This window comes from Symphalangus syndactylus, chromosome 9 (assembly GCF_028878055.3).
Source record: "Symphalangus syndactylus isolate Jambi chromosome 9, NHGRI_mSymSyn1-v2.1_pri, whole genome shotgun sequence".
Classification (NCBI taxonomy): Eukaryota; Metazoa; Chordata; class Mammalia; order Primates; family Hylobatidae; genus Symphalangus; species Symphalangus syndactylus.
The window spans coordinates 116,969,404-117,041,492 of NC_072431.2; the positions used below are offsets into that span (position 1 = coordinate 116,969,404).

At 35.3% G+C, this 72,089-nt stretch overlaps 2 pseudogenes; one reads left to right on the forward strand and one right to left on the reverse strand.

The window, feature by feature from the left end:
* Nucleotides 1-8,640: 8,640 nt before the first annotated feature.
* Nucleotides 8,641-15,441, reverse strand: LOC129490764 (chloride intracellular channel protein 4-like; annotated as a pseudogene).
* Nucleotides 15,442-15,447: 6 nt separating this feature from the next.
* On the forward strand, nt 15,448-15,999 carry LOC129490313 (large ribosomal subunit protein uL11-like; annotated as a pseudogene).
* Nucleotides 16,000-72,089: the final 56,090 nt, after the last annotated feature.

The following is a 72,089-nucleotide window of genomic DNA, read 5'->3' on the forward strand; positions in this document are numbered from 1 at the left end:
AAAAAGAGCTGTCATGCTCTCTAGCAGCTTTTCCTTTAATTTCTGCAGAATCCTTTGTCTTCAACCTTTGAGCCTTGCTATTGTCTCTATTGTAGTCAAACCAGGCCTTTCTTCTTCAGTGCAAGTGCTAGAAAAGACACATGATGATTTTGTGCTGATTAGAGGAGAATGTGCATGTACAGCTAACTTTTGCAAGACCACAAATTGTGCAAGTTAGAATACATGAAAGCCTGAGAAAAATGACAACCAATACATTAGTATTAGCCAAAATAAAGTTATATTATATTGTATGATAAACAAAAGATAGGCCTAATTCATTAACCTGTTATCAGAAGGGCAGTTATATATAAAACTGTGGCCAAATATCTTTGGACAAATGAAAATGATAGTGTCTCAACCTCCATATTTGAATGGGTATACCCAAGAATATGAAGAAAATTTTGTGATGAACAATTTCTTAAAGGCTGGTGTTTTTAAAATTCAAAACTGTATTATTTGTTTTAATTTAAAGTTTGTGTTTTGTCAAAACCTATATCATAGACCAAAGTAAAAGGGAAAGTATATATTGTTGCTTAAGTTTGTTGTCGTTTCATTCATTCATTCATTCATTCATGTATTTATTTACTAAAAAATAATATATCAAGTACATCTATGTGCCAGGCATTGTAAGTAACACAAAGGGGACTAATAAATGCCATCTACCTTAAAAGAATATAGTTGACATATTACATACATTTAAAGAGATTTGTTTTATTAACAAAACATGCTATAAGAGGACCCTATATTATAGTATAGTGAAATCGTTTACCATCAGTGAAGATTTTTGTTTAAGAGAAAAAAAAGTCACTTCATTTGTTTTTATCAAAGAATTAAGTGTTCTTAATAATGAAGGTAGACAGATAAGAGATGTAAATGAGATAGACAAATACAAGGAAGGAAGTAAATAAAAACAGCCTCAAATCACAAACCCAGGAAGTTGAAAAAAAAATCATTGATGTTTTCTTGGAGTCGTGTGTGTGTGCGTGTGTGTGTGTGTGTGTGCGCGCGCGCGCATATACAGCTAGTGAGTGAGACAGATATGCAGATGACATCTCGACTGGCTGTAAATAGTGCGTCATGCTTTTCTTTTTAAAATCTGTAGATGTTAACCCATTGTCTAAAATATTGCTGTAGAGAAATAGAAGGTAAAAGACTAGACTTCTAATACCTCTCACCCTACCTCAGTTCACCTTTCTTCCTGAATATCTGAATAATAGTTCTTCTTAAAAACATTTCTTAAAGATTCAATAATAGAAAGAGAAAATGTTTTGATTTGCAACATGCACTGTCAAATTTTTCTGGATCGTGGTTGGATTTTTTATTTTAAAATCTAGTAATTAATTATTTCAGGGATTACTTACTATCTTATTTAACATTTTTACCCACTATAATTTTCCTTCCATTGGTAAATTGCTGATCCAAGGACACAAAGTATGGAATACTGAAATAGATTTTCAATTAGCATTCTTTTAGGTTCATGTTTTTAAAATATGCACTAGGTAGGCTTATCTCAAAACTTCTTCCTAAATAATTCAACTTACAGTTTCTTAAGTTCCTTAATAATAATTTTTCCTAAAATTTGTTTCTTTAGGCAATCAATCCTCTATAATCTAATTATATGTTTATATTTACCCAAATCATTTTTTTCCTGGGAATAAGTTTTCTTGAATGATACTTTTAATGTACATAAAATGAGTTTTCCTTTTGCCTAAGTTAGATTTTCTTCTAGACTGGACTCGGTTTTGGTTTTTTTTCTTATAATGGTATGTCCCTAATTTCTTTTTATTTTTACTTTATCAATATTCTTGTTATAATTAATAGAACATTTCTATATGGACTATGCCATTTTCATTCATCTTTCTCATGCTTGAGAAGCTATATTTCCTGATTTAGTGTAAGTACATTCTTGACTTTCTACTACATCTGATGACTGTTTTGGATTTTGTTTTTTTAACTTCAGTTTGAAGACCAATATGGCTGCTTTCTGTTCCTTTTCCCCTAGCTTGAGGGCATGAGGCAGGTAGATGTTTATCTGAGAGTTAAAAAGGTTTTGTGCTGCACGTGAGATGTACTATCAATTCTGAGGTACTGTTAAATACCGTAATACTCACTCCACTGGGGAAGGAGAGGGCTCTTATCCTATTCCGATGATAGGAGGAGGTGGGTAACTATTGGTTTGGCTCTTCTCCTGGAACAGGAGGGCAATGGATACTTGCTTCTGTCCCTATTTTCTTGCCATGTTTCACACATTTCTCCATAGTAATGATTTCCATCACTCTTTAGTGAAACAAGAGTAGAGATAAATTAGAAAAATAAATTCTGTTCCCTTCCTTGCAGTTTTGGAATATTTCTGAGAAGGCTCAAGATTTTGTTCTCATGAATTCAACTTCAAGGCAGAGGGTAAGCTCTGTGAACCAAGTTATGCTGTATTCCTCAGCTCTGCCTCCAAACCCAGATTTTATTCCTTGCCCAATTATTTGCTGCTACTGGGGGATTTTATTCATTTTCTTATCATCTTGGAAAATTCATTTTGTTGATATTTTGGGAGGGGGGGTCTAAATCTTTTAAATCAGTTTAAGAATTCTTTTACTCATGACATTATAAACAAAACAATTTTTTTGAAAAAATAGCTTTATGACATGCCATAGAAGTAAAATGATGCATCAATTACTAAATATTTATACTAAGAATAATTAAGCACAAAGATACAAATGCTGTAAAAGAAGTTGTCTCATTAAGAGACTACAGAAAACTTTGAGTCTACTAGGTCAGAGAAATTAGTCTCTATCATAATATGACTCAGTCATCTTTCTGTAATAATACCAATTTCATTTCATTTTGGAGGACAAACTACAACCAACTATGTGTAGAATAAATAAAAACAAATTTATAATATAAAATCCCTGAACAAAGGCAGCACATGTTCATTAATTTGCAGCCTTTTATAACACCCTGAGCATGTGGGGTACTGCACAAATAATAGAGAACATAGGAAATACTGGAGTGGAGGTGTTAGATCTCTATGAGGATTATAGGGAATGGCTTTAAGCCGAAGAAAGAGCCACCACATAGATTAATATATATTTTTTATCTCTAATGCTTTCTATCTCACCAAATGGTGTTTGAAAAAGGATAAATCTTAAATTATAAAATCAAAGGATGCTTTTGAATATTCAACTTGGAGTTAGAAAAAAGCTGAATTCAAACTCCGTCTGTGTGGATCTGGGTATTTTGTTTATGCTATCTGAGCATTAACTGCAGAAGGGGCAAAATGGAAATGATGCTTACAGAAATATGGTGAAAATTGTGTGACATAAATATGAAGAACTGAGCACGATGTTCGACATCTGTAAATATTCAATAAATCATGCCATCTAATAGCATTAGTGGTTGGTTAAATGATTTGTAACTATTATAACTACTTATGTTAATATTATTCTACCATCTGAATACTCTTTAATTTTCTTCCCCTCTCCCACCCTGCATTCTTTTTTTTTGTTTGTTTGTTTTTTGAGACAGAGTCTTGCTCTGTCGCCCAGGCTGGAGTGCAGTGGCGCGACCTCGGCTCACTTGCAAGCTCCACCTCCCAGGTTCACGCCATTCTCCTGCCTCAGCCTCCCGAGTAGCTGGGACTACAGGCGCCCGCCACCATGCCCGGCTAATTTTTTACATTTTTAGTAGAGACGGGGTTTCACCGTGTTAACTAGGATGGTTCGTGATCTCCTGACCTCGTGATCCGCCCGTCTCGGCCTCCCAAAGTGCTGGGATTACAAGCATGAGCTACCGCGCCCGGCCTTCCCACCCCACATTCTGTCAGCAGTGGTTACAGCTTTACAAATGGATGGATTGAGTTACAATGCTGCTGGTATGGTGAAGTCTGCTTAAATGAGGCACTGTGTTTTATGGTCCATCTTTGTGTAGAATACAAATAATTTAAGTAGTAAAATTTACTCTTTAAAATAAAATTATCAGCCAAAAATTAACAGGACGAAATTAAGTGATAGCCTAAAATCTACTCTCCATCTAAGTAGGTTTTGTCCTTTGGAAAATATATCTTCCTGGATACTTCAATCTTAATGAGGCTGCTTCGTTGGATTATCAAAAAGTCAGAAAGCAGAACTAAGTAGCACTCAGTTTTTGCATGTTTATAAAAACCTTATCTAGTTTCAAAATTATAAACTAGGTCAATGCTGAACAATCTATACCACTGGCTTAGTAAACATGTATTTCATTTACATCTGTATAGTAGTATAGACAGAAATTATTTGTTTTGAAACCCAAGGTACATAGTCAACCCTAGGCAAAATTGGAAAAGAAGTCTAGTTTTTCTTGCCTCAACCTCTGCCCTTCTAGTTTTGGCCCATTTTACTATTTTCTGTTGCTGTGTATTACCTCCATGTTTAACAACCGCTTACTGCAATGAGCTGGTACCCTGGCCTGCCCTTCCAGACTATCTCTACTGAGCATTTTAATTCTGCCCATTCTCTTTTTTTGCAACTTCAAAACTTGTTTGTTGAATGCATCATTCTCCCAGAGTTATGCACTTAATTTTCAGGGTAAGAGCTAGCTAATGAGTTGGTTCCTGTGTTTGTTCTCCACTTTTATCTCAACTACTTGTAAGCGCTATGATGCCAGGAAATTTGTCTAATATTTTAGAGCCTAAGTATCAAGCATGGTATTTTTATATTGATAATTTATTTTTATTTTTATACTAAAGGTAAATGTTTTGAAATGAGGTAAATTTATTATCCCCAGTTGTTATAAACATGAGAAAACTAAGATTCAGAAATATATATAAATTTCAAGATGACACAGACACCAAAAAATGAACGTACTATGTTATAAAGTTATCTGATTCAAAAGCTTTTAGATTTTTCATTATACTATGGTAATACTCTAATGTGTTAAATCAAAGGATGATACATAAAGGACTTTGAGCCCCATGGCAGACAACTCAAAATGTTACTTTATGGTTGTTTGATTTTGCAGATGGGCAATGACTACTTTATCAATAATTAGTCTAGCCAGTGTATGTCCAAATATAAATATTAAATTACTTTTATACTAGTCAGAAGTTCCTGGTACTTATGTCATTTTGTTTTCTGTTTGTTGATAACTTTATATTATTTATTTCTATTTCTTCAACAAATATATGTTTTCTGCTATCTTATGTTCTTATGAAAAATACTTTATATTCACCCATTAAAAATATGATTATGCTAGAAATACTGGCACTCCAAATCTTTCTGAACTAGAATAAATTAGTGTGATGTGGAATAATATTTAAAATTTCAAAATGTTTTGCATAGTGATTAATACATGCCAGAAAAGCAAAATTGTTTTGGCTGGAAAAGTAAAATCATGGATATTTTGGACATTCCCCAAAACAAATGCCTCACTGCCTTTATCACAAGTAGAATAAAATATGATCATATTTGTTTGGAAAGGAGGATCTTTCTTTTTACTTCAGAAACTATATATATATATTTACCCCAAGTTGTCATTTATTTTCATGAGGGGGGAAAAAGAATTATGATAGTGAAAATATAAATTTTTTAAAATACAATAGCTGTCAGCAATATGCTGGTGTTCATGTTCCAAAGAGAAAAGAAAATACTTGCATTCTATAATAAGCTTTAATTTGCCTGTTCAAGAAATTCTAAAGAAAATACTCCAATTCTATTCAACATTATGACTTGAGGAGTTGAAATTTTTTCATGATAAAAATATAATTTTTATAGCCCAAACCTTGTCTATTTATAAATGATGGAGTTTTTAAAAGCCCATATATATCAATGAATGCTCCCGTCTCTGAATTAAATGCTTAATTCAAATTAATGTAAGAAATTGGTGAATCATTAAATGATGAAATTTGTATCAAAATGTTCATTAAAAATACATTTCTATTTTCTCTCCATTTTTACTTTGCAGATATTTTCTTTTCCTTTTTTTTTTTTTTTTTTTTTTTGTTTTGAGACAGGGTCTCACTCTGTCACCCAAGCTGTAGTGCCGTGGCACAATCTTGACTCACTGCAGCCTCTGCCTTCCAGGTTCAAGTGATTCGCCTGCCTCAGCCTCCTGAGTAGCCTGGACTACAGGTGCATGCCACCACGCCTAGCTAATTTTTTGTCTTTTTAGTAGAGACAGGGTTTCACCATATTGGCCAAGATGGTCTCAATCTCCTGACCTCGTGATCTGCCTGCCTCAGCCCCTCAAAGTGCTGGAATTACAGGCATGAGCCACCACACCCAGCTTACTTTGTAGATATTTTCTAAATGAGTGTAAGTGCACAGAAATAAAAGCTACCTACGTGCAACTCTGGAGAGATTCAAAACACAACAGAAGTAAAGTTAACATGCCTAAATCCTAGAGTTGACCCACTTAGTGTATGAATAAATGGAGGGTGGAGCCAAGATGGCTGAATAGGAACAGCTCTGGTCTACAGCTCCTAGGGTGACTTCTGCATTTCCATCTGAGGTACCGGGTTCATCTCACTAGGGAGTGCCAAGTAGTGGGCGCAGGATAGTCGGTACAGCGCACCGTGTGTGAGCGGAAGCAGGGCGAGGCATTGCCTCACTCGGGAAGCTCAAGGGGTCAGGGAGTTCCCTTTCCTAGTCAAAGAAAGGGGTAACAGATGGCACCTGGAAAATCGGGTGAGTCCCACCCTAATACTGCGCTTTTCCAATGGGCTTGGAAAACGGCACACCAGGAGATTGTGTCCCGCACCTGGCTCGGAGGGTCCTATGCCCATGGAGTCTCACTGATTGCTAGCACAGCAGTCTGAGATCAAACTGCAAGGCAGCAGCGAGGCTGGGAGAGGGACGCCCGCCATTGCCCAGGCTTGCTTAGGTAAACAAAGCAGCCAGGAAGCTCGAACGGGGTGGAGCCCACCACAGCTCAAGGAGGCCTGCCTGCCTCTGTAGGCTCCACCTCTAGGGGCAGGGCACAGACAAACAAAAAGACAGCAGGAACCTCTGCAGACTTAAATGTCCCTGTCTGACAGCTTTGAGGAGAGTAGTGGTTCTCCCAGCATGCAGCTGGAGATCTGAGAACGGGCAGACTGCCTCCTAAAGTGGGTCCCTGACCCCCGAGCAGCCTAACTGGGAGGCACCCCCCAGTAGGGACAGACTGACACCTCACTCGGCCAGGTACTCCTCTGAGACAAAACTTCCAGAGGAACAATCAGACAGCTGAATTTGCGGTCCACGAAAATCCGCTATTCTGCAGCCACCGCTGCTGACACCCAGCAAAACAGGGTCTGGAGTGGACCTCTAGCAAACTCCAACAGCCCTGCAGCTGAGGGTCTTGTCTGGTAGAAGGAAAACTAACAAACAGAAAGGACATCCACACCAAAAATCGATCTGTACATCACCATCATCAAAGACCAAAAGTAGATAAAACCACAAAGATGGGGAAAAAACAGAGCAGAAAAACTGGAAACTCTAAAAATCAGAGCATGCTGCTATAAAGACACATGTACACGTATGTTTATAGTGGCACTATTCACAACAGCAAAAACTTGGAACCAACCCAAATGTCCAACAAAGATAGACTGGATTAAGAAAATGTGGCACATATACACCATGGAATACTATGCAGCCATAAAAGTGATGAGTTAATGTCCTTTGTAGGGATATGGATGAAACTGGAAACCACCATTCTCAGTAAACTATCGCAAGGACAAAAAACCAAACACCACATGTTCTCACTCATAGGTGGGCATTGAACAATGAGAACACATGGACACAGGAAGGGGAACATCACACTCTGGGGACTGTTGTGGGGTGGTGGGAGGGGGGAGGGACAGCATCAGGAGAGATACCTAATGCTAAATGACGAGTTAATGGGTGCAGCACACCAACATGGCACATGGATACATATGTAAGAAACCTGCACATTGTGCACATGTACCCTAAAACTTAAAGTATAATAATAATAATAATAAAAGAATAAATGTCAGAAATCTCTTAATTGTATACAGATTGCTCAAGGATATAAAGATAAATTGTGAAAGCCAAAATTATCAAGAAATAAAACTTATTTGAATTTTATCACAAAAGTTAACAGTCCTAGTAAAAGAAGACAACAGAACTGTATAGAAAATCTGCATCTACATCAAAAAAAGGGAAGTTTTATCAACTAGAATGGAAGAGAGCTTTCCAACTCTTGAATATAAAAATTTCTCAGAATCCCCCAGAAAACAGACTTTCTATTGAAACTCCACTCTCTTCATTTAAGTAAAACACAACAGGTGTTTAAATTAAAGGGAATGGATTTGTTAGCTGTAAAAATAAAATCAGATTATTTCCATAATGTCAATTCATATACTCCATGAACTGTCTACCATGAAAACTTTTATGTCCCAAATTTCTCAAGATTTTAATCTGTGGTCTTTCCACAAACATGTAATGGGGTTAAAGCATGTTGTTGGATCATCCTTTTGCTAGCTAGCTTTTGACCATTTACTGATTTCCATTTCATTTGACTAACTTCCCTGAGAAAGTAGTATTTGTCTTTCTACAGAGAAAAATAATTCTGTCTTCATCAAAATCACAATAGACCTGCCTTCCTTGAACATTTACACGGATAAAATGATTTTAAAATAATACTGCTTAGGAGTGTATATTTTAAGATAACTACTATACCTTGTCTATCCTTGATCCTAATCTTCAATAACTGCATGTTCGTGCAAAATACAATTTCTACTCTATAGGAAGAGGAGTAGCTTGTTAGGAAAAGCAAATTCTTAGAGCAAGATATGAACACATCTCTTTCATAAACGCGATTTTACTTGGTGAGTCTTTTGGCTACGTCACTATATGCTATTTCAACCTCCTTATCACTGGGACAGGTACTGGTGAACTCGTCCCTGCTGTATGCATTAGTTAGGTATCTCCAGATGCCAGTTATTTCTTTTGGAATATCAAAGTTGTGATTTTTTTGGCCACCACCTTGACAATATGCAGTTTTGACAGCAGGTTGCAACCAGCTAATGTCATTTCATTGCTATTCAGATATTTACGTGTGGAAAACTTAACGTCCTCCATGCTATTTTCATCAATTTCATCATAGAGAGGAGAATTCAGATATTCATCCAGTTTCTACAGGGTTTTCAGGAGACCCCTCTCCAGTGCTTCATTAGCCTCTGGCCTTCAATTCTTGATCTATGCAGAGAATTTGGCTAAGATGTCCATTCCAGCAGTATTTGATTCTGGGTGTTTTGGTGAAGGCTTTAAGTATGTGGGAGGGCTTAAGACTTCTTCAAGAAATTCCTCAATCTTATTTACTTCTGTTTTGACTTCACTGTTGAAAGTTATGTTCCCCTCTCTTTAATTTGGAGACACTCCACCACAAACTTTTCACTTGAGAGGTAGCTTGCCATCTCTCAGGAGCCCTCACCATTGTATCCATTCACTGTGTATAGATGGCAGAACTTGTGAGGTGCAATGTTTAATTGTTAAAATAGTAGCCATGACTTTATCAGGCAGCCCCAAACTGGTGCATAATGCATGGTACAAGGGATATTTATGTATTTTTTAGAATTTTGTAATATTTGGTAAGAGTATATGAAAGGATTGCTATTGTATCAGAAATATTGTTTCAATTTAGTCTATCCTGGATATATACTAAAGAATATTACCATCAGAGAAGAGAGCTTTCTACAAAAGTCACTACAGATTTTGCTATATTGCTTTGTAGATAGATTTTTACTTTTGCCTAAAAGCGTTTATCCTTCATATCAATTGTAACATCTGACACCATGTAGGAGCTAAATGTTTAGAGGGAGGGAGGGTTTTCTCAAGATCTTCCTCAAGCATTTCTTTATAAGAGAAACTGATGGGCACTTGATACTGTCTAAATATGTTTTGTTATATGTGTTTTGCCCTGTGCCATTCATTTGGAACATTGTTGCTTTCTTCCTTTATTTTAAAAAGCTTGTTTTTAGGTATCATAGAGCTTGCTATGTATACATCTTTTGAGCAACACTACATAAACTGATATTCAGTTGATTTAGCTACAGCAGTACAATGATTAGCAATGTAAAAATTAACACAGAAATTAACCTAAGGAATGAAGAGTGGGTTTGTCAAAATATCAAGTAAATTTTTGTTTCTAAAGCACATGTGATGTAGATGATATAATGAATGCATTATTTATCCTATATATATTTGTTTCTAAAGCACATTTAATGTAGATATAATGAATGCATTATTTATCATTCATATATATAATATATATATATATATACACACACATGATAAAACACAGGTCATACACTTTCTCATTTCACCTCATTTACCTTTTAGAGAGGATTGTTCATTCCTTTTGGACTAAGTTATAGTTATGGTGAGTGCGTATTTACTGCAGTTTTGCCTGATCTCACTCACTGCATTTGCTTGAGTTAAATTTTTCTACAGCCATGTTGAGGAATAGCACTCCACATGTTTTTGTTTTATGTTTTGTTTTGTATTGTATTTTTAATTGAAGCCCTAAACCAGAAATTATATATAACTTTTAGGCCATAGCTTTTTTTCTCTCACCAGTTCTAAAATCTTAATCATTCAATTTCTCACCAAGTGTTTCAGAAATGGATACACAAATGATTCTATACGTAAGAAATGGTTCTCATGTTGAGAGTTGCCCCAGTAGATTGTGATGTAATATTACTTTTAACCTTCATGTCATGTGTTATTGTTGTTTTAATAGTTTATTGTTCTTGTCATTAATCTCACAAAATATCCAGAGAGGTTTTTGGGTTTTGTTTGCTTGTTTTGTTTTTCTGTTTGCCAGCAAACTATTTACTTTATTACATTTTGCTTAAAAGAAAAAGAAACTCAAACAGTATTTGAGATATGTATAGATATATAGGTATAGTTACAAACATTTCCTGTGTTAGTCTCTTTATTCAGGTAAAATTTATATACACTGAAACACATAGATCTTGAGTTCAATTCAATGAGCTTTAAAGAATGTATTCACTCTTATATTTAATCCCAGTCAAAATATGACAGACAGGCAACCGCTGTACTGATTTCAATCAATATATATGTTTTACTTTCTTTTGAACTTCACATGAATGGAGTCATAGGGAGTGTACTCTATTCTGTCTGGCTTCATTCACTCAAAATAATATTTTTGCAATTCAACAATCAAAAGTTCATTAAGGAGAAAATCTACTCAGCAATAACTAATGGACTATTGATACAAAGTTGTGATAAACATTTTTGTACAATTCTTTTTGTGCACCATATGTATTCCTTTTTTCCCAGATAAATATCAAAATGTGAAATTTCTGGCTCACAGTCTACATGTATGTTTATCTTGAGAGACTGATAAAGAATTGTCCAGAGTGGTTGGTCTATTTTATATTACCACCACCATTATAGTATGGTCCCCGTTGTTATACACCATCATCATAATTTATGGTTGTCAGTCTTTTGAATTTGAGACACTGTAGTTGGTGTGAGAAAGTATCTTGTAGTGGGGAATAAATTGCATTTTCTTGATAGTATTTATATTTATGAACTTATTGGGATTTGTATACCTTCCTTTACAAAATTTCTTGTAAATTCATTTGGGATTATCATTGATATAGAAAAGTAATTTTAATATATTGATTACAAATCCTTCAAAATACATATTGCGAATATTTCTTCAAACTTGTGTCTTGCCTTTTCATTGTTTTAACAAAATGTTTGATGAATAGAAGTGTTTGTTTTGAGTGGACTCCATATTATCACTTTTCTATGATATTTTTTGTATTCTTTCTAAAATGTCTTTACCTACTCCAAATTCATGAATGTATTCTTAGGTTTTGTTTCAGAAATACAGTTTGGCCTTTATATTTGGATACCAGTTATTCCAACGCTAGTTATTGAAACTATTCTCCTTTCTCCATTGAATTACCTTGATTTCTTGCCTCTGTACAGAATCTCTGTTCTGTTCTATTGATCTATTTGTCTATTCATAAGTATATAATGTATTGTTACTTTAGACTTAAAATTTAGGCAGTTAAAGTAATGCAACTTTGTTCTGTTATTCAAGTCTGTTTTGGCTATTCTAGGTTTTTTGTATTTCTATACACTTTAGAAACAATTTTCAAAATAATGTTAGGATTTCAAGTCAAATTGCCTTGAGTCTGCAGGTAAATTCAGTGATAGACAAATCTTCACAAAATCAAGTCTTCTAATTCATGACCTTGGTATATCTCATTGTTAGATCTTTAATTGCACTTAACTTTTTTTGTAGTGTTCATTGTATAGATTTTGTAGATATTTTAAATTTTATGCCTAAGTACAGTATTTTATGATCTTGATGGCATATTTTTAAGATTTTATGTTCTGACTATTTTTTGCTAGTATGCAGGAATGCAAATGGCTTTTGTACATTGATTTCATATGTTGGGACCTTATGAAATTTATATTTTAGGATTTTTTAGCATCTAGAATTTTTCACATAATCACATTGTCTGTAAATAAAAACATTTGTGCTTTTATTTTCCAAATTGTATTTCTTTTGTAATTTTTTATTGCCTTCATGGGCTGAGCATGACCCTTATTACAGCACAGTGTTAAATATAAGTAGTAAAAGAGGGCAATTTATCTTTTTTCCAATCGGGTTAAATAATTTAATATTTCATTATTAAATGTGACGTCAGCTATTTATTTTTTAGATGCCCTTCATCAAATTGAAGAAGTTGCCTTCTAGTTTTAGTTTGCTAACAATTAAAAAAAATTTATTATACTGTAAGTTCTGGGATACATGTGCAGAATGTGCAGGTTTTTTACATTGGTATACATGTGCCATGGTGGTTTGCTGCACCCATCAACCCATTCTCTACATTAGGTATTTCTCTTAATGCTATCCCTCCCCTAGCCCCCCAACCCCCGACAGGCCCTGGTGTGTGATGTTCCCCTCCCTGTGTCCGTGTGTTCCCATTGTTCAACTCCCACTTATGAGTGAGAACATGTGGTGTTTGGATTTCTGTTCCTGTGTTAGTTTTCTGAGAATGATGGTTTCCAGCTTTATCCATGTCCCTGAAAAGGACATGAACTCAACCTTTTTATGGCTGCATAGTATTCCATGGTGTACATGTGCCACATTTTCTTTATTCAGTCTGTCATTGATGGGCATTTGGGTTGGTTCCAAGTCTTTGCTATTGTGAACAGTGCCACATTATTGTGGCACACATACGTGTGCATGTGTCTTTATAGTGGAATGATTTATAATCCTTTGGGTATATACCCAGTAATGGGATTGCTGGGTCAAATGGTATTTCTGGTTCTAGATCCTTGAGGAATTGTCACACTGTCTTCCACAATGGTTGAACTAATTTACACTCTAAACAGTGTAAAAGCATTCCTATTTCTCCACATCCTCTCCACATCTGTTGTTTCCTGACTTTTTAATGATCACCATTCTAACTGGTGAGAAATGGTATTTCATTGTGGTTTTGATTTGCATTTCTCTAATGACCAGTGCTGATGAGCTTTTTTCTATATGTTTTTGGCCACATGTCTTCTTTTGAGAAGTGTCTGTTCATATCCTTCGCCCATTTTTTGATGGGGTTGTTTGCTAACAATTTTTAATCATGAAGGTACTGTTAACATTTTATCAAAAGCTTTTTATAGATTTATTAGTATGGCCATATGATTGTTCTGTGTTATTCTATTCTTTGGTGGATTATATTGATCAATTTCAAATGTTGACTCAGTCTTCCTGCTCTTGATAAATTCTACTTTGTGATAATGTATGTTAATTTTTCTTCTGTAGCGTCTTTCAATGTGTTTCAAGTTCTATTGTAATGTGAATTTCTGGATTTAGAATTTCAATTTTTGTTAAGCAATGTCAACTGTGTTTTCTAGTCTGGTTCCAGAGGGCACATAACCTTGCTTATCAGGGGTAGTGGTGCTCATCAGATTCCTTCTGTTCCCTCACCACCTTCCCCACCCCTGAAATTAGTCAGGGCTGTATGGCAGGTTTTTGGTCAGTGGATTGTCAGTGGAAGTCACCTGGGCGATTTTGAAGCCAAAGCATAAAAGAGCTGGTGCATGACACGTCAGCTCACTCACTCCTCCCCTGCAAACTGTGGTTATGGGGTTTTCATGCTCCAGATGATATAGTGCCAAGGTGGTATTGTCATTCTCAGCTCGCTTTCCCAAAGTCTATGTGGACCAAACCCTCTAATGTCTTACAATATAAATTGATCATAACCAGAAAATAAACTTAATTTTATGAAGCCACTGAATCTTTAAGGTTATCGGTTACTGCAGCATAGAGCAGCTCAATCTGATCAATACTAGTCATGGAAATTGAGAATATAACATTTTTATCATAAAATTAAAACAATAAATGTTTGCAGAGATTAATGGAGTATTTATATAATGCATTCAGCAGCAGTGCTCACTCAATAAGTATCAACAGTAGCTATACACAAGATGGAAAGCATAACAATGGAAATAAAATAGTTTTATTTAATTGCTAACGGTCATTAAATTTCATAGGTCTCATCTTCAATGCAGTAACAGTATTTCAAACAACTTGAAATAAATTATTTAACTAATTTATTATTTTATTCAACATATATTTTATTGACTACTGACTATATTCTATTCTAAGAATAAAATAGTTCCTCTTCTCATTTAAGAAACAGTGATATAAAGATTCGTGTATCTACATTTAAAGGAGCTCAGTAATCATGTATAGAGACAACATGGATACAAAATTCACCGACAGTTGGCTTCACTGGTCCTTCCTAACCACACTCTGAAGATTGTATCCATTTTACTCCTTTGCCTTTCTAAAAGCAACACTCCTAATGTCCAGCAAACCACTCCAAAGGCAAAGAGCCAAGGGAGGACGGGACAGCAGCAAAGGATAGCACTACTCCACTGTACAATCAGTTCTTTATAAAACAGAATTGACTATGAATTGAAAATCTTCATTAAATTACCTGTTATTCAGAGGCAATCCTGTCAGCCATTTGGGAGAGAGCACAAAAATAAAGTATAAATTTCTACAAGTTTTTTCTTCCTTTCTGACCTTTTTACATAAATTAAACTACTTTACCAGACACCTGGGAGGAAGATAAATACCTTTGGCTAATACCTAAATTGGGTTGACTTCTGGTTTCTGTTCTAGCTCTAATGAAGAAACGATGGTGACAATTCTAGAAAATGCCAAAGATGGAAAACCTTTAAAATATAACTTAAAGGTGAAGAAGACCACCTGGACCGGCCACCATGCGAGATCAAAGAAGAGGCTCGAAATACAGCAAAAGTAAGATTGCTAAGGCTGTCCAAACACGCTCACCTCCAGTTTGAAAATTCTAGATACTCTCGGCTTTCGGCTCGGAGGAGGCCAAGGTGCAAATTTCTTGGGTCGTCCCGAATCCGGGTTCATCCGACACCAGCCGCCTCCACCATGCCGCCGAAGTTCAACCCCAACGAGATCAAAGTCGTATACCTGAGGTGCACCTGAGGTGAAGTCGGTGCCACTTCTGCCCTGGCCCCCAAGATTGGCCCCCTGGATCTGTCTCCAAAAAAGGTTGGTGATGACATTGCCAAGGCAACGGGTGACTGGAAGGGCCTGAGGATTACAGTGAAACTGACCATTCAGAACAGACAGGCCCAGATTGAGGTGGTGCCTTCTGCCTCTTCCCTGATCATCAAAGCCCTCAAGGAACCACCAAGAGACAGAAAGAAACAGAAAAACATTAAACACAGTGGGAGTATCACTTTTGATGAGATCGTCAACATTGCTCGACAGATGAGGCACCGATCCTTAGCCAGAGAACTCTCTGGAACCATTAAAGCGATCTTGGGGACTGCCCAGTCTGTGGGCTGTAATGTTGATGGCCGCCACCCTCATGACATCATAGATGACATCAACAGTGGTGCTGTGGAATGCCCAGCCAGTTAAGCACAAAGGAAAATATTTAAATAAAGGATCATTTGACAACTGGTGAGAAAAAAAAAAAAGAAAAGAAAATTCTAGATACTGATTTTGCTTTTGATTTTGTTAGCTGTCTTGCAAGGACACTCTGCATATATGTAAAATCTATATTATACCTGTCTAGCTGTGAGCTATCAAATGATGTTGCACTTGCTAATTCATGGACTATTTATCTTCGTGTTTATGCTCTAACAAAATGATGGCTGTTTAATTATACTACAAATGAGTTTTGCCAGCCAATTGTATGGCAGATGTTATTTACTTCCAGAACAACTGTCAAAAGACCAAAGCAGCACATCTAACAAACTAAAATGTACTATATTGGGTTACATTTCACAGGCAACCTCCTCTGTCACCTAGCTACAGGCTTTCCATTGTAATAACAATGGGAGGGGCAGCAACATTGAGTATGACAGCCAGCCAGAAATCTGGTTGTCAATAATGAATAGGATTAAAAGAGTTGTAACTGAGTAGATTCTACCTGGAGAATAAAACAAGGAACTATAGTAAACATGAAAAAAAAAGATCCTTCAAATTTGCTAAATGCTATGGTGTTACAGCATTCATTAATTCCATAATGGCAGATGGGAAGAAAAAACATCTATCTATCTTCTCTATTTGTATGGTAACTGAGCAATAGTCACTGAAGTGTCATTTTTCTCATGAAATTTATGAATGATGTAAAGGTGGAGAGAATGCCTATAGTTGGAGGGTACTATAACTTGAACCTAGGAAGCAAACTCACAATAAACTTGTTCTGTGTATTGTTTAAACTTTTCTACGCTTGTTGGGAACATTTATTTGAAGCAAGTGGTAGGCATAATAAAAATTTTCCAGGGAGAGCGCTGCTGTGGCCCTCTTTTATGTAGTGTGCTGGTAACATGCCAAGGTTTTTAATAAGGAGAAAAAATAAGAACTCTTAAAAGTTTAAAGCCCAATAATCTAGGAGCTAAAATCTGATTAAGTATAAAATAAACTTTCTACAATTAAATGATTCAGTAGCAGATAAAATAGAAACAGAGTCCAAGAAATAACTCTTACCAATTTAATTTTGCCTACTGCAACAAATTGGAATGATATGTCCCGTTTTGCAAGAAAATATTGAGGCAAAAAATAGGCCCTCATTTCTTTCAGCCAGAATTACATGCCATTGTGAAAGATCAACTGCTTGACTTTCTTACTGCGAGTAATGTGAAAGATTTTCCTATATAACCCCTGTCCATAGCTTATTTCTACATAACATATTGGCTTTATGAAGAGACAAGTGATTTATAATGATTTATAGACCACTAATGTACGCCCATAAATCCAATCCATTATTCCATCTTTTCTTCCCAGTTTGCCGCATTCTGGGAACAAGCAAAATGAAAGCTTTGTTTAGCTAGAGAAAATGTGTTTTCTGGCACTTCTTACAAGTAGGAGCCTCGGGTTTGAGACACAAGCATCTGCTGACTTAGCAGGAAAATACAGCGGCTAATCATAGAGCTGAGGGTAGCTGTCAGATTTTGAAGCATTTATATTTACATTCCAAACCAAAATGATGAGAATTTACTTAACAAACTCTTACCTCGGCTTCCTTATTCTTCTTTTACTTTTTCTCCTGCATGCCCCTTATATATTATTATTTTACAATGAGAACATAATTTAGTAGCTACTAATATCTATAAACTGAAATTATTCTGGATTATGTGAGGAAAAAGTTACTTTTCTAACTTAACTAAGATACAGAGATATAGGGTATTACTTGAATGAACATTAATAAAAATATTAATTATGTTCTTGATAATACAGAGTGAAACTGACATTTGTAAATCATGTATTTGCCAAAAAAAAATATACCTTCACAAGCATCTTAACTAGGCCCCTGCATTTCTCTGAATTTCCTAACAAACCTCTTCCCACCTGACAGTGGAGTTTTTGTCAACTTCTGTTCAGATCATCAATAAATTATTGATAGATATGGTCTTCTTTTTCTTTTCACTCTTTCCTACTTCTTATAGGGTTGTATAAATACTAATAAATAACTCCAAATATGTTATACATTATATCCGTTGACTCTAGCATAAGCTAACTACTTAAGATAGTTGCTTAAACTTGGGGATAAATGATCAAATCCATCCTCTTAGTCTATCAGTTTTAAGACCCTCTACCTTTCAGTCTTAATCTACCTCAGACTCATCTGATACTGGAAGCTCATAGGCTCCACGGTAGCACCAGACATTGGGGATTACAACAAGTATGCACAGTCCCTGCAACTGGAGATTTCACAGATGAAAACTACAAAGAGGAAGTTACAATCCAAATAATGAGCCAAACAGGGTATATCTTCCTGAAGCACAAATATTGCCCAAATTTAGGAAAATATGGCTCAAATTTGGGAAATTAAGTAATTTTATTACTGAATACTTCAAGACATTATCCTTACATTAAAACAAATGTGATATGTTTTAGTATAAGAAAAATATCTTACTGATATAGAATAGTTAGGAGTGAGAAAGGAACATCTATTTTTTTTAAAAAAATGTGTACATATTATTTTGATGCTTAGCCTAATGCAGAATGTAAAAATCAGAGGAACATTAATGATAAAGCACAAGACTAATAGATTAACTATTAGTGAGGGGCTGAATGTGACATTACCCTACAACTAGGACTGTCTTGGAGACTTCTGAGGAGAGCTGGCTATTGGATATGTGTCCAAACATGTATCATAGGACCCATTTGATACACAGTTAAGTAAATTTCTTAAGGCACAGCATACTGAAGACAGTTGGTAGAACTGGAAGAGTCCAGCCTTTGGAGTGAGACAGATGTACCTAGGTTTGTTTTGTTTTGTTTGTTTTTTACTGATTGACTGGTTATATGGAATTACGTAAATTATTGAGACCTCCTAAGGCTCAATTTATTTGTCTTTGATATAGGATTACACTGCTTACCACAAAAAATTGTAATGACTATTAAATAAGATAATGTTAAGTGGTCAATATGTTACTCCAAACTACTTCAACATATACAGTGTGATTAAACTGTTTCTAGAAACAGTAAAATTCCGGATTTATACCTTCAGTGAGATTACAAATTTGTTGAACATCACAGAACACTTAATTCTGAAATAAGATAAATATTAAACCATAGGATACTAGAATAAAATGATTGAGATGAAAATTGTACAAATAAGACATAAGGACCCCTATTCCACTTCAAGTTACTGAGTACACAAGTTCTGAGTTTTAATAGCTCATGGATTAGGTTGCAATTTAAGTCTCAAAATTTACAATAATTAACACCTTCTTTGAACTACCTCTGTCATCAGAAAGCAAACCTCTTTCCTCAGTTGTGTTTTCCAAGCTTTGTTTAAATTAAATGAATCATATATTTTGGAAGTTTTGCCACTGTGTTGGAATTAACTGTGTGAAACATCCACAGAATAAGTGATGTAAGACAATGGATAAAATGTCCACTGGTTGTTGATTCTTGGAATACAGATATCAATAAGGACAGCACATTCTTCTATTTGTGTAAAATGTGATAAACATATATGCATAGATTTATCTAAGAAGACAATGAAGTGGCAGAAACACAAGCAAACATTTAAAGTGTCAGGTAACATAAACGCATATGTTCATTTCAGCACTATTCACGATAGCAAAGGCATGGAATCAACCTAAACACTCATCAGTGATAGACTGGATAAAGAAAACGTGGTATATATACACCATGGAATACTATGCAACCATAAAAAGAATGAGATCATGCCCTTTGCAGGAACATAGATGGAGCTGGAGGCCATTGTCCTTAGCAAACTATCACAGGAACAAAAAACCGAATACTGCATGTTCTCGTATGTGAGAGCTAAATAATGAGAATACATGGACACAAAGGAGGAGAATAACACACACTGGGGCCTAGCAGAGAGTGGAGATTGGGAGGAGGGAGAGGATGAGGAAAAATAACTAATAGGTACTAGGCTTAATAACTGGGTGATAAAACTTGTACAACCCCCAAGACACAAGTTTACCTGTGTAACAAACCTGTCCATGTAACCCTGAACTTAAAACAAAAGTTTAAAAGAAGTGTCAGGTACTGAAAGTCTATTTCCATTATAATGGGAATTTTATAATAAATAGAGCTGGTTCAATGGGTTGTCAAAGGAAATTGGTGAGATCTCTTCATAGCCATTTAATGTAAACTTTCTAAATACATATAAACATGAGCTGCAAACACAGACTAAATCACTTTTATGCATTGTTATTCAAATATTTTCACCCATCAATATGAAATGGAATCCATCAGGAAAGAGAAGGAAGTTAAGCAAATATACAGTGTGTACAGTAACCTCTCTTAAATTTTAGTAGCCTTTACTTTCAGATATCTAACTGATATTTACATTTGAAATTCCTCAGAGAATCTCATACTCAGAAGATCCAAAAAGAAATCTGCTATTTTCATCTTGCAACCCCAAACCTAGTACTTAGTTTACACTCCTTTCCACATCCTTTAAATCTTGCCTTATCCCGTATATCTAGTCACTCTACAGGTCCTGTTGATTCAGCCACTTTAACATTTCTGGAATTCTTTCTCTCTACCCAATTACACCTTGCCACCACTCTTTCAGACTCTGATAATTTCTTGCATGGATTATTATAACAATTGCCCAATTTGTCTCTCTGCCTCAGTCTCAACCCCTATATTCAATTGTTTAAACTGTGCCTTTCATGGCACCTTCCTCTTACCTACTTATTCCAAAGAGAAATGTATCTTTACAATGAAGAGATATGTAAATCTCGCACTCACCACTTTAAGTGATTAAAGGTGACATCAACAATAGTGGGGTAACCTGATGTCACATTTCTCACGACACAATGCAATAAAAGTTCACCAATAGTGTCTTGCCAAAAATGTATAATCATAACTTAATCATGAGGAAATAATTTTTCAAGAATACGTGAACTTCTACAAGACAACTATCTGTTTTCTCAAAAAAAAAAACTAATATTGAGGAAAATTCTAATAGCAATACTGCAATCTGGTTGCTTGCCAAGGAAAAGTAATGTACAATTTATTTTCCCATTTTTTTCCTTATTCTGTAAACTGTTGAATGTGAATTTTACTTTATGAAAGGTGGTGGATTAACAATCTTCAGAGATGTGCTGGATATTTGGCACAAAATGCTTGTTGTTTGGGAGAAATGCATCACTGGTAACTTCTCGTGGGCAGAATGTGCTGCAAACATTACCTACAATGAATGTTCTGTCACAGGGGAGACTGGGCACAAGCATCTGTTAGAGTCTTTTATGACAGATCAGTATATAGGCAATGTTGCCAGCAAGGGTTTTTCTCCATTATAAAACAACAATCTTCAGTAGAATTGGAGTCACTAAAAGCAGGAAAACAGCTTGCTTTATGAAAGATGCCACCTTTTCTGCAGCCAAGAAATCACTGATCTGATGTTAAGTTCCTGCTATTAGTCTTTCTTCAGCTGTGCAGGTGGCAACTGTTCCATGTTCCAGTTCAGCTCCCCAAGGTTACAGCTGTGAACTTGGGTAATGGTTGTGTTTATTCTCTGCCAGGCTTAAAAATCTTCAGTGTAAAGCTTTTTTCTTTTTCTTGCTGTTCATTGAAAATTCCTTCTGGAGCAGATGTACCTCTCCCCATCTTCTGTAGTTTCTGTGTTTTTATTAAGTTCAGCAGTTTTTTGTTTGTTTGCTTGTTTGTAGCCTTATTTTCTAACTACTCGTGACATAGCCAATTCTGAAGTTAGTTTCTGTATATACAAAGGCTCTTATCATGTCACGAATAAAAAAATCTTGGTAATCTGGATGGCACATACCTTATGCCCTGAGTATTATAAATCACTGTTGTGTTTTATATTGTAGTCTGTGTTTGCTTATGCCATATCAGCCTGAGTTTAAGAATTTGGATGAATGGGACAGTAATAACCCTTATTTTTTTACTATTTTATATACTTGTATTTATTTCAGGGACTCTGGCCCCTGCAAAGTGGCCTCCCTTAACCCGCTCATTTATAGAAGTCTGTAAGTGGCATCCCATAATGGCTCTTGAGTAAGTCCTGTCATTATATGGCAGGCATCATTTCTTCTCTCTGGTGTTGGCTTCCTGAAGGAGCATTAGGCATCCTCATTTCCAACAACACTCCTACTCTTCCAATACACTAGAATCCCCATAGGTCTCAAAGTAATGCCGGGATATTCTCTGGGGTCCCCATGCAGCAAAACTAATAAAGAATACATCCCTCCTTTTCTTCCTTTCTTCCCTCCTTTACATATACAATTAATAATCCATCACTAGATGGTGAGGCTGGCATTGTGTTAGAACTGAAGAGAGCAAAAGAATGATGTGCTTCTGGCTTCATGTTTTTGATTTATCAGGGAAAAATACATTAAACAAATAACAAGTCCATTGAGTGTCATTATTGGAGTATTACAGGGTGTAATGAAAGCAAGTACTTGGGTACTAAACCAAGTCCAAGAGCTCAAAAAGGCTTCTGTGAGGCAACCGAGAACTCAGATGAGTATAATTAAGCTAGGTGAGGAGGAAAAGATAAAGTATTCTAAGTAGAAGGAAGAACATAGTTTCAACCAGACACTATATCTTCATTGTTTGTAGCTAGCTTTTTAATGAAATGTGCTGCATATGTCAATATTTCAGAGATATTTTTTAGTAAATATCCTCTTAAACTTCTGCTTTCAGTAAAGGAAAAGGTTATAAAATGAACACTCATACACCTATCACCCTTTTGTCAGTCTGATCTATCAATGACTGAATATAGTGTTTTAACATCTCTGTGAATAAAGGCAGAATTACCCATTTATAATTAATTTTGCATATGTTTTCAAGCCATGTTACGTATGAATTCAAGTTTAAATATTTATATAATCCCAATGAAATGAGTTTTGTGCTTATCTGGTAATAGATTTTTAAGTTCTCTTTGTCTAAAATTAATATAGCTACACCGAATTTTATTTTAAAATCTATTTTTATGTCCTTATATTTCAAGTGTACCTAATGTAAATAGTATATTGGCAGATTTCCTTTTTAAACTGTCTGAAAAATACCTTTTGCACTGGAGAGCTTAGGCCCATCATTGCAACTGATATATGTGCACAAATTTCTACTATTCTATTCTGGGCTTTTGGCTTATGTCATTGTTTTTATTTGTTTTTATTTTTTCTTTGTTGCCTTCTCTTGAATTTTTTTAATCGCACTTTTGAAGACATCCTCTCTATTATATTTATTCGGGGTTGACCTTAGATAATTTTCCATGTATACTTAACTCAATACTAAATAAAGATATTTTATATCTTTACTTTCCACAGAGTGCCTATAAAATTACAAAGACATTAGAATTTTTAAAGCTGACTCTCCCTTCCTCCATTTAGTGACATTGTTGTCAGGTATTTTAATTATTTACTCACACATAATTAAATGATAATTATGTAAAATATTATTATTGTAGTCTTATGCAATCAGTTTGTTTAGATTCACCAATGTTTATCAATATCATTGCTTACTATTTCCCTTTGCATCTTATAAGTTCAATCTGAGATCATTTTTCTTCTGCCTTAAGCTTATTTTTAATAATTGTTGATAATGAGTATGGAACTCATTAGATACTCGAAAGTAGAAGTTTTTGTATTTTAATAAAAGGTCTTAATTTTGTCCATATTCTTTGAGATATACTGGGCATATGATTTTAATGTTGACAGTAATCTTTCCTCAACACATGTAAGATATTATTCTATTAGGCGAAAAAGAAATCAATTATCAATATAATATGTATACAATGTAGGTTCTCTTTATCTTTCATGTCTGTCAGTTCACTGTCATGCATCTAGGTATAGATTTATTTTTATTTACTACGATGAAAATACATTGGGTTTTCTGGGACTGAGGTTAATGTCTTACAACAACCCTGGAAAAAATCTCAGCCATTATCCCCTCAAAAATTGTTTTTGTTCCACTGTTTCTATTATCCTAAACTTGAGTAGACAAATGTTAATCTTTCTCACTCTATAAGCTATGTGTTTTAACCTCTCTCTCACATGTTTCCTTTTTTTTTTTCTGGCTAACCCTGGATAATTTCCTCAGACCACAATTTCAGTTTGTTAATGCTCTTTTTAAATTTTGACTACTCTGCCATTTGATTTATCTTTTATTTTAAAAAACCTTCTTCGTCTCTTTTGATCTTTGTTGGTTTAAAGTCTGTTTTATCAGAGACTAGGATTGCAACCCCTGCCTTTTTTTGTTTTCCATTTGCTTGGTCGATCTTCCTCCATCCCTGTATTTTGAGCCTATGTGTGTCTCTGCACGTGAGATGGGTTTCCTGAATACAGGACACTGATGGTCTTGACTCTTTATCAAATTTGCCAGTCTGTGTCTTTTAATTGGAGCATTTAGCCCATTTACATTTAAGGTTAATATTGTTTTGTGTGAACTTGATCCTGTCATTATGATGTTAGTTGGTTATTTTGCTCGTTAGTTGATGCAGTTTCTTCCTAGCCTCGATGGTCTTTACAATTTGGCATGATTTTGCAGTGGCTGGTACCAGTTGTTCCTTTCCATGTTTAGTGCTTCCTTCAGGAGCTCTTTTAGGGCAGGCCTGGTGGTGACAAAATCTCTCAGCATTTGCTTGTCTGTAAAGGATTTTATTTCTCCTTCACTTATGAAGCTTAGTTTGGCTGGATATGAAATTCTGGATTGAAAATTCTTTTTTTTAAGAATGTTGAATATTGGCCCCCACTCTCTTCTGGCTTGTAGAGTTTCTGCCAAGAGATCAGCTGTTAGTCTGATGGGCTTCCCTTTGTGGGTAACCCGACCTTTCTCTTTGGCCGCCCTTAACATTTATTCCTTCATTTCAACTTTGGTGAATTTGGCAATTATGTGTCTTGGAGTTGCTCTTCTCCAGGAGTATGTTTGTGGCGTTCTCTGTGTTTCCTGAATTTGAATGTTGGCCTGCCTTGCTAGATTGGGGAAGTTCTCCTGGATAATATCCTGCAGAGTGTTTTCCAACTTGGTTCCATTCTCCCCGTCACTTTCAGGCACACCAATCAGACGTAGATTTGGTCTTTTCACATAGTCCCATATTTCTTGAAGGCTTTGTTCATTTCTTTTTATTCTTTTTTCTCTAAACTTCTCTTCTCGCTTCATTTCATTCATTTCATATTCCATCACTGATACCCTTTCTTCCAGTTGATTGAATCGGCTACTGAGGCTTGTGCATTCGTCACATAATTTTCGTGCCTTGGTTTTCAGCTCCATCAGGTCCTTTAAGGACTTCTCTGCATTGGTTATTCTAGTTAGCCATTAGTCTAATTTTTTTTCAAGGTTTTTAACTTCTTTGCCATGGGTTCAAACTTCCTCCTTTAGCTCGGAAAGGATTCCCTATTTAATAAATGGTGCTGGGAAAACTGGCTAGCCATATGTAGAAAGCTGAAACTGGATCCCTTCCTTACACCTTATACAAAAATTGATTCAAGATGGATTAAAGACTTTCATGTTAGACCTAAAACAATAAAAACCCGAGAAGAAAACCTAGGCAATACCATTCAGGACATAGGCGTGGGCAAGGACTTCATGTCTAAAACACCAAAAGCAATGGCAACAAAAGCCAGAATTGACAAATGGGATCTAATTAAACTGAAGAGCTTCTGCATAGCAAAAGAAACTACCATCAGAGTGAACAGGCAACCTACAGAACGGGAAATTTTTGCTATCTACTCATCTGACAAAGGGCTAATATCCAGAATCCACAATGAACTCAAACAAATCTACAAGAAAAAACAAACAGTCCCATCAAAAATTGGGCGAAGGATATGGACACTTCTCAAAAGAAGACATTTATGCAGCCAAAAGACACATGAAAAAATGCTCATCATCACTGGCCATCAGAGAAATGCAAACCAAAACCACAATGAGATACCATCTCACACCAGTTAGAATGGTGATCATTAAAAAGTCAGGAAACAACAGGTGCTGGAGAGGATGTGGAGAAATAGGAACACTTTTACACTGTTGGTGGGACCGTAAGCTAGTTCAACCACTGTGGAAGACAGTGTGGTGACTCCTCAGGGATCTAGAACCATAAATACCATTTGACCCAACCATCCCATTACTGGGTATATACCCAAAGGATTATAAATCCTGCTGCTATAAAGACACATGCACACGTATGTTTATTGTGGCACTATTCACAATAGCAAAGACTTGGAACCAAGCCAAATGTCCAACAATGATAGACTGGATTAAGAAAATGTGGCACATATACACCATGGAATACTATGCAGCCATAAAAAAGGATGAGTTCATGTCCTTTGTAGGGACATGGATGAAGCTGGAAACCATCATTCTCAGCAACCTATCGCAAGGACAAAAAAACCAAGTACTGCATGTTCTCACTCATAGGTGAGAATTGAACAATGAGAACACATGGACACAGGAAGGGGAGCATCACACACCGGGGCCTGTTTTGTGGTCGGTGGGTGGGGGGAGCATTAGGAGATATACCTAATTTTATATGATGAGTTGATGGGTGCAGCACACCAACATGGCACATGTATACATACGTAACTAACCTGCATGTTGGGCATATGTACTCTGAAACTTAAAGTATAATAAAAAAGAAAAAAAAACCTTCATATTTTCTCATTTCTACAATGGTTCTTTAGGAAATCTGCTTGGTCATGTTTACAGCTCCTTAATCTATGCTCATTCAAGAATTCTTATTTCTTTTAGAATATGAAATGTATTTATTGTATGTTTTTTAGATAATTCTAATACAAAAAGTTTTTAGATGGCTGATTCTGCTGTTTGCTTATTTTTTTATTAGCTCAAGCATACAGGGCTAGGCAGTAGAGCTGATCTTCATTTTTCATGGGTTCTGTAATTGTGAATTTATCTACTTGCTAAAATATATTTGTAACCCTAAAATCAATACTCATGGCACTTCTGTGGTCATACGTGTATATTCACAATGTAGCAAAAAAATTTTGAGTCACTTGATAGAGTCCCAGCTGAGGTCAAACACAGTGAAGTTCTGCCTCTTGTTTCAGATCTCCTACTATAAATAAATGACCTTTTTTGCAGTCTATTTAGGGCCATATTTTTCACATTTATATGCTTTTTTTACATTTTAAAATGGCCTACAAGCATAGCAGTAAAGTGTTTTTTAGTGCTTCTCAACAAATGAAAGTTTTAGTGTGCCTTCTGGATAAAAGCCGTCTTATCGGCTATGAGTTCAATGTTAATGAACTAGCAATATATATTAATTAAGGTGTCTTTAAACAGAAACATACACAATAAAAAATGATGTATTTATCAGTTAATGAAAACATTATGACCACAAGCTCATAGGAACCTAACCCCACATTTCCCTTAGGAGCAATTGTTCAATATTTGCTAATCCAGTGTTCACAGCAACTTTATGGAGCATAACTACTGCAGATAATAAGAATTGATTGCATTTTCTTACTTTGCTATGAATTCACATTCATTGGACTTTATTTGTTATTATATAAGAAAACTTACACTTCTCCAGAAATGGTTTGTATTTTCTTTGCTAGTTGCCCAGAAGCAATACAATCCCAGGATGGCTTTAAACAAAGCTATCTGCTTGATGTTTTATAACTAAACAGTGTGAATGAATTCAGGCCACATAACTTTGTGGACAACTATTTATGTTTACAAATTCCCAATAGATTTTTTTATCCTACCATATACTAGCTTGGGAAATTCAACTTTTCTTTCACTAACATTTTCTCAGAAAGAGTAGCACTTTGAAGGCCCCAGATTTATGTGGGAGCCTGCTATTCTCTTTCCAGGCTGGCTCCGGGAATTATTATTTCCCACAATTTGTATAACTGTCAAAATGGAATCTCAGTGTTATCAGTCTAGGTAGATTATCACAAGAAACATTCTCATTTTGGTACTTGTTTCTATCCCAGGATTCCCATTTCTGCTTTATTAAAAATAAAAAATAAAAATCTTTGTAGATGTGTTACTAATTATAAAACCAGGGACTAATGTTTAAAAACATTAAAATAAATTTTAGCTTTCTTGTATGTTTTCTTCAAGAGATACACTTAATATGCTGGAAACACAATTCTTCTATTCCAGAGGGTTTATAATTCCAAGCTACAGCCAAAATATTAATATAGAAAGAATTGTCAGCATAAAGCAAGGAGATCTCCCACCAAATCTTTTTTTCTGTTGCTTTCCAGTGCTGTGAATTAAGGTTATTGATACAGTTATCTGATTTTCATTGTGTATTTCTTCAAAATAGGTTACATTGATGTGTCATATGAGTTGTTATGGACTATCAAATGAGATGGTGCATGTGAAAACATATATCATAGTGCTGCAATGTGTTTGCACATTAATTAAAAGAGGGAGTGTGATCTAATACAAATTTCCAGAGTTTTGGAATGAGAAACATTTATTTTTTTATCACCTATGAGAGCTTCAGAGAATCAAGTCAGTGCTCATGTGCTTATTTCTAAGAAGTTGGATAAAATCTCATTCCCTTCAAAGACTTATAAGCAACCACATACTTGATTTCTGTTTATAAAATAAGGAGAACCATGGATATGCTCCTGCTCATATTATAAGAATATTGCTAACTTGATGGTTAAGCTTGCATGCCTTTATGTTTGCTGTCTTTATGATTCAGATTTTGCTACATTGTCATTAGTAATAATCATTGTCTTGTGTTTATTGAAGTAACAGTAATATTAATAAGTGAATATCAATGCTGTTTGCATTTATTATTCAATTATTTTAAAGTCCAAATAAAAAAGAAATAATTATTACACTGTTATATTAGAGTAGACTAAGCTGCAGTACAATTAGCACCAAAGGTGTATTATGTCTAAAACAAAATAGCAGTTTCATACTCACATTACCATTCAACATGAGTTTTCCTAGCCTGAGTCTGATTCAAGTAGCCAGTTGACTATCTGTGGTTTTAGCATCTCTTACAGACGTGCTGATATATGAGCAGTGGAAGAGAAAAAATAATACTCAGTGGACATACCTGCTTCTTAAAGCCCTTGGGTCAAAAATGATGCTTATACAATCTTCTACTCATATTTCTTTGGTTGGAACCCAGTCATATGGCAAAACTCAACTGCATAGGAATCTGAGAATTTTAGTCTGCCTGTATATGTGAGAAGAAAAGAAATTGGATATTTTGAGACAAGTGGTATTTTCTGCCAAATCAAAAATGAGTAATATTATCTTGCATTAAAGCAAAATTATCTTTTACATCAACATCTGAAAGAGCACTAAACCATTTTCTACCTAAAGATTAATTTGCAATACACATTAAATTTTAGGAAATGAAGTGTAGTTGAGTAAAAAGTAAGTGTTCTTTATTATACTTAAATTTCTTCTTAGGTAACACCCGAATAGTAAATTTAGAATATACAACTGATGCATTATAACTATGGTTGTTGAATGATGTTTATCTTTTAGCTCAAAGTAAAGGTTCTGAATAGATGCATTACAGAAATTTCTTCTATAAGTATTTAAGTTCTTAAAGAAAATTTGCTTTATTGTTAGGTGCCCGATTCAGAGTATGTATGAGTAAAATAGTTAAAATGGCTCAAATACTTGGTAGCAGAAACCTAAATAAAAGTCCCTTTAAATCAAATGTCAAGCACCATCCTTGGGCACAAATTCTTTCTGGGAGCAAAGAGATTCAGTATGAGAGTTAAAGGAATGTGTTTTAACAACGGCATGTCGCTTTGTCAGGGATGTCTTTATAATGATTAAGAAGCAGGTTAATAGGATGATTAGAATGAAGGCTAAATATGACAAAAGCACAAAACACTTTCTTCATGTCATTCCTCTGAGATATGTGGGTGGCAAATATTATCTCTGTTTCGTAGATTGAAAAATGAAATAGTTTAAGCACTCAGTGACATTTTACTGACATTCAGATTTTTAAACAGGTGTAGTTTCTTTTTATAGATCTCTAATAGTAATTACATCAGCTTTAGCCTCCTGAAATATTTTCAAATGTCTAGGGTTGTTGAAATAATGAATGTTTCATTCTTCACTCTTTTTAGTTCTTCATAAACCCTTTAACTCTCTTTAGGTACTGAAGAGTTACACAAAAATAAGAATGTTATTTCTAATTGCAAAGAGAATACGTTTAAGATTTAGAGGTGTTTTTTAAAGAACATTTGTAAGATGTATCTTATTGGCCTTTGTACAATTGATACCAAAAATGGCCATTTGACACATTTATCATCTGCGTTTTTGACCAAAAGGCAAAAAATATCCAGAAAAGCCAAATCTTTATCTATTATAATAAACTAGAAAACTGAACATCTAATCTTAAAAGCCCTATAACAAATGCTATGATAAGTTTACCTTTAAAAATGCTGTGGAACTCTGAAGAAAATTAATGGAACTTAAATGATTTTAATGAATTAAAATCACAGTGTTCAGCAGTCATGAGTTACGTAACTGATACGTCCTAACCAGCAATTGTTCTCTCTCTGCCAATTGATTGAGTATTGCATAGGGATCCTGTAGGTCTCATTTCTGGTCAATACAATCATTTCTCAGACTCCTGTTGAGGCTACACCCTCTCACCCAAACAAATTTACCTCAATCCATAACGATTATTATAAATATTAGTATCAACTTTCTGAATTAGAAAAAGAGCATGAGTATTGTCTATCCTAATAAGGATACTATTCTATGATCTTCATCTGGAATTCCTTGAAAGTTCACTAAAATTCTACATAACCCAAGCAGATTTGTACAAGAGTATCTAAAACTTCACTTGTTTTTATATGTATCTCTGGGGGAATAGATAGTAATGTATTTTATAAAAGTCAATTACTTTATCTCTCATTTATTGAAGATAAATTATATCACTGTAAAATTTTAACAACAAAAAAAGAATTGTGGTAATAGCAATTTATCTATGGTAATTGTAAAACAAATTAAATTAATTAGAAATCCAATTATATTATCTCTGTTGGCCTTCATAGCCCTTCTAAAGCAATTAGTCTTCATCTATCTTTACTTAAGAAATGATGCAATTTAGTTTTATGGCATTTTCTGTGAAATGTGTTATATGATATTGCAGTTTAGAAATTTGATATTGTTCAGTAATAAATTGTGTGTTGCTTTGTATAGAATGAAAATTGTCAACATAGAAATGTTCATATATATGTGGTAGATATTTAACCCTCAAAATTAGCTTAATCTGTTTAAGGCTAATAATTGTTAATTAAATGATTTTCATAAGCAAATGAATCTTTAATAAAATTAGCTTTCTGGATTCTATTACTATTTTTTTCCAAGTAGCATTAATTTCTCTTCTTTATTTATTATAATAAACTCCAAGGACCTAAAGTTTTACTTATTACAAATAGTGGATAACCCGTTTGGATCCAATTAGCAACATCTATAACTTATTTATTGGTGCTGATTTCATAATTTGTGTTGGAAAGCTATAATATAGAAAGGAAGGAAAGGAAGCAGGAAGGTAGGAAGGAAGAAAGGGAGACAGCAATAAGATATAAAAATTCTGTAGGCTAAGAGAGTTCTACCAAGTGGAATACTGAAAAACAAACACTGGAAACAATGTAATGCCTATCAACTGATAAATGAATAAACAATATGTGGTATATCCATACAATGGAGTATTATTTAGTGACAAAAATGAAGCAAACACTGACACTTGCTGTGTCGTGGGTAAAACTCAGAAAGGTTGTGCTACATGAAAGAAGTCAAACATAAGAGAATAAATATTGTATTGTTGTATCTATTTATAACAACTATATAGAAAAGGTAAATTTATAAAGTAAATTAGTTTTTTAAAATTTTAGTTGAGGTGGGGTTCCTCATGTTGGTCTAGCTGGTCTCAAACTCCTGACCTCAAATGATCCGCTCAAGTTGGCCTCCCAAAATGCTAGGATTACAGGTGTAAGCCACTGCACCTGGCATGTGAAAGACAAATTTACAGAGTCACGATATTTGCATCTTTTTTAGGACAGAAGATTATGTTCCTTAATATAGTTTTTCAGCATCTGCAACAATAATTTCTTCTTCGTTACCAAATTTAAAACTTGTTTTTGATAGATCAATTTGTGATGTACAAATCAGAAAATTAAGATGTACCCTACTGAGGTACTTGATTGGCAAAATTAACCCTTCTCTGATTAACTTCAAAGGAAGTAAACATGTCTATGGAAGCACCTAATGTTATATAGTAAGAATAAAGAGAGTAGTGATTATAATGAAATGTCTAAAAAATGCAAATGCCTGTCTACACAAAAACAAAGACTTGCTCTTTGGGAGATATTGTAGATTATAGTGCAGGAAGATTATAGTGCAAAAATTGGTTATAAATATTTTATTATGTAGAGGAAAGATGGAAGGAACTAATGTTTATATATATATATATATATATATATAGCTTATTTTTGACATAGTATTGAGCATTTTTATTAACTCTATGTATTTTAATCTTCATTTTTTAGATGAGAAAAGTTATGTTCAGTGAGTGTAATATAATACAAGTAGTGACATAGTCTCACCATAAAGGATCTCATTTCTCACAAAAATAATATAAAGAAGGAGAAGTTGAATATTCACTTATTTTTATAAGATGAAAAAAATACATGACAAAATTTTAGCAAATGTCAACAGAACACATTGCAGAGTATTGAAAATGGTATGCCTGGAGCATTGTTTTAAAACCTGAATAATTCAAGAAGCATATGTGTGTTCTTAACAAATCTCTGTTTCTGCATATTTTCTGTGGTTAGTATTGCTGCCCAAGAGACAGTATAGTGGTCTGTATAAAACATCAAAACATATCAAGTGATTTGCTTGACAGTTAATCCACTACGATAAAACATAGTTATATGCTTTTTAAGGTTTTATAAAAACCTGATCAAACCTGGAACATATGTATTCAAGGTAGCCATCTCGTATTCAAGGTAGTCATCTCCCATGAAACATTTTCTAAAACACTTAATCAAAATTACAAAACCTGTTCCTGTCATTGTATTAACAAAACTATTTAAAGTTACTTCTTTTTCCTTTAGTTTTTAAAGGTTTGAAATATTAAGCTCATAGAGACTCTGAAATATTTTACTATTCAGTGGAGAACATTACCAGTGCCATTACCAAAATAGCATAGTAATATTTGGGCAGAGTGTGTTCTGTGATAGTAAGTTTATACATGACTAGAACACAAAAACAATATTTAACTTTCATCTCTGAGCTTAGTGAAGTGGAAACTATGCAATTTTTTCTGTCATTATCTAGTAGCTTTCTGACTCTGTGGTAGCTTTTCCATAAAGTGGGTTATATAAATATAAGGGAAAATTTAAGAACGCAACAGAAAAACTAGAGTGTCAAGCCATAAAATTCTCTCTAAGCAGCTGAAATTTTAGAAAAATTTCTTTGGAGTCTTAATTCTTTTTGTCCAGATGAATATTTATGTGCATGAATATCTATTCATTTTAAAATATGTTGCTATTTAAAACTTTGTATAGAAAGCTACTATTTAAAGCAGAAAATTTTGTTCTCAAATGATAAAAATATCAGTATATTAATGAGAATCAATATATTTCTTTTAAAATTTAAAAATAATTTTAAGTTTTGCTCCCCCTTGAGGAAGCAAATAGCTTAGCTATGTACAGATATATATATACATCAATCTTGGGGTCATATGTTATTTCATATATATATAAATATATATATTCTATATATTGAAATATATTTTACATATTAAAATATAATTCATATCTATAATAAATGACAAGTGATATCAAAATTGATTTATCACAGTGTACAAAATAAAATATTGCAAATAAACTTTGGTGTTAATAGTGGTAAACTGATGAAGGTTAATCCATATCAGTTTACATGCCAATTCTATTTTTTAACTTCATCAATATTAGTTAAGATGTGTTCTATGAAATATATGGATAAACGTCAAATAAGAGTGAATGGGGATTCTGCGAAGTTGATGGCAGGAGTCATAGTTTTTCAATATCCTTGGATCCCCAGACAAAAACAGACTCAGCAACTAAAGGTGAAAGTCAGGAATTTATGGGCAATCTGTTAATAAAATTTAGTTATGAGGAGCCTGATGAACCCCAAAGTAAGTGAATTGGAAAAAGAAATCCCAACAACAGCCAAAAGTCCAGCCTACTATCACTGTCTGGAGGGGAGAAAGCACAAGAAGGTAACTGGGAATCTGAAATACTTGAGAATGGAAAAAAATCCAAATGACCAACAGGTATTTATTTAAAACCACAATGGTGTAGATTTTAGTTGTGTGCAGCAACTAAAATTGGAGAGTTTTACCTACTGGAAATGTGGGTAAGTGCAAGTGTGTTTAAGAAGATGTGAAGGGGCTGAATCAGTCATCAAAATTTAACGGCCAAGGATCATTCTGGAATAGCTAAAACACATTAAAGCTATGGTACAAAACATGAAAGAAAGTAAATAAGAATTACACAAAATTCAAAATGAGACTATGCAACTCAGGATATAATTAGAAAGGATATTTCTGGTTATGAAAATCAAACTAGAGAGAATGAAAAAAAACAATAAATACAAAAGATTAAAGCCTTAATAGAAATAGTCAAATGGATGAAAATTTTAAAAATCAAAAAGAAATTGAAAAATTGTTTTAAAAATGGATTTGAGATAAGTAATAATTACAGAAAGTAGTAAAAAAATCCAAAATAGGTAATAGTGTTTTCAGGAATAAATACAAAAAGGAACACAAAAAATAAAACCAATTATAATTTAAGTAACTTTCCTGAACAACTAAACAAATTGAGGTGACATCAGTGAAAATGGCTGAATAAGGAATTACAAAAGACTGTCCCTGCACAAAAAAAGGGAAGAAACTGGTAAGCACTGTCAGAAGCAACTTTATTAGAACTCTGGAAAAACTAATCATAGGTTTCTAGTAATCAGGAAAATGCTTAAGTAAGAAAAGAAAAAAAAAAAACAAGAAACTTGATTCTTGCTAGTATATGTTTGTGGAGTTTTAATTTCTCTGGTCAGCATCCCCCACCTGTGCAGCAACTTTGAGCACAACAATTCTCATTTTTGATATAGGTTATAGGTGCCTAGCACTAGGGGGAGCAAAATAAATCTCATTTTCCAAAAAGTATGACTGTTTGTTTTGATACATCTGCTGGCTCCCTGAAGGACCACTAGGCTTGTCTTTATTTTACTGAACTCTGAACTCTCCTAGTACTGAAGTGGCTACCAGGAAAAAAAATATTTTAAACAAATGCATTATTCATTGCCACCTAGGGCAAGGGATAACAGTTGGGGTAAACAATAGACAAAGCTAAAAGTTTGGCAGGAAAGCTTAGAAAATTAGATGCTTCTGGTAATAAGGGAATTAAAAATCTTCCACGTACTACTGAGAACCTCTGAGGTTACAATATACATGTTCAGAAAAATTGTGTTAACGCCCCAAGCTCTCACTGTGACTTGAACTCTACTCAATCAGAAGTAAAGCATTAGGCAGAATTGCAGTCTTCCTGTCTGAATGTGAAACATGTGCTCCAACACAGAAACAGAGACTATCTTCAAAGACTGGGGTTTTGGTGTTTTGTTGTTGTTGTTTCTACAAGTTTAAGGAAATCACTATTAAATCACAAGCTGACCAACAATATAATGAAATGGAGATTTTAAGGAACACAAAGAAAAAATTTAGACTTTACAAAATTAGTGCAGAAAATCCACTTGACACTCAAACAAGCAAAACAATGACAATATGAAGAACATAAACCTCTGGGGAGAAGGAGAACATGATCCTGAGAGTTGTTACATAATAATATTCAAAATATCCCCTTTTCAAGAAAATAATTATGTTATGAAAAGAAATAAGAGTATATAACCCATATACCAAAAATACAAATAGAAATTATCAAAAATTTTTCCTGAGAAAGCCTAGACATTGAATTTACTAGACCAAGACTTAGTCAACTATTTTGTTTTATGTATATTTTTAATTATCTCATCTAAAATGTATAATCAACTATTTTAAATATACTAACATGGCTGAAGAAAATCATAGACAAACAAATAAAGGAAATCATCAGCTCAATGTCTCACCAAGCAGAGAATACCCATAGACAGAAATTTTGAAAAGAAACCAAATAGAAATTCTGGTGTAGAAAAATATAACTAAAATAAAAAATTCACCAGAGGAATTCAGAAGATTTGAAAAGGTATAGGGAAGATTTGAAGGTAGATCAAATGAGATTACCAGGTCAGAGGACCATAAAGGAAAAATAATAAAGAAAAATAGAAAGCCTAAGAAACCTGTGGGATACCAAGCATACAAAAATATCCTTAACTTAGTTCTAGGAAGAGAGACAAAAAAAAAAAAAAAAAAGCCCCAGAAGGAATATTAAAGAACTAGGCCAGGTGTGGTGGCTCATGCCTGTAATTCCAGCACTTTGGGAGGCTGAGGCAGGTGGATCACTTGAGGTCAGTAGTTTGAGACTAGCCTGGCCAATACAGTGAAATCTCGTTTCTACTAAAAATACAAAAATTAACTGGTTGTGGTGGCACATGCCTGTAATCCCAGCTACTCAGGAGGCTGAGGCAGGAGAATCACTTGAACATGGGAGGCAGAGGTTGCAGTAAGCCAAGACCGCACCACTGCACTCCAGCCTGGGCAAGCAGAAAAAGAAAGAAAGAAATAATGACTGAATTTCTCAGATTTGGTGACATACCTGAATCTGCATATACAAGAAACTTAATTAATGTCAAGGTAGATAAATGCAAAAAGATCAAAACTGAAAATAAACCCAAAAAGAAACCTAAAACCAGCAAGAGAGCAGCAACTCATCACATACAAGGGATTCACCATAAGATTAACAGCTGATTTCTCATTTAAAAAAAAAAAAAAAAAAAAAAAAACTATGAAAGCCAGAAGACTGTGGGAAGGCATACTTAAAGTGCTGAAAGGAAAAAAAAAATCAACAAAGAATTCTATATTTGGCAAAAACTGACTTCACAAATGAAGAAGGAAGTAAGATATTCCCACAGACACAGAAACTAAAAGTGTGTTTCTGGTAGATGTGCCTTATAAGAAATGCTAAAAGGAGTCCTTCAACTTGAAGTGAAAGTACACTAGGCTGTAGCTGAAATCCACACAAAAGAATAAAGGCAATCCACATAAAAGGCAACTACACAGGTAAATATAAAATTCAGTATTAATACAATTTTGGTTTGTAATTCGTTTTCTTGTCCTTCTTGATTTTAAAAAACAGCTAAACAAAACAATCATAAATCTATGTTAATGGGCACACAATAAAAAAATGGAATTTGTGGCATAAAAATCAATAAAGGGGAGGCAGTTAGGAACAAAGTAACTAGTGTACATTATATGACATTAATTCAAATGATATAATAATGTTGTTATAAATTAGAATTTGTTTTGTAATCTCCAAAGGATCCACTAAGAAATAACTAGAAATCATTTAGTAAAGGTAATAAGAAAGGAATTAAAATGGAACACTTAAAATAGTTATCTAACATAAGAGAAGGCAGCAAGGGATGTATTGTGAGACAAAAATAAAAGTACAAGATATCATAGAAAGCAAATAACAAAATGGTAAAATAACTTATATCTTAATAATTATATTCATTATAATTAATTACATTTTAGATGTATTAAACTCTATAATTAAAAGATACCTTCATAAGATGAGCTAAAATAATCCAAATATATGCTATTTGTAAGAGATTCACTTTAAATATAAAGACACAAGTAGTTTGTAAACCAAAGTATGAAAAAACATATTCCATGAGTGACTATACTGAGCCAGAGTGGCTATACTAATACCAGGCAAACTAGACTTTAAATCAAATTTGTTACAAGGGACAAAGAAAAACATGACCAGTACTGATTACAAGATCTATTTAAATAGATGTAGTAAATAGTAAAGATAATAATAAAAACTTCCAACAAAGAAAAGCCTAAGACAAGATGCTTTCGATGATAAATTCTACCAAAGATCTAAAGAAGAATTAACACCACTTCCTCTCAAGTTTTTGCAAAAAATAGAATAGGAGATGTATTAGTCTGTTTTAATGATGCTGATAAAGACATACCTGAGACTGGGCAACTTACAAAAGAAAGAGGTTTAATTAGACTTACAGTTCCACATGGCTGGGGAGGCCTCACAATCACGGCAAAATGCAAGGAGGAGCAAGTCACATCTTACGTGAATGGCAGAGGCAAAGCTTGTGCAGGGAAACTTCCGTTTTTTAAAACCATTGGCTCTTCTAAGGCTCATTCAGTATCACAAGAACAGCACTGGAAAGACCCAGCCTCCCCCCACCCAATTCAATCACCTCCCACTGAGTTCCTCCCCTGGCACATAGGAATTGTGGGTATTACAATTCAAGATGAGATGTGTGTGAGGACACAGCCAAAGCATATCATTCTGCTCCTGGATCCACTAAACCTCATCTTCTCCCATTTCAAAACCAATCATGTCTTCCCAACTGTGCCCCGAAGTCTTAACTCATTTCAGCATTAACCCAAAAGTCCACAGTCTAAAGTCTTTTCTGAAACAAGGCATGTCCCTTCCACCTATGAGCCTGTAAAATCAGAAGCAAGTTAGTGACTTCCTAGATACAATGGGAGTACAAGCATTGGGTAACTATAGCTGTTCCAAATGGGAGAAATTGGCCAAAACAAAGGGGCTACAAGGCCCCATGCAAGTCCATAATCCAGCACAGCAGTAAATTCTTAAAGCTCCAAAATGATCTCCTTAGATCCATGTCTCTCATCTAGATCATGCTGATGCAACAGGTGGGTTCCCATGGTCTTGTGGAGCTCTGTCCCTGTGGGTTTTCAGGGAACAGCCTCTCTCCCAGCTGCTTTTATGGGCTGGCATTGAGTGTCTGCAGCTTTTCCAGGTACACGGTACAAGAAGTTGGTGAATCTATCATTCTGGGTTCTGGAGGATATGGCCCTCTTCTCGCAGTTCCACTAGGTGGTGCCCTAGTAGGGACTCTGTGTGGGGGCTCCAACCTCACATTTCCCTTCTGCACTGCCCTAGCAGAGGTTCTCCATGAGAGCCCCTCCCCTGCAGCAAACTTCTGCCTGGACATTTAGGCATTTCCATATATACTCTGAAATCTAGGCAGAGGTTCCCAAATCACAATTCTTGACTTCTTTGCACTGGCAGACTCAACGCTATGTGGAAGCTGCCAAAGTTTGAGGCTTGCATCCTCTGAGGCCACAGCCCAAGCTCTACATTGGCCCCTTTCACCCATGGCTGGAGTGACTGGGACACAGGGTACCAAGTCCCTAGGCTGCACACTGCATAGTAACCCATGGGCAAGCTCACAGAACCACTTTTTCCTCCTAGGCCTCCAGTCTTGTGATGAGAGGGGCTGCTGCTAAGACCTCTAACATGCTCTGGAGACCTTTTCCCCATTGTCTTGGGGGTTAATGTTCAGCTCTTTGTGACTTATGCAAATTTCTGCAGCTGGCTTGAATTCCTCCTTTGAAAATGGGATTTTCTTTTCTATCGCAATGTCAGGCTGCAAATTTCCACTTTTATGCTCTTCTTATTTTGTAAAACTGAATGACTTTAACAGCACCAAAGTCACCTCTTGAATGCTTTTTTGCTTAGAAATATCCTCTCTCAGATATCCTAAATCATCTCTTTCAAGTTCCAAATTCCACAAATCTCTAGGCCAGGGGCAAAATGCTGCCAGTCTCTTTGCTAAAACATAACAAGAGTCACCTTTACTCCAGTTCCCAACAAGTTCCTCATCTCCCTCTTTGACCACCTCAGCCTGAATTTCATTGTCTATATTATTGTAAGCATTTTTGTCAAAGCTATTCAACAAGTCTCTAGGAAGTTTCCAACATTTTCCTGTCTTCTTCTGAGCCCTCCAAACTGTTCCAATCACTGCCTGTTACCCAGTTCCAAAGTCACTACCACATTTTTGGGTGTCTTTTCAGAAGTGCCCCACTCTACTGGTACTAATTTACTGTATTAGTCTGTTTCCTTGCTGCTGATAAAGATATACCCAAGACTGGGAAGTTTACAAAAGAAAGAGGTTTGATGGATTTACAGTTCCACGTGTCTGGGGAGGCCTTACAATCATGGTGGCAAGTGAAAGACACGTCTCACATGGCAGCAGATAAGAGAAGAGAACTTGTGCACGGAAACTCTGATTTTTTAAAACCATCAGACCTCATGAGACCCATTCACTATCAAGAGAACAGTGCAGGAAAGACCCTCTCCCATAATTCAATCACCTCCTACCAGGTTCCTCCCATGACACATGGGAATTGTGGGAGTTACAATTCAAGATGACATTTGGGTGGAGACACAGCCAAACTATATGTGGAGGGAAAAATTTTCAAGTCATTCATGAAGCCAATGTTATCTTCACTTCTAAGTCAGACAATGACATCATTAGAAAAGGAAATTAAAGACCAATATACCTTATGAATATAGATACAATAACCTCCAACAAAATGCCAGCAAGTTATATTTGGCATCATATTAAAAGGATTATACATTATAACCCAGTGGAATGTATTTCAAGAACGCAAAGGTGATTCAGCCTAGAAAAGTCAATGAATGTAATATACCATGAAAATCCACACAATTACTTCAATTAATGTAGAAAAAGGATTTGAAAAAATCCAAAACTCATTTATGATAAAAATAAAAAAAACAAGCACACAATCAACTAAACATAGAAGAAAACTTCCTTAAATCAGTAAAGGGTATGGAAAGGTTTACACTAATTTCTGCAAGGGTTTTTAGGTGTGGTTGGACCTAAAAACAGAAGCAGTCCCAGTTTCATGAGAGCACCTGTCGGCAGCAAAAGAAGCCCCAGTATCTTTACTACTTGCATGAGTCTGAGAGACAGAACATTTGCACAACAAGACAGGCAAAGCACCTTTATTAGCGATAGGCACCAAATATAAACCGAAGCCAAGGAACCCTGGTAAATCAGTCCCCCAAGTCTCAGGAAAGCTGCCCAGGCACATGGAGCTTATTTTGTTCATGTCCCCAGTCATAGTATATCTGAAGGATCATGAAACCACTCAGCTCTGGGTTTTATACCCTGGACACAACTTGGATTGTTGAGCTCAAGCATTGCAGAACATTCTGTTCTGGAGGAAACAAGGACATAGTCCAGGTTGTTTCAAACATTTCTTCATTATTTCAGAAATTAGCATTCTCAGTACATTATGCATAAAAGAGGGGGAAAATCTACTTTGGTCAGTCAAAATTATTCAGGGACTTGTCTTACTGTGGGGTATTTATGAAAAACTAGCAGTTAACATTATACTTAATGGGTAAGGGTTAAAAGATTTCTCCTAAAGATCAAAAACAAGTCAAGGATGTTGACTCTTGCCCATTCTATCCTACATTGTACTGGAAGCTCTAGAAATGAAATTATAGAAGAAAAAATAAAATATATTTAATTGAGAAAAAAGAAATAAAACTTTCTATCCAAAGATGATGTGATTTTTACACAGAAAACCCTAAAGACTACATATACAGAAAAAAATAGATTAGAGTGAATTAACACATGTAACAAAGTATCAGGATATAAGATCAGCATACTAAAGTCAATTGTATTTCTATACATTAGCAATTAGAATTCCAATAAGGAAATTAATGATAAATCCATTTAAATACTACTAAAACCCTAAAATACTTACAAATAGATTTAATGAACAAGTTACAAGATATATACACTGAGTACTATAAAACACTATGAAAGTAGATTTTTAAAAACCTAAATAAATTGAAACACATCGTGTGGTATGAATTGGAATACACAATATTGTTAAGATTCGTATTCTCCCCAAATTGATGTACAGATTTAATGCAATCTATATCACATTTACTGCCTTTTTGTAGAAATGAACATGCATATCCTAAAATTCATATGGAATTTCTTCAAGGAACACAGAATAGCAAAATTCTCTTGATAAAAAATAATAGAGCTGGGGACTCATACCTCCTGATTCCAAAACTTACAATAAATCAACGACAATCAAACCAGTGTGATATCATAAGAATAGATATAGAGAACAATGGAATAGAATGGAGAATACAGAAAATTGGCATCTATGATCAATTTATTTTTGACAAACATGCCAAGAAAATTTTCTTTTTTTTTTTGAGACAAGTTCTCACTCTGTTACCCAGGCTGGAGTGCAGTGGCACAATCAAGGCTCACTGCAGCCTCTACCTCCCAGGCTCAGGTGATCCTCCCACCTCAGCCTCCTGAGTAGCTGAGACAACAGGCACATGCTGTCACGCTTGGCTAATTTTTTGTAGATACTGGGTTCACCATGTTGCCCAGGCTAGTCTTGAACTCCTGGGCTCAAGGGATTTTCCAGCCTTACCCTCCTAAAGTGCCAGGAAGAGGAATGAACCACCGCTTCCAGCCGCAAGAAAATTTTCTATGGTTTGAATGTGTCCTCCAATTAGCATGTGTTGGAAACGTAATCCCTAATGTGATAGTGTTGGGAGGTGGGGCCTAATGAGAGGTGATTAGGCCATGAAGACAGAGTGAATGAATTAATGCTGCCATTGCTAGAGAGGGTTTGTTATTGCTAGGGTTTATTATTTAGCCATTATTAAAAGATTTTGACTGTTTTCACTCTCTCCTTTTATTCTCTCTCTCGCCTTCTCTTTGCCCTTTCACCATGGGATGATGCAAAAAGAAGGCTCTTGTCACATGTAGCTCTTTGATCTTAGACTTCCAGCCTCCAGAATTGTGAGACAACAAATTTCTGTTCTTATGAATTACATAGTCTATGGTATTCATCATAGCAGCACAAAATGGGCTAAGACACTATTCAATTGGGAAAGAATAATACTTTCAACAAATGGTGCTGGGATATCTGGATATTCACATACAAAAGAATAAATTTGGACATCTTTTTCATGCCGTTTGTAAAAATCAATTCAATATAAGAGCTTAAACTATAAAACTCATAGAAGAAAATGTGAGGTAAATATTTATGACCTTGTATTTGGCAATGGCTTCCTAGAGATGACCCAAAATGACAAGCAACTAAAGAAAAATATGATAATTAGACTTTAACAAAATTTAAAATGTTTGTGCATTAAAAAACCTATTAGGAAGGTGAAAAGACAATTCATAGAATGGGACATATTTGCAAAAATCCAAAATATATAAATAACTTACATAATTCAACAACAAATAAGAAAGCCAAATTTTAAAATGGGCAAAAATATTGAGAAGATATTTATCTCAAGAAGATATATAAATCACCAATAAGAGCATGAAAAGAGCTCAATATCATTACTCATTGATGAAATGCAAATTAAAACCATAATGAGATACAACTTCACATTCATGAGGATGCCATAATTTAAAGAAAAAAGAACAAGAAAAATACGTGGATATGAAAAAATTTCAACTCTACTATATTTCTGAGGGGAACACAAAATGGTGCAGCTGTTGTGGAAAAATTTGATGATCCTCACTATTCCAATTATTGCTATATATCAATGGGAATTGAAAACAAAAGCTTGTACCTAAACATTTACAGCAGCATTATTTATAACAACAAAAATGTGGAAATGACCCAAATGTTCATCTAATAATGAATGGTTATTTAACATATTGTATATGCATATAATGGAAAATTACTTAGCCACAAAAAGGAATGAAGTACTGATACATGCCACAGTCTGGATGAACCTTGAAACATTATGCTAAAGAAACAAAGACAGACATAAAAGTCCACATATTGTATGATTTCATTTGTACAGATTGATCAAATTCATAGAGGTGGAAAGCAGATTAGCGGTGGGCAGGGGCTAAGAGGAGAGTGGAATGAGAAGTGGCAGCTTAATGGCTGTCAGGTTTATTTTGGGGTGATAAAAATATTCTTGAATTAGAAAGTAGTTGTGGTTTTGTAACCTTTTGAAGTACTAAAAACCACTGAATTGTACAACTTAAAAATGGTTAAAGCTGTGAATTTTATGCTAGAGTAAAATAGAAATTACATAACAAAATGTATAGCTGCATACCTCAAAATATTGACTACAACAACCAACACTAAGTCAGAGCCTATTAAACTTAGTTGACTTTATATAAAACTCATTTAGGCATACAAATAAAAGGAACAAATTATAAGAAAAAATAGATTGTTACCGGATTTTTCAATAGCAATATTTCATATTAGAAGAAAATTGAGATATTTAAGATACTCAAGGAAAGAAAATGGGAGCCCAACATTTTATAACTATAAATAGTGACATTCAAGTGAAAGGGCACAAAGTGTTTTTACCAGTCAAAAACTCAAGACATATGATTTCTATAAACCCTTCTTGGGTAATCCATGTAGAATGAAGTTCAGACAACGGAAAAGTAAAAAGACACCAACATAAGATCTAGTGGTCAGTATTATGTATATATTTATTATAGAAATAGATGAAATAAAGGTTAAATAAATCTAATATGTAATAAGGTATTTATCTGACAATGCATATATAGCACAGCTATAATAATTGAGTTCATTTGGGTGTTTTATAGTTTTTCAAGTGAGATGGGAAAAGTTATGGACATAAAGTCAGCTCTATTAATCTCATTTTAACATTTTTTTCATATTGTTTTATCTCCTTTTTACTTCTTAATATCATTTATTTGTTCTTGCTTTCTCTTTCTCTTTTTCTTGCTCAGTCTTGCCTAAGGTTTATCATCTTTATTAGTTTTAGCAAGGAACCAACTTCTGCCTTTGATGACACCCTATTATATAGTTCCCAGTAATTTCTGTTCTTTATTGTTTCATTTCTTATAGTTTCTTTGCTTTTCCTTTTCCTTAGGTGTTTGTTGTTGGTGTTGTTTCTTAAGTCAATTACTAGCACATTAGCTTTTAGCCTTTTTAAAAATACCAATAAACCTCTCAGGGCTATAAATTTTCCTCAAAAATCACATTAGCTGCTCTCAAAGTATTGGTGAGTGTTACTTTAACTATTGTTAATTTTCCATTGTTAGTGGTCTCCTGGGTCTGCTCAAGTTCCAGACTTCCCCTTTTTTCCCCTGTGATCAGCCCGAGGGCTGTTAAAATCCAGCCTCTAAGTCCCTTACAGATGGTAGATATCTCTAGAGGTAAGCTTGACTCCAGCATTCTCTTAGCACTATATATTGTCTCTTGTCACTTGTGTTCTTTGAAGGATTCACTTGAATTCTGCTACATATTTGAAAACATTGTATTATGTAAAACATTTTTAGGTACTTTTACAGAAGTTTCTCTGTCCATCTCATATACCATCTTACCAAAAATAGATATTCAGCAATTATTCCCATCAATATCTTTTTTTTTTTTGAGACGGAGTCTTGCTCTGTCTCCCAGGCTGGAGTGCAGTGGCACGATCTCGGCTCACTGCAAGCTCCACCTCCTGGGTTCATGCCATTCTCCCGCCTCAGCCTCCCGAGTAGCTGGGATTACAGGTGCCCACCACCACGCCCAGCTAATTGGATGGTCTTGATCTCCTGACCTCGTGATCTGCCCGCCTCAGCCTCCCAAAGTGCTGGGATTACAGTCGTGAGCCACTGCGCCTGGCCCTCCTAGAAATATCTTGATAGTCTGAATGTCTAAAGGGCAGAATTTGTGCCTAAATGATCCTATCTCTTAAGTTTGAAGGCCTGACATACTGCACTATATTTTGAATTGTGAATAAATGAATGTGCGCCTGGTTTTGACAAACATTTAGAAACCAAATTAAGCAAATCTATATCTACTAAAGCTCACTTATTTTAGAATATGAACACATGACTTACATCCTCTAGCATCATTTTAAATAAACATTCTAGAATCAAATTTTATTAGAATTATTTTTACATAATAAAAAAAATCCTGTTTGATTTCTTAAAATACCCCGAAGAGGGAAACAGTAATTCAAGTTTTAGTAGCTTTTCAAAAAGATTAAACTCTAAATACTACAAAGAGTTTTTGAATATTATTTGGAATTGCAACTTTAGGTATTGTGATCTTCTGCCTTTATCAATACTAAAACATCAAAGAGAAGAAAAATACCCTTACCAGTTAAGAAAATAGGGAGAGGATAGTTTTCCATGGCTGCAACACAAAGTTTATTTAAAACACACACACACACCCCCGTATGTGCACACATACATACTCCCTATGTGGACATAGACATAATTTCTTTGTTGGAATCTGCCCAGTGTACAAAATTAACTTCTTTATGTTAGCCAAAATACTATGGGACTTTTAATAACCATCATTCTTTATGTCTAATCTAAGAGATGGGACCTCCAACCAGCTCAATTCACTGATATCCCACTGTGGTTGTGAATCGCCACTGACTCAGGTGCATACCCCCCCAGTGTATCCCTCACAACACATTTTCCTTAGCTTTTAAAAACTGACAGATCAATTGGGTACAATTGCACAGGTTGAACATTTAGGTTTAAGTTTTTTTTTTTTTTCATGTTCTGTCATTTTCCCCTGCATCATTAGTCTCATTCTCCCTGCTACTAAAAGAGAATGATTTTCCCCTAAATCTCCTATTTCATTTATTTTATTCTTTCTCCCCTTCTCTTCTACCTCTTTCTTCCACTTCCTTCTTCTTCCTTCTAAAATACCATATATCTTCTTTTTCTCTTTTTCTATTTGCTTCTCTGCTGTTCTCTACAGTTGTTTGATGCTAGTATTGAACTTTTCGCTTCTTTCCCTTATCAAGGTTCAATTTAATCTACTTCGTGAGAGGATATACAAGTAAGTTGTCCTTCTAAATCTCGCTTCCTATTGTCAGTCTGAAGGGGAAAAACAACTTAAGCTTCAGTTGTTAAAAGGTCTAATTTCCTTAAAAGCTTGAATTTTATTCCTTTAAGTTTTGTCCTAAAGCAGATTCATTTGACTTCTAATTGATATGTCCCTCTGTTGGTCAGACTTCAGTTCTTCTTAGAGCTCAGAATAACTTTTCTCTACTTATTGCTGTTTTGGTTACTGTTTATGCTTTCTCATGTCAAAGTCACAATGCACTGACTTCTACTGACAATGGGTCTCTCTGTTTTTCTCTTCACATTTTCCATGCTGAGTGGTGTTTTCTGGATAGGGTGACTCTATACTTTTTTTTTTGTCCTGCAAAAAAATGGACATGAGGGATCCAATTATGGTAGTCAGAATGTCTGTAATACATGTTAGTTGTGAGCGATATGTATGATGTTTCTAGGATTCTCCAGAGAGAACTGAATTACCAGCTCTGTCCTGCTGTTGTTATTGTATATGTACCACATCCTTACCACTGTTCTAAAGAGGATTCGTTTTAGTTATAGGACTAAAAGTTCGCATTTTTTTTGAAATTTTAAACCTTTTCGTATATATTATCACTATCTAACATATACTGAACACCTACCATGTGCCAGGCATTGTTCTAAATACCTCACACTGTTATATCATTTAATCTCCACAGAGACTCTGTGAAGTTGATAAAATTGTCTATATTTATACCTACAGAAATGGAAGCACAAGGAGAAGTCTGAAGTCACACTCCATAGGAAACTTAGTGGTCTAGCACCAAGTCCTCAGGATTAATTATTATTCCACAGTGACTTGTTTGGATAATCATGGTGACTTTGATTTGGGGAATTTAACATTTATTGTCATTTAATTTTATGACTGGTGAGAATTAAGCAGTTTGATTTTAGTTTTCTTGATATTTCCCAGCAATGACGCCCAGTTTACTGCTTTACAGAGCAGCACACATTTTACTTCTCAAGATAGCATGGGGACATTTAGACTTTATTAATAGAAAAGTAGTCATAGTAATTTTATTAATGCAATATTGTTAAATTTTAGTTAGGAAAAAGTAAAAATTAGGGAAGTCTAAGGAAAATTACATATAGCTATTTAGATAGTATTACAATCTCACAAATAGAACTGTAAATAAAAATAAAAGGTGAAAATATTCTTTATGCAGATAATCCCAAAATGTATTTAACTAACACTTATTATATGTGTTATACTATTACTATTTGACGATCACTGTGCAAGGTACAATGAGGAGAGTGGCATCAATTGTAGGGGAACTCCTTTTAGAGGGAGGTCTTTATGAGTGTCACCTGTGTATAGAGCTGGCCACTCTCAATCCCCTCTCAGAAGTGTGAATGATAATAAAAATACGCCAAAGAATCTTTATGGACTGTCATTTAATAGTAAATTTCAATGTCTTCTCTAAAATCCATTTTTTATCTCAGTGACTCTGTGATCAGAAATATAAGAAATGCAAATATGGATAAGATAGGAATGAAAGCAGTTAAGTGAAAATGGCAATTGCTCTGGTGGCCAAATCAAATAGCACAATATAAAAAGGGTCAGATTCATTAAGTCCTTCATTAACCAGCCAGTGCAGTTGCTCCCAGTTTCCCATTGTCAACTGCCTATTCAACGCCAGGGATAGGCATTCTGACAACAGGATCTCATCAGCATCCTCCAAATATTTGAACAAATGTTCATTTTAGGACTTACATTGTAATAAAGAGAGATATTTAAATCCCAAAGTTATTTAGAATTTAAAAGATGACTTTCAGATTTTTCCCTTAAGGTCTCCATTTCCATTTGCTGCCATCCTGAAAAATCTTATAAATGACTGATCAAGAAGTGATTCACAAGGCACCCATTCCCAGACATCCAAAGAGCAGAGCAGGCAAAAAACTACTCTTCTCAAGTCAACCTCAGAGTTCCTGGAAAGCTTATTGACAGCTTACCCAAATGGTTATGGCAATTTTAAAACCTTGGACTGTTTCCAACTTGCCCTTCAGTAAATGAATGAAATTTGGACAAGCGTTAATTTGCAGTATTGTCATTGGCAGGGAGAAGGTCAATGTATTTGTCATTACAGAAGAATTACAAATCCCTAATTATAGCTCATCTGTGTCTACTCAGAGAAAGTCACATGGAGAATGGAAGAGATTGGACATTGAGAGAAGTGGACTATTTTCTGTTTTAATGAAATAAAACAAAAGTCTGAATTTAAGCCTTAGTCATCCAGGAGTTTATCGTTGTATTTCATATTACTTGTTTCTATAGCCAGAGAATTTAAGATATATAGTGTAATCCAATGCAATTTAATGAATTGCTGTCACACCACAATAGCTCCAGCAGTTTATCCAGACTCTTTATGAATACATCCAGTGACAGCATATCCCATCATGAAAAAGAACTACTCACTTTTCTGCTTTATATGTCTAACAGTTTAATAATAAATGATAGCTTTCCTATTTTTGAAAAACTTCCATTCAGCTTAGTAGCAACTGTAGACATACCTCATATATGTGACCAACCTTCACTTATTAGGAAATAGTTTTCAGTTAGTCAATCTCAATGAGCCACTTCTCTGTGGCTAAAATCCTCAATCCTAATTTAAATTATTTAAAGCATTATTCATAAAATACTGTTTTTAAATCCTTCACTACCCTGGTCACCCCGTTGGACATGATTTTGTTGTACAATAGCTTGCAACAATGTGATATACTGCACAGTGAGAAAGAGAAAAGCAACCTCTCAGCCAGGAGGAGCCCTCACACTCACAGTAAGGCTATAGTGTTCTTCTGTTGTACATAAATAATTTACAGAATTGTTTATGTAAAACAACTTCAGACAAGTCCACTCTGTGATCATGGTGGATTAAGCTAAAACCATTCTATAGATATTACACAGAAGTGACAAAATATTCTTTGTTCTAGCTAATATGAATGCCTGCTGGATTTTTCTTGTTTTTTCTTTTATTAACCAATTATAGCTTTAGTCTTACTTCATTACTCCAATCTTCTCAATAAGAATTATTAAAATACCCAGTCATGGAAGTGACAACTGGGTAAAAGTATGGTGAAAAAAATTATGAGCAATCATTTGATATATGATCTGAGAGATTAAAATAAAGCAGTAATACTATCCTATTACCATTATTATTACAAACAAAAATAATAAAATCAGAGCTAGGATTTATTCATCGAGTGCTTGGTCTGGATGTTGGCAGACCATGTGATAGACAATTTACCTACGTTACTCTTTAATGCACACAATTTATAAAATAAGTATAGTTATCTCATTTTATAGATTGGAAAAAGTGAGGTTTGTGAAATTAAGTAGCTAGCCCAAGATCTCTCTGCTAAAATTAAATTTTGAAACCAAGACCTAAAATCTACAAGCCAAAATTTTATTGCCTTAGTTCAAGGCAGTAAGTAGGACCGACGTTCTTGCAGGAGTTGCATCTAACCAAGGAGAAATGCCTTTTGAAATTTGTTTGACCAAAAGATGTGATGTCTTTACTGGACATTCTCAAAAAGTTGTCTGTGTGCCAACTATGAATCCTCTTAATGCAGGAAGAACCCCTGATGGTTTTAGCTTAAAGATCCCTTTTCAAAGAATTTCCATAAAGTTTAAGCATTTAAAAAAATTTTCTATTAACTCTCAGTTCCAAATAGATGTGCCAATTCTTATATGCCAAGTATCAACTAGAAGATTGTTCTGTATCAGCCAAGTTGTCATGTTGTTTCATCCCTCACTAAACTCTCACTGTCTCACCCAAAGTTGGAAATATTGGTACCCAAATTCTACTGTGTAACTTTTCAAGATTATTGTTTGTCCGTACAATCCTACTTTGACCAAGAGGATGATGCTATTTTATAAAAATATTTTCCGGTCTACCCTTAGAAATTCACATATTCTTCATGGCGAATTATATTGATTAAAAAAGAAGGACAATAATCCAGTCATACTAGTTAGGAAAGGTTAGCAGCAAATTGCCCACCAAACACACAGATTTGCCTTCATGAAAAGTCTCAAAATTACAAACATTACAAAATGACAAAAATAACTACCAATGTATCAAGACACTGGGTGAAACTCTAATGTTAAGAAAAGACTCCAAGTCTTTCTTAGAAAAACAAAAGAAGCAAAATGTGTTATTCACCCATTCCAAAAAATATCAACCAACTCTGTCAGTAATTTCAGGAAATAGCTAATATAGACAATATCAAATTCTGAGAAAGAAAGAATTTAGTTGTGTAGTTACCAAGACAATAAAAGTTTGTTTTTGGCTCCCACTTTGTGCCAAATTGTGCCATGCTAAATGCTTTGGGTATGGAAATCACTCTGAGTATTCCTTAATCTTGTATAATGAAAGATGGCTGCAGGCAACTGACTCCCTCCAAACTCTGAAAACAGTAGTACAAATTAGCATAAGGCCAACGATCTGTGAGAAATTAGAAATAATATTATAGGCAAGTGAGAAATGAGTTTACTAGATGCTGAAAAGAGTGCCAAGCTAAGCATCATAGAATAAGAGATGTTACATATAATTACAAAGCTTTATAGATTTTCATTTTAATATATCTCTCTTCCATTTATTGTATGTTGCATGAAGGCAAAGACCATGTCAGTCTTGACCAATATTGTATTACAGTTCTTTAAGAGAACAAATGAGTGAATGGAAGAATGGAAATCTCTTCTAGCCCTGTTACATACAACATACATCTATTATTTTGTGTGTCCAGCATTCACTCCACGTTTATCTCATAGCAGGACTTCTGTTTTCCCAAGGGACTTACAAGTTTCCTACTCTCAGCCCACTATTTAATTAGTCTTGTTAGGTAATTCTGTGTTAACTCATTAGTACACTCCATCTCTCTGGCTACAGAAACTAAGTCTCAGGGATTTGGGGAAAACTTTTAGGCTGGAATTTTTGGTTGTAAGAAAACCTGTGCATTTTAAAGGTTACCATATGGTAAATTCCTTGCTGAGAATGAAGTTAACATAGACTAAGAAAAAGCAACCAGAAATAGAGAGTGCACACGTGCACACACACACACACACACACACACACACACACACACTCAAAGCAAGAGAAAGAAAAAGATACAGAGAGAGCATTCTGGTGAATTTGGTTTGTTTTGGCCATTCTTGCACCTTGGTTTTCTGAGCAAATAAATTATTTTTTATGCTTGAATTATTTTGGGTAGGGTTAATTTTAGTCGTAATAAAAAGAGTTAATAATACACTCTTCTCTCTGCAAATGGAGAAATGAGTACAGAGGAGAAAAGTGCCTTATACTTTCTTAGGTGCAATATTTTATAGTGAAAGAACTATGACTAGGGCCATGGTTCTTAAACTTCCAATTCTTTCTACCATGCTCCACTGCCTTTATTAAATAATGGATTTGTTAAAGACATCGAAGATTAAGAAAAGAAATATCACAACAACTTTCTTGGAGAAAATAAACAAAAATCTACTACCTCCATAGGATGGTCTCCTTTTTCTCACTTACATTCCTCCCAATAGGAGGCAGGATTTGAATCTCTGAATTCATTTGACCCTGTAACTGTCTGCTGAGACTGCCCGAAGAGGAGACAATTATACCCAAAAGGCAATCTAATGAATAAATTAAAGTAAAATTACTTATTGAAATTCTTAACATCAAAAACAGCATTAGTCCATTTGTCAGGTAATTTGTAGTAATGTTTAGTAGTTGATAGCAATTTGTAGTAATTAAATGCCAAGCCATTTCTTCACTTCATATTGGTTTCACTTAGTAAACTCAATACTAAGAAAAGGAATTAGTGGTTGATGGCCATGTCTGGTATTTAATGCAAAGTAAGTAATATAATAATTAGCCAAGTAAATACAGAGTCGAGAAGGAAGTAGCTAATGTACAGGGCCAGACAGCCTAAGTGGTTCTGCACTGAAGTAAAAATCTCACACTATTTTATTAGCAAACACTGAATTTGGGTAAAAGAAAAAAGAACACAAACATGGAATATATTAGGCATTTAATAGTTATGAATTTCCAGCTAATCTATTGGCTTTTAACTCCCAAATGTCCATTTTTCTAAACGGATTAAATAATTTAAACCTATTAAGGCTCTAGGAAAGACTTTTGAGTCCATTATTTGAGTCCATAATTGTCACTGTGATAATTTATGGATCAGTAGATCAGGATAGAATCTCACTTGCTAGAATGGAATTTCCTTTGCAATTACTTCCATTTTAGAAGCCATAGAAAGACTTTCATTTTAGAAAACACAGAAAAAGGACTTTCATAGCCAGGACTGTATTTGTTATACTGAGCATTATATAATTATTGAATTGCTTGATTCCAGACTCCAATGGGCTTAAAATATCATCAATCAATTTCATATAAATGTGTAAATCTTCGGAAGTAAGTTTAAGTTGAGCATGTGCATGCACATATGTCACAAGATACAAATTTTCAGTCAGGTATTTAATTTTCATTTTAATGTACTGACCACTACCCTCGTCTCTCTTTCTACCTTCTTGGTCCCTTCTCCATTGCTTCCCTGTTACCAGTTCATCCCACAACTGCAGCATCTTGTAGGGGTATTGTTTATTGTTGTTTTATGACCTACTTCTCAGAGTTGCATTGTTTTTATTTTGCAAAAGCCCTTTGAAATTCCACAGCTCTAAAAATTTAAGCACTACAATGTTCAAAAATCAGTATCTTATCTTGAGTGGTCCACAAGTTTCCAGAAGAGAAATTTTGGCATTCATTCCATCTAAGTAAATAAAAACGAATTTACATATTAGTAATTTAAAATGCTAAATAATTTAAAGCATATAGAGATGAAGCAATCATTATTCAATTGCAAGTGACAGAATTGCCCTGAATCAGTGATTATAGATGGATATATAACTTTTTCTTCTAGGCCCTTTTCATAATATGGTTATTTGTGGTCTGAGTAAATCACTGAAATCATAATATAGCTCTTTTCAGTCTCTAAATATGTGGAAGAAAATAACATTTTGAAGCCTTCGGTAAAGTAGACTGACTGAAAGGGAGCAAAGGGAGAGAAGCTTCTTCCTACAATACTCTTCTCCAAGAACAATGTTATGTATTCTGAAACAATTACTCTTTTCACAGTAAATAATTTTTCATAATTGATAACAATTTCTAGAAGTAATAGAAGACTGTGGTAAAAAAGATTGGGCTCTGTAGACAGACAATCTTATATTCAGATTCCTGGTCTTAAGTCTACTAACTTGTGTGACGTGGGAAAATTACTTTCATCTCTTTCAGAGATGTTTGTTTTCTTTCATCCCTCCCTCACTCCTCCCTCCCTCCCTTCCTTCCTTCCTCCCTCCCTCCATCCCTTCCTCCCTTCTTTCGCTCTTTCCTTCCTTCTAAAAAATGAAGACAAAATTCATCAATTTGATGTTGCCTTAAGGAAAAAATGTGATTAAGTTTTCAAAAGCGCAGTGTTCAGCCAATGTTATAAACTTTCCCATTAGTATTCAGATAGGTATCAATTAAGGAAAAACTCACCAGTAATAATGGTAATATTTATTGAAGTCTTGTTAGATACTAGGCACATTTTAAGACCTATTTTGGATGTTTCCCCCTTCCTAAAATATTTAATAATATCCCCAGTTACTATCGCTTCTTTTTCATTTGACCATCATAAATACTGTTTTATTGTGAAACTATTAGCATTTATATTTGTCTTTCTTACTTTCCTTACAAGACTATAACTTCTTGAAAACAATCTGTTTGGACATCTTTTAGACAGGACATCTTTCCTATCTAATCACACATTTTTAGCATAGAATTGTACTTAGTTAACAATAAATTGAATCAAGTTAAATTTAAAGAAATTAATAAACAACCCTATGCTGAGGTGTACCTTTTTCACACATACAAACACACGTGAGTATCTCTTATGATGCTGAAATTTAAGACTCAGAAAGTAGTTGCTGCAGGAAATGTTTTTGATTAATCTTGGTGAAGAATAGTGTCCTAACTTACATTCTGCAAATTACTTCTTCAACAAGTACAATACAGACTCTTTAAATGGTCTTACAATATGTCAACCGTGAATATGATTATGTTATTTTTGTTTTTAAAGCATGTGAATCTTCTTTCGGTAAACACAATGTCTACACTTCAGGTGCTTGGCAAAATAAGGATCACAGGTAGAACAATTTTGCCATTGTTACGAAACTGTTTTGAAGTTACAATCTAGAATATTGTTCAGTGCATTTTATAATGAATCTCATAATAAAGTCTTCTCAGAGTTCAAAGACAGGAAAGAGTTACTTTACTAGGAAAAAGAAAAACCCAGGATTCCTTTTATTAGCTAATAAAAACCATGTAAACCTTTGTAATTCTCTATTTTGTTAAGAGTCAGAGCTAATTTTCATGCTCAAGTAATTTACTCCGTTTTCCTCACTCTACCGCATTGCTCCTTGTTAAACCAGTGTTTTAATGTTTTTGTAATATCTTTGCCTTCTAGTACAGTATGAATCCTTTTATGAAAGTAAAGATAAACAAATGAATACAATGCTTACTCTTTTTTATATCCCCACCTTCACAGTTAGACTGAATGCTTTTTAATTACTGCGGTAGACTCTCTGATGTCCTGCCAGCAACGCCTTCAATGAAAACTTGTTGCCCAGCCCATAAGAATGCGTGGTAAACAGATTTCTGCATCTGCCTCTTCCAGAATTGCCTCACCTGCAGACAGCCACATTATTTAAGTTTACACTTCTTCCTAGGGTGGCCCACAGGTAACAGCATCAATGATCAATGAAAATCGGGTCATCTCAGTGCAACTTAGACAATTCTGAGAGAACTTTCTAGCTTTAGAGCATCCCATGGCATTGCCCTAGTTTCTCACTGGGATTGTATCACAGGTCAACTTCTCCCTCTGTCCAATCCTATCTACTTACCCTATCTTTTACAAGTCAGGATCCTGTTTGGCAAAGGACCAAATAAGCTAGAGACATCAGGGATGATGTCCATGCATATTTAGTCTCCAGATTCTCCTTGATCTTGCAAGTTTGCAAAAGTGGATGAAACATCTCTATGAAAAGCTAGTATTCCCCTCTTGCTTGAAGATGATTCAGACATTACTCAAGACAACACATGCTCCTACTACCCTTTTTGGCAAGAAAATCTATAATTAGAGTTAAGTCATAACATAACCCAGCGAGAGATATGATAGGAGGGTGCATTGCAAGTACCATGGCATAAAAACCTGGGATACTCTGGATATTAGTCCTCTGTCAGATGAGTAGGTTGCAAAACTTTTCGCCCATTTTGTAGGTTGCCTGTTCACTCTGATGGTAGTTTCTTTTGCTGTGCAGAGGCTCTTTAGTTTAATTAGATCCCATTTGTCAATTTTGGCTTTTGTTGCCATTGCTTTTGGTGTTTTAGACATGAAGTCCTTGCCCATGCCTATGTCCTGAATGGTATTGCCTAAGTTTTCTTCTAGGGTTTTTATGGTTTTAGGTCTAACATTTAAGTCTTTAATCCATCTTGAATTAATTTTTGTATAAGGTGTAAGGAAGGGATCAAGTTTCAGCTTTCTATATATGGCTAGCCAGTTTTCCCAGCACCATTTATTAAATAGGGAATCCTTTCCCCATTGCTTTTGTCAGGTTTGTCAAAGATCAGATAGTTGTAGATATGCAGCATTATTTCTGAGGGCTGTGTTCTGTTCCATTGATCTATGTCTCTGTTTTGATACCAGTACCATGCTGTTTTGGTTACTGTAGCCTTGTAGTATAGTTTGAAGTCAGGTAGCGTGATGCCTCCAGCTTTGTTCTTTTGGCTTAGGATTGACTTGGCATTGCGGGCTCTTTTTTGATTCCATATGAACTTTAAAGTAGTTTTTTTCCAATTCTATGAAGAAAGTCCTTGGTAGCTTGATGGGGGTGGCACTGAATCTATAAATTACCTTGGGCACGATGGCCATTTTCACGATATTGATTCTTCCTACCCATGAGCATGGAATGTTCTTCCATTTGTTTGTATCCTCTTTTATTTTGTTGAGCAGTGGTTTGTAGTTCTCCTTGAAGAGGTCCTTCACATCCCTTGTAAGTTGGATTCCTAGGTATTTTATTCTCTTTGAAGCAATTGTGAATGGGAGTTCACTCATGATTTGGCTCTCTGTTTGTCTGTTATTGGTGTACAAGAATGCTTGTGATTTTTGTACACTGATTTTGTATCCTGAGACTTTGCTGAAGTTGCTAATCAGCTTAAGGAGATTTTGGGCGAGACAATGGGGTTTTCTAGATATACATTCATGTCATCTGCAAACAGGGACAATTTGACTTCCTCTTTTCCTAATTGAATACCCTTTATTTCCTTCTCCTGCCTGATTGCCCTGGCCAGAACTTCCAGCACTATGTTGAATAGGAGTGGTGAGAGAGGGCATCCCTGTCTTGTGCCAGTTTTCAAAGGGAATGCTTCCAGTTTTTGCCCATTCAGTATGATATTGGCTGTGGGTTTGTCATAGATAGCTCTTATTATTTTTAGATACGTCCCATCGATACCTAATTGAGAGTTTTTAGCATGAAGGGTTGTTGAATTTTGTCAAAGGCCTTTTCTGCACCTATTGAGATAATCATGTGGTTTTTGTCTTTGGTTCTGTTTATATGCTGGATTACATTTATTGATTTGCGTATGTTGAACCAGCCTTGCATCCCAGGGATGAAGCCCACTTGATCATGGTGGATGAGCTTTTTGATGTGCTGCTGGATTTGGTTTGCCAGTATTTTACTCAGGATTTTTGCATCAATGTTCATCAAGGATATTGGTCTAAAATTCTCTTTTTTGGTTGTGTCTCTGCCAGCGTTTGGTATCAGGATGATGCTGGCTTCATAAAATGAGTTAGGGAGGATTCCCTCCTTTTCTATTGATTGGAATAGTTTCAGAAGGAATGGTACCAGCTCCTCCTTGTACCTCTGGTAGAATTCAGCTGTGAATCCATCTGGTCCTGGACATTTTTTGGTTGGTAAGCTATTGATTATTGCCACAATTTCAGAGCCTGTTATTGGTCTATTCAGAGATTCAACTACTTCCTGGTTTAGTCTTGGGAGGGTGTATGTGTCGAGGAATTTATCCATTTCTTCTAGATTTTCTAGTTTATTTGTGTAGAGGTGTTTGTAGTATTCTCTGAGGGCTAATATCCAGAATCTACAATGAACCCATACAAATTTACAAGAAAAAAACAAACAACCCCATCAAAAAGTGGGCAAAGGATATGAACAGACACTTCTCCAAAGAAGACATTTATGCAGCCAAAAAACACACGAAAAAATACTCATCATCACTGGCCATTAGAGAAATGCAAATCAAAACCATAATGAGATACCATCTCACACCAGTTAGAATGGTGAACATTAAAAAGTCAGGAAACAACAGGTGCTGGAGAGGATGTGGACAAATAGGAACACTTTTACACTGTTGGTGGGACTGTAAACTAGTTCAACCATTGTGGAAGACAGTGTGGTGATTCCTCAGGGATTTAGAACTAGAAATACCATTTGACCCAGCCATCCCATTACTGGGTATATACCCAAAGGATTATAAATCATGCTGCTATAAAGACACACGCACACCTATGTTTATTGCGGCACTATTCACAATAGCAAAGACTTGGAACCAACCCAAATGTCCAACAACAATAGACTGGATTAAGAAAATGTGGCACATATACACCATGGAATACTATGCAGCCATAAACAATGATGAGTTCATGTCCTTTGTAGGGACATGGATGAAACTGGAAACCATCATTCTCAGTAAACTATCGCAAGGACAAAAAACCAAACACCGCATGTTCTCACTCGGTGGGAACTGAACAGTGGAAACACATGGACACTGGAAGGGGAACATCACACTGTGGAGACTGTTGTGGGGTCGGGGGAGGGGGGAGGGATAGAATTAGGAGATATACCTAATGGTAAATGACGAGTTAATGGGTGCAACATACCAACATGGCACATGGATACATATGTAACAAACCTGCACATTGTGCACATGTACCCTAAAACTTAAAGTATAATAATAAAATTTAAAAAATAAAAATATAAATATAAAAAAAAACCTGGGAGACTTTATGACATTAGTGGTATGAGTGATGAGAAAAGATGCCATTTCGAGACTATGGCAAGTACCAATGAGAAAAATCACAACACAGATTGCTGGTAGTCTGGAGCAAGAGCATTCCATCAGAATCATGCCTTTTAAACAACAACTGTTGGCATACTACTGGGCTTGCCATAGATAGAGTAGCTGACCATGGAGCACCAAATGATAATTGAGCCACACCTGTCTGTCATGAGCTGGGTTCTGTTAAACTCACTAAGCTCTAAGATCAGAAGATTCTTGCAACAATTTATTGAGAGTTCTAAGTGGTACATCTAGAACTAAGCTCAAGCAGGATCAGAGGGTCCATGCAAGCTGTATAAGCAAATTACCAAACCACCCATGTCATCCACCAGCACCTCTCCCTCCCGCTCACACCCATCACCAAAAAGAAGATCCTTACACTCAGTAAATAGTGGAAGACAAAGCACATGAATCGCTCAAAAAAGGGTCAGTTCAGCATATGGGTAAAATGTGAAATTAGACAGCAGCTGCATTATAGCCCCACTCAATGAGGGCATTGAAAGAATAGTGAGAGAAAATCCTTCCAATGTACAGATTCTTGGTTTGTGGTGGGGGTAGGGGGCAGAATGTAGTCATATATTTTGTGTAAAAAAATAAAATTAATTGAAGTTCAGAACATATGTGAATTCAAGGACAGTAGCAAATGGCTTGGCTAAGTGATTAGGAGCCTGAAGAAAGACAGGAGAAGATACTGCATAAGAAGTTCTGTAGTAGATGCATGTAGAATGGGTACCAGGAAGAGAGCATGAAGTATGACAAAGTTTTTTTGTTGCATGCTAATACTCACTAGAGAGCACCCACCATGGAAGAAGCACTGAACAATGAAGAAGACAAAAACTTGTCCAGTTGATATTAGTCTCCATCATCAGCGACTCCAGCTGGCATTATGATTACATGAAATGGTCAAGGAAGTAAGGATGGAAGCTATACATGGGTCCAATCTCTTGGAATCTAAGTAACTTAATTGATCTTGCTATTTGTGTTAGCTGATTTTGCTACTGCAAACACAAATATCCAACTGTCATCAATAAAGGCCAATGCTGAGTTGCCAATAGAGCAGCCTGCTTCAAGAAGACCACCTTTGTCTTTTCTTATTGTCTTTTCTGCTTGCAGGACATCAACCAGTACCATTGTCTGAAGACTTAGGGAATCCAAGGTAATGGATTCCACATGACAAAATGACCAACCAGGAAACCTAATTTATAGCAAAGGAGGTACTAAGGCAAGCCTCTGACCATGAGATGAACTAATCATTTAACATACAACACCACTCAATAACTGGAAGACTAGGAATCCCGCTTGGAGGCAATACTTTATGAGGATGCAACACAATCCTCCATGCTGTGGTATGCTCACTGAATCAGTAACATGTATAACTGTGCCTCCCCTTCACAGTAGGAAGAATACATGGGTCTAAGAACCAACAACAAAAAGAACAAGTAGGCCCACTTAAATCACTTCAAGTAACCCACTTGGGAATTTATTTTTCCTATTCCTTCTATTCTAGACTTTGTAAATTTAGAGGTCTTGGTTCCCAAAGGCAGGGCACTTCTGCCAGAGGACACAGCAAAGGTCACATTGAATTGTAAGCTGTGACTGCCAACTGGGAACTTTAGATCAGCAGGCAAGAATAGCAGGGATCATCTTGGCAGGGGCAATAGACCATGATGCTTAGGAAGAGGTAGGGTTGCTGCTACACAGTGAAGATTGAAAGAATGTATGTGACACTCAGGTGGTCTACATGGGTACCTCTGGTATTCCTTTGCCTAGTTGTGAAAATAAACGGACAAGAGCAACAACTTTAGCCTGAGAAAGTTGTGGTGACTAGGGACTTAGAGCCCTCAGACTCCAGCAGAAATGGTAGTAGAGAGTGAATGGAATATAGACTGGATAGTGAAAGAAATCATGAGCATCACTTGTCCCCCTACACCCAGAGCAGCTCTGGTGATAGTACCTATTGCTTCCCACAAACTTGCTTTTAAATTTTCTCCATGAATAGATGTCTAAAACAATCTCTGGGAAGCTTCCAGAAATTTTATGAAGAAAACGATCTAAGCAGGCAAGAGATGGACTGTGGGGGATCACCACATTTGACCACATGTTGGTCAAATATCCCTTCAATGAAGAAATTGTGCCCCCAGAAGCTGGGAGTGTTGACCATAGTCGGTCTTTAGCTGTCAGCCTTTTACGGGATTATCTCAGCTGCAAAGAGCCTCCTCGCCCAAGGAAATGCCTCTTCCCTGGGTAGACTGCATCCAAAATTAATAAATGAGAAATTATAAATAATCAGATCATTAGTCCAATTTAGAACAATTCTGAGGGTTATCCTAGCTCCAGAACTTCTCATGGTAACAACTATGGCTGTCATTGAGTCTACATCACAACTTGACATTTCTCTACTGATGACTACTACTTCTTTCTTCCTTTCACAGGTATTGATTACAAGAGTACTATTTAATAAACATCCTATATGGTAAACTCTGTTTTAGAGTTTGGTTCGTGGGGTACTCAAATTGTGCACCTGCCAAACAAAGCAATGATTTGTGTAAGTATTCCAGTTAATGAAAATACTTCTGATTCATTTAGGGAGTAAGGATTTAGGTTAGAATCCCAATGTATTTCTTGAATTTGTTACAAGGTATGCAAGTAGCCAACAAATCACTGACAAATTATTCAACCTTCTAAAATATTCCTCTTCATAACCAATATTCTCTTTAAAGTAATAATTGGCTTTACTTGCTTTTTGCTAAGTTTAAAATATGCTCAGAGTGGGTCAAAAGTCAATTTAGATGGCTATATTTTGTGTTATTTTTTAAAGAACATTTTACTGTACTCCATCTCAAAAAAGGCAAGGCTTAGAAGTTTTAATGATGCTAGAGAATCAAATATCATTTCCAGCTATTATAATTTTGTACCATTTAAATAATATTTTAAAAGACTGTTCAATTTGGTTTTAAAAAATAAAAACCTTACATTTATAAACCCCAAGAACTTAATAAATATGTTACTATTTTAGATGTAGCCAAAGCCAGGTAGTTCAAGGTACAGATACTGGACATTGTTTCAGCCTTTGAAAACCAATAACCTAGAATAATTTCTGAGATTGTATTGTTAGATAAATCTGAAACAATAAATGATTTTATCATTTTATTCCTTTTTAAAGTGTTTATTGAAATAAAACGTATAAAGAAAAGAACACATAAAATTGTGGTTAATCAATTTTCACGAAGTAAATGCAATTTTAAAATCATAACCGGCACCTCAGAAGCCCTTCTCATGCACTTTCCAAGTTGCTACTTACCTCGCCAAAGACAATTACTATTCTGACATGTCACCAGGGAATTTTGCATATCTAAAATATTATATAAAAACAGCCTTATGGTATGTGCTTTTTTGTACCTGGCTTATTTTATTGAACATTATGCTTGTGAGAGTCACCCATATTGTCGAACTTATGTCTCATTTTCATTACTTTATAATATGTCATATGAATATTTCACATATTTTCCTAACTCATCATTCTGATTTTAATTTTTTTCCAGTTTTTTGCTATTATGAATCTTTTCTTGTAAAATGCACTCATTTTTCCTGGGTATATATCTAACAGTAAAGTCAGTAGCTCATAAGACGTAGAAAGTTTGAACTTTATTAGATACTGAATATTACTGAATACTTTTTACAAAATAATTGTCCATATTTACATTTATACCAGAGTTCTAGTAGCTCCATATCTTTACCACTACTTAGCCTTTTGAGGTCTTTACATTTAGCTGTCATTTCTGTGAAATGATAGTACCTACAACTAAACCCACAAAGTGCTTATTATCATATGTACCATGCAGACAATACTTATCCCATACTGACCTGTTCTTTAAATGTGTGTCAATTATGGAAGGGGAGGACCTATTACATAATAATTAACATTGACTAAGTATTTGTTATTTGCATTATTTGCAGGGATTCTCCTGACTCAGCCTCCCGAGTAACTGGGATTACAGGTATGTGCCACCATACCTGGCTAATTTTTGTACTTTTAGTAATGATGAGGTTTTGCCATATTGGACAGGCTGGTCTTGAACTCCTGGCCTCAAACAATCCACCCGCCTTGGCTTCCCAAAGTGCTGAGAATACAGGCGTGAGCCACTGCGCCTGGCCACAAAGAACAAAAGAACATTTTCTAGGAGATAAATCCTGTCATCTGGCAGGAGCTGTTCTGATAAAGAACCCCTGGCGTACAGTTTTATAATAAAATAGTAGTGTTTTCCAGGTTACTAGATATCCAGAGTCAGACACTTTATAAACTTGCAAACATTTTCTGTATGTGCTCCATAGGACTTCAGACCTTGGAAGTATTACTTAGTGCCTATATAAAACACCTTCTATTTTTGGTTCAATAAATAGTCACATATTTCAGGGTAATCATCTCCTTGTTGCCAGAAACACAAATCTTAGGGAAGTAGATTTTGCAAAAATGGAACACTTTTCTTCCCACCACTATCCTTTAGTACTCAGTAATCCTGAGCACCAGGGGTATAACTGAGCAATTAACTTCTGACAATGGTATGAATTTAGGCTTGTTAAAACAAGGATTATTAATATTCCCTCAGGTTATCACCCTGGCCTAATTTACTGAACCATAAAGTACAATAAGACACAGACTTGTAATTTTGTGGTTCACATAAAATGCCCAAGGAAAGAGACAGAGTGGGAAAAAAAACGAAAGAAAGAAACCCACAAACACAGTATAAGAGCCCAATAAAGTGAACTGTATTAATCATACATTAAATAGCTGAGACTTTGCATTTTATTTTACAACCAATAACTGCAACAATAGTTAATGATTGTGATAACTCATTATAGGCCAAGATGATATTATATTTATAATAGACTGGTCACTAAAATTCCAGAAGCTGCAACTCTTGCCTATCTCTGGCTTTTTAAGAAAAATGACCTTCTCTAGGCTTCTCTGATAGAAAAAAATCCAAAAATGTTTAATTATGTCATTGCAATTTAGTGTCCTTATCTCTCTTGGAGGTAGTGTATGGATGAAAAACTGTGGTTCTCTTACATGAATCTTTTGAGATACCAGATAAATCTGACAAGTCCAGCAGAGTAACAGGAATGTATTAGGAAAAACATCAACTTTAGTGTTAGAGAGACTTGAATTCAAAACTAAGTTTTGCCACCGCCAAACTGTGAGACTGTAGCAAGTCTCTTCTGTACACTTCACTTTCCTCATCTATAAAATAACGACAGAAATGCCTACATCATAGGGTTCATATCTTTAACTTAGAGCATGACATATAGTTAGTCATTCATGGTAATACATTTAAATGACAAAATAATTATATTAGGTAATTACATAAAGTATACTAGATATATTATACTTTAAATATATGAAGTACCTGGCATGTTGCATAATCTGAATAAATGGTAGCTTCTATCTTTGTTATGTATCAATTAGTTTACTGTGTTGGATGGTCAGCAATATTTTTGTGAAGCAAGGGATAAAAAGCAAACCTTTTTTAAAAAGCGAGATCACATACACACACACGCACACAGAGAGAGAGAGAGAGAACAGATGAGAATACATCGTTTCGGATGTATACTGCTATAAGCTAACAATTTAACTCATGGTTTTACCCCATTTACTTTTCTTCCTGTTTTTTTTTTTTCCCACTGCAAGATCAGACTGTTAATACACTTAATGAGGCAAAGAAGCATAGCAGTATATCTGAGCAATTAAAGCCCCTTCATTCAGACAGTAATAAAATCCACAATTGTCTCCTTTTGCCTGGAAGAACAACTTTATAGTTTATTGAATAAGTAAGATTTTGATCTAACTCTAACTCTTCTCCTTAAACATCTCTGCACTTTCCTGTCCTCACCTAACTCTCCAAAAGGATTCTTTAAATGGAAAGAATCACAAATCAATATTATCAGAATTCTCCAGGCAAAGTGTTATTATAACAACCCCAATGAAACAGACTTCTCTCACTGATGCTCAGCTTTCCGCTCTTCATCAAAGTTTGCTTTTTTTCTCCTCTCCTAAGTGTGAAATAAACGTGGTAGCGTCCAAGGATAGCCATATTTTTTCTCTATTCTACATGCTGTATTATTTCCTGGCAGTCAAGTCATCTCCCTTACCAGAGTCTTGTACTAGCAAATCCTCACCTTTACTAAACATATTCTGCTTGGCAAATGTGACCATAAGAGTTTGAAGAACATGAATAGGGCTTTTTAAAAATTTTTGAACTTTACCATTGACTTGCCCTGGGCAAATATCTTTTGGACACACATGTACAGTTCTACATTCTCTGACTTAAAGAGGATCTGAAAAACTGCAAAGGAGCTCTGAAGAGTGCCATAAATTGATTAAAAGTTTGGAGATAAAGTTAATGAAGCTTTAATTCTGCTTCCAATTAAATAGGCTGAAAGAGTGATTTTGCAGTCTGAGTAAGGAGTGTTTCAGAAAATGGTGACATATGTCTTGTGCTCTCTAAGCACATTATAAAAGGAAACAGGTTTAAATAGCAGAATAAAGGATTTGGTAAAAGTTGTTAAATTATGGCATGGGTTTCTATAAGGATGGTATCTGAAGTTACTTTTAAGTGGACTAGATTCTTATTTGTCTGTGGGATTTGAGTAGACGTGTGTAGCCTATTACCTTCTCTGTCACTTTTTTGTCCCTGAATCCAGTATTAACCAGTGCAGAGAAGAATAAGAACCAGAAAAAGATGGGGAAAAAGAAAAGGGGAAGAAAAAAAGAAAAGATGGAGAATCAGGAAAAAGAGGAGAAACAGAACCTAGGTTTCTCTACACTAAAAAAAAAGTGCCTGCTGCTTCCTGTGACCAGATGAAAGAGATAGCACACCACATGCAGACACTGAAATCTCTCTGATCTACTTGCCAAAGTCATACTGTCATCAGTGAACAAGGCATCTTAGACATCCTGACTCACTCCATTTATAGTAAATGCTTCAGGTTTCTGAAAGAGCAAGCAACCTGACTCACTGTGACACAAAACACTATACACTAACAAGAAAATAAAACTCACCATCACTCCTCAGGTGATAAGAGCTTATGGCACTGAAAATTATATGAACATTAAAAAGAAACACACACACAAACAGCATATTTACACACTCATTTATTAATATCAATTCTGGACAGAGGATACGCCTTTAGAAAGCAGAAGTGCCTGAAATTACCAATCAAATAGTAACATCATTGAAACCTCTCTCCCCTGCTAAAGATAAACAAACAATTCAATACCAGCTTCATAATGACCACATATTTTCAGCCACAGCAGGTTGCTGCCTAGTCCCCGAAGGAAAATGACAAATGAATGCTGTTTAATATTTTGCTTGAACAGTTTTTTCTTTCAGAGAACTATTTGCAATACGATAATGAGAAGAGCATAGCTGCAGAGAGTGGCATTTTGTAAGGATGACTACCTTTCTAGGACACATCATCTGATACACACTTTGTTTATCCAGAGTGAATTTAGTGGTTAACATGATTAATTGAACCCATTTTGTGTTACTCATACTAGCTTTTGCAAAGGAGGTGATTGCTATTTTTTCTTAGTGACTCATACAAAGACGCTAGCAGTTCACTGGCAATAACAAAATGACATTTCTAAATTTAGCAGTTCATAAATCTTAAAAGATGCCAGCCACATCCAGCCCCCTTCCCCCATGCTCCTCTCCCAGTCCCTGCTTAAATGTGTAAAAGACTTAAATGTGCATGGAGACAAGACAGAGACTTCCTCAGGGCACATCTATCTCTTCCTCTCTCAGTACCTACCAACACCACTGTGCACTCAGATAGGAGCAATGTGTATATTTCCCAAATAATAGCTTTTATTGTGCCATTAAGATGCTAAATGTGTCTGGTAAAAATACATGCAGAATATGTGAATGTTTCCAAAGGAGCCCAATTCAATGAATTATTTTCAAGGGGCACTGTGGAAACTAGCAAATTTCTCCCTGTCCTCCTATGTTATCTATTCCATGACAAGAAATATGCAATAAATCACCAGCCTTAGGAAAGAAAAAAAATTGCCTCTATCATTTTCTGTGGTTTAAATAGGGCACTTACCAAATGTATCATGCCCTCCTATGTCTTCTTGCCATTGTTCTGAGACTTCAGGGCCACAACTGACCTCCAGAAATTGCACGGACATATGACTCACACAGGTAGCCTGCAACAAAGGATACAAGAGAATCAGACTTGATGAACTAAAAATCCACATAGCTAAAAAGACATTACTGAGCAAAGTGACACGCAAGTATTGTTTTGTAAAATAGTTGGCTAATTTTAATCCCTCCCTCTCACAACTTCCTCACTATGGAGATCTTCTCATCAGTGAATGAAGGAACCAATAGAATTCCTTTCCAACTACTTAAAATGACTTTCAAAAAATGGTAACTAGGTAATAACTTTTTTGCCTCTATTCCATTTTTCTTCACATCTCCCATTAGAAATACTCCCTGCTTCAGGTCGACAACAATCACAAAACTGTCATTTAAGAGTAAATGTATTCAGCAAATATGAGATTATTATATCAAAAGCCCAAAATTAATAAACTCTTTACAAAATACTAGCTTCTCAGTGGCAAAGCTGAATAGTAGAAATATGCAAATTATGGGAAGCAGGAAGTTTTATTTAAAGTAGGGGATGAATGCTTTTTGACTGTAGAGAAGTACAGACGTTTCCAAAAACCCTTCCCCACTCATATTTTCTTTCTTTCTCTGTATCTAGTATTGTTTCTACTATTTTTTTAAACTTATTTACTTGTGACCCCTCCCCGAAATGCCTTTTATTGATGCAACTTTTGGAATAAACCCAGCAGGAGTAGCCATTTATGCCTAGTGTTCCATTATTGGAACATTAAGCATGTGGGAATTATTTATATCCTACTGCTCAAGGTCATCACCAAGGTCTGATTGCAAAAATTCAAAGAATTGCAACCTCAGGCATAAATGGGTTAACTTTCAGGGTTAGTAATTATATTCATTTCACTGATACACAATTTTGACAAGATTTTGTGAACAAATAAATAATTCTCTAAAGAGATCCAGCATTGTGATAGAAAAAAATATATTTGATACAAGTGACTAGGCTAAGCAAAACTTTCATCTCACTTTAATACGCCGTACACCTGCATTGATAGAATTTGTCCTAAACATAAGGGCTTCTCAATTAGTCTCTCTTTTTGTTTTGCCCGCTGTGCTTGCTATTTATGTTACACAAATAGAATGCTGTATATTTGGAAGCAATTGAGCTAAACACCTAATTCCTGACTTAGAGTATCTGTGATAACACATTTCAAAGACCCAGGGTATGACACATTATGCCTAGTAACTGACTCAGTTAAGTATCTCTCTGGAAAGCATGTAAACTTCACTGAATCTATTGAACACATTTGCCTATGCATTAGTAAGACGTCTGGAAAACTAGATAAGCAATAAAATAAAGGCATCTGAGTCCAGTGTACCCACTGATTTAAGAAAATAAAGTAATCAGCTTTCCAACTGGGTTCAAGATAATGGTCACTCTGACTGGGAAGCAATGAGGTCAGATTCTATTTCTACAAAGAATCAGGTGATTTCCAGGCTCCCCTCTGAAGATCTAGTAAGGATAAATATTGCTTCCAAGTACGTTTGAAGATAGGATACAGAGAAGGACACGTCCAAAACACGTCTTTAAGATGATAATTTTGCTGAAGTTTGCTATTGAATTTATGACAATAATTAAAATTGGCACTACTTCTTTCTACTCCCATTTCCTTGGTCTTAAGACATGGGGGGAAAAAAGCAGTATCACTCAGAATTTTTCAGGTTGGTCTTGCATCTCAAGATGTACACAGCTATGCTTTTCTAAAAAATGGATTTTAGCTACTATGAATCATTTATAGTATATGAATGATGGCTTAGGTTCCTTTACAATTGGTTCACCCACTCCTGATCTCAAAGTGATTTGCAAAATGATGGGTTGGATGCTAGGAGTGCAGTGATTGTTAAATTCTGGGTTTTTGTTTGTTTGTTTGTTTGTTTCTGTTTATGGTGGTTCCTGCTGTGAAATAGTAATTTGACTTTTCATTAACCAGTAACAAAAATCCTTCCTACTTCCCTCCCTTTCATTCTCCCTAAGGGAAAAAGATTATTCGCTGGATGCTGAAGATATCCAGAATTGTTAGCAAAACAGCCATATGGTCTTTTTGTCAACATAGGACTTTAAAGTTAGGTTAAATTTTTATTTAAGAGATCTCTGTGTGAAGATGGTAATCCATCAGCTATGTGTGTGTGAACTGTGGGGAGGAAGCACTGACTGACTCAGGTCTCAGGTGTTGATGAACAGCCAATGTCACAGGAAACAATGATATGACAAACTGGCCTACATTGATTAAGTTGGGCTATTTTCACAGCTAACTTTAGTAAATTCAGGGCAGCAGAAAAACTAAGCTGTCAGTCCAATTCTACCTCTCTGTCCCCAGATATCACACTTGCTCCAGAATTCTAAGAAAAGCAGATGCTCACTCTGCCCCGATACAAAGTCACTATTTACTGGCATCAGTGCAATTTAGCTAGGCTACTTCAATCCCTTTGGACTCAAAGCTTTCAAAATAACCAGGGAAATAGACAGACATGGCTTGCCATGACCAAACTCCTCAATAAATCGACAGGCAAAATGCTTTCTACCTAAACAGATGTTGCAAAGCAAATGTGTGAAACCAATGTAATTTGGTTTTCCCTTTTTTACTTCCTATTGTGGATCCTCCTCTGTCACAGAAATTCTACACCTGCACAGTGCAAAAAATGAGGCCTTTGATCTACTATAGTTATAATGTACATCACAGAATTTTCTTTCTCTTGAATAAGTTACAGCCATTTCTTCTTTAAAAATGGAAATCTGAGATAATTAAAAAGCAGCTCAAGGAGCTATCCAAACCCTAATCTCTTTCCTGTGTAAGAAATGGGACCAACCAACCTCTCATTAAATCAACCATAAAGAAGGAAAAAAAAAGATGAAAGCTCACAATACTGAAAAATACGACTTTAGTCAACCTTATGCCAGTATCTGGGCAGCTGGAATGGCAATTTAGTTCATAGCATATTTCTGCTTTGCACTGTGAAAGAGATTACTTGGTAGACTTAGGAAAGCAGGGAAATAATATTGCCTTTTATTAATAAAAAATCAAGCTGGAAGAGATTTTAGAAATAATTTAGAGCAACATCTCACCCTTCTGATAAGCAAGGTGGGACAGAGGGCAGTTAGTGATCTGCCAACAGCAAACATATACTTAGAAACAGAGCTAAGACTGGCAAGCAAAGCTTGAAAGAGCGAGGGCTCTGGAGTCAGAGGAACTATCTTTGAATGCCACCTCTTCCTTAAGAAAAGTTACTAAACTCAAGCATAAATTCTCCAACTGTAAAACAGAATTATTAACACCTATAGTTGAAACTTAAAGTTACAGGATAAAATGGAATAATGCAGCGCTCCATGGAAGATATTAATAAAGCAAACAAACCTGCCTTCTTCAAATTACAATCTGAAAAAAATGCATCAGAATTGAATGCATTATTTCTGTACTCTGAGAGACTCTGCGATAATTATCAATAACATCTAAAGAATGAGAACACTTCCTTGGTTTTAGGTTGGTCAGTCCAAAGACATGGAAAAATAAGAGACCTAGGCAATTTTCAGCAATGACCATTCATGCATTGCCCAGGATAAGAGGCACTTTGTCAGGCTGACCTGAAGATTTGATTCTCTGGACAAATAAGCAAGTGTTAAAATGGACAGGGTTGCTTGAAGCATGGAGCATTTAAGTCTTACAACTATTTCTTTTCTGGTGTGTACCAAACAAAGCTTTGCTGATGTGACTTCCCATAGCAGTCTGAGTACTGAGAAAAATATCTCAGTAAATTAAATTATTTCTATATGATTTTCATGAGAACTTTATTAGTGTGAGATAGCATCTCTGAATCTGATCAAATTGGGAAACCTGATGAAACTTTATAAGCCTGCATGAATGAAAGGCAAGCCCTGACTATGAAGACATAAGAATCAAGGTCAGCTTATGTGTCTCCATAGCCAGCTAGCTTTTCCCAGATTACTCCATTCTGCATTTTCACATACCATATAGCTTTTCTATTTGTAACTTCTCTAATAACCACTTCACAAAACTTTTCAAATGACTTAACATATATTATATTTATAGCATATAGGGCAAAATCTTAGCATATAATGTCTCAATAAATGTTCTTTTCTTTCTCATTTTTAATCCAATGCATTTTCTTCCCCAAGGAAGTAAAGCAGAGACTAGCTGTGGGGAAGAGGAAGAGTTCCCTAGAGGAGATGATAATTTAAATTTCATAATAAAGAGCAAGAAATATGTTTGGAGCAGAAGAAGGAAGAGGATAAGGGAGTAATAAGAGATAATATGAACAAAGAGCAGACAGCGAGAAAGAGTACAGGGCACTAAGGGAAATTAAAATTATTCAAGGTATTTGGAAGTTGGGAATTTATCTAGAGAAAATAGCCATTACAGGGTTTTGAAGTGGGACAGTTAATAAAGTGAGTTTTTATTTTAGAATGAGTCCTCTGGCTGTAGCCTGGATGCTTAAATAGAGAGAAGTAGGATAGAAGCTTGAGACAAAGGGTCTAATTAGTAATTTGTTGTATAACCAAAATAGGAGATTATGAATTAAGGATATGCCAATAGGTATAGAGTAATATGGACTGATTAATTAACGTTTAGTTGATAAAATTTCTAGCATTTGGTTGGTTTTTGTTTGAAACTGTAGACAAGATGACCTCCAGGATTATGGTTCTTGTAATTGATGGGATAATTTTGCCCTTCTCTGATGTTGGGAGCAGAACAGAAAGAGTAGAAGTAGAAAAAGAGTATAGATAACAGGCCAGGGTGAAGTGTTTTGTGTTTGAGAGTCCTGTAGATCAACAGGTATTTAGATTGACGAGGAGAAATTTCTAAGCTAAAGGTAAAGGTTTTTTAGTTATTGGGAAATAGTAGCATGGCAAACAAGAAAGATATTTAGTACCTGAGTCAATGAGCCCATATAGAATGAT